Source organism: Tiliqua scincoides, chromosome 2 (genome assembly GCF_035046505.1).
Source record: "Tiliqua scincoides isolate rTilSci1 chromosome 2, rTilSci1.hap2, whole genome shotgun sequence".
NCBI lineage: Eukaryota > Metazoa > Chordata > Lepidosauria > Squamata > Scincidae > Tiliqua > Tiliqua scincoides.
In genome coordinates, this window is record NC_089822.1 from 250,226,218 (window position 1) to 250,297,992 (window position 71,775).

At 45.4% G+C, this 71,775-nt stretch overlaps 3 protein-coding genes and 1 long non-coding RNA gene across 5 annotated transcripts; 1 reads left to right on the forward strand and 3 right to left on the reverse strand.

Annotated features, from left to right (window-relative positions):
* Positions 1 to 7,786: 7,786 nt before the first annotated feature.
* Positions 7,787 to 40,475, reverse strand: MGAT1 (alpha-1,3-mannosyl-glycoprotein 2-beta-N-acetylglucosaminyltransferase). 2 transcript variants are annotated; one of them, XM_066617975.1, is made up of 2 exons: positions 39,920 to 40,475; positions 7,787 to 9,278 (listed from the first exon to the last, which is right to left on the reverse strand). In XM_066617975.1, exon 2 carries the CDS (start codon positions 9,200 to 9,202, stop codon positions 7,853 to 7,855), a length of 1,350 nt encoding a protein of 449 aa, XP_066474072.1. In that variant the 5' UTR covers positions 9,203 to 9,278; positions 39,920 to 40,475; the 3' UTR covers positions 7,787 to 7,852. The 2 variants fall into 2 exon arrangements, with proteins under 2 accessions (XP_066474072.1, XP_066474073.1); XM_066617976.1 differs by lacking the exon at positions 39,920 to 40,475 and adding an exon at positions 11,095 to 11,180.
* Positions 26,798 to 37,626, forward strand: LOC136641907 (uncharacterized). The gene is made up of 3 exons (XR_010793925.1): positions 26,798 to 26,840; positions 27,625 to 27,714; positions 37,406 to 37,626. It is a non-coding gene; the product is annotated as an uncharacterized lncRNA (long non-coding RNA).
* A 14,971-nt stretch (positions 40,476 to 55,446) lies between the features above and the next one.
* On the reverse strand, positions 55,447 to 56,622 carry LOC136639027 (carbohydrate sulfotransferase 6-like). Its single transcript, XM_066613057.1, has one exon. The coding sequence runs from the start codon at positions 56,620 to 56,622 to the stop codon at positions 55,447 to 55,449; it is 1,176 nt and encodes a 391-aa protein (XP_066469154.1).
* A 9,723-nt stretch (positions 56,623 to 66,345) lies between these two features.
* Positions 66,346 to 69,111, reverse strand: LOC136641897 (putative olfactory receptor 2B8). Its single transcript, XM_066617999.1, has 2 exons — positions 69,102 to 69,111; positions 66,346 to 67,274 (listed from the first exon to the last, which is right to left on the reverse strand). Exons 1-2 carry the CDS (start codon positions 69,109 to 69,111, stop codon positions 66,346 to 66,348), a joined length of 939 nt encoding a protein of 312 aa, XP_066474096.1.
* Positions 69,112 to 71,775: the final 2,664 nt, after the last annotated feature.

Here is a 71,775-nt window from a genome sequence, read left to right on the forward strand (position 1 = left end):
CCCCAAGGATCTGTCCTGGGACCGGTGCTTTTCAACCTCTTCATAAATGACCTGGAGACAGGGTTGAGCAGTGAAGTGGCAAAGTTTGCAGACGACACCAAACTTTTCCGAGTGGTAAAGACCAGAAGTGATTGTGAGGAGCTCCAGAAGGATCTCTCCAGACTGGCAGAATGGGCAGCAAAATGGCAGATGTGCTTCAATATCAGTAAGTGTAAAGTCATGCACATTGGGGCAAAAAATCAAAACTTTAGATATAGGCTGATGGGTTCTGAGCTGTCTGTGACAGATCAGGAGAGAGATCTTGGGGTGGTGGTGGACAGGTCGATGAAAGTGTCGACCCAATGTGCGGCAGCAGTGAAGGAGGCCAATTCTATGCTTGGGATCATTAGGAAGGGTATTGAGAACAAAACGGCTAGTATTATAATGCCGTTGTACAAATCTATGGTAAGGCCACACCTGGAGTATTGTGTCCAGTTCTGGTCGCCGCATCTCAAAAAAGACATAGTGGAAATGGAAAAGGTGCAAAAGAGAGCGACTAAGATGATTACGGGGCTGGGGCACCTTCCTTATGAGGAAAGGCTACGGCGTTTGGGCCTCTTCAGCCTAGAAAAGAGACGCTTGAGGGGGGACATGATTGAGACATACAAAATTATGCAGGGAATGGACAGAGTGGATAGGGAGATGCTCTTTACACTCTCACATAATACCAGAACCAGGGGACATCCACTAAAATTGAGTGTTTGGCGGGTTAGGACAGACAAAAGAAAATATTTCTTTACTCAGCGTGTGGTCGGTCTGTGGAACTCCTTGCCACAGGATGTGGTGCTGGCGTCTAGCCTAGACGCCTTTAAAAGGGGATTGGACAAGTTTCTGGAGGAAAAATCCATTATGGGGTACAAGCCATGATGTGTATGCGCAACCTCCTGATTTTAGAAATGGGTTAAGTCAGAATGCCAGATGTAGGGGAGGGCACCAGGATGAGGTCTCTTGTTATCTGGTGTGCTCCCTGGGGCATTTGGTGGGCTGCTGTGAGATACAGGAAGCTGGACTAGATGGGCATATGGCCTGATCCAGTGGGGCTGTTCTTATGTTCTTATGTAAACTGTGGGTCAGGACCCACTAGGTGGATCACATAACACCTACTGCAATCGCCACTGAAAATATGGGAAGATGGGATGCTGGAAAGCGGGATGGCTGTGTGGTTATTGTGCTTGTGTCAAGGTTATAAATAAGCTTTTTTTTTCTTTCTGATTTACTTTGCTATTAAAAATAACTGAGAAATAACCCAACTCATTGGAACATTTCTAAGGAGAGCAGCAGACTTTGGTTATCACAACAATTGCACTTCCTGCTTGATGATGTGACTTTCAACCATGACATCAATTCCAGGTTAAAGACATTACTTCCTGTGGGTCCCAGACAGATTGTCATTCCCATTAAACTCAATGGGGCTTACTTCTAAGTAGACAAGCCTAGACACCTACTCTTAGAAGCATGAGTCTACCACAACTTGAATCCTTCACCAAGTGGTATGTAATGGCATCCCCATTATGGTCTTCTTCTTGTAATCAGTGGCTGACAATTTGAATAGGCTCCAAAAACAAATTTTCTGGCCCCTCTCAAACTGAAGCATGCCTTGGTGGTTCTCCCTGTCCCATGCAGTGAAGAGCTAGATCTGAATGAAAATGAACCCATTTGTTCTGTAAAGTATCTTTTGATGCATCTACCTGGAGTGTTTTGGGATCAACGAACTTCATATTAAATGCATGTGCTGTTTAAAAAAATGCCAAACCCCACAACAGCGGTGGGGGTGGGAAACAGAACAAAACTGCACCAAGGAGTAAGGGGCTTAACACTTTACCCTCAGCATAGTTTTGATCTGAACTGCACACCAAGCCTGCTGTTTTATTTAAATTACATCCCTTGGCATTCAATGAAAGCTTCTTTTATAATTAAAATAGGAAGGAGGGGTTTGAACCCCCTTATTCTCCTCTTTAGAAAAAAAAAAAGTCCACCACACTCTAACATTTGTTTGCTCTCAGGCAGATCTAAGAGTTGCTTGTGGGTGGCAAGTCCCACCTTAGAGGCAGAAAAGGGGTGGGTGGTATTACTGAACACCTGGCTGATTTCTTCCAGTGTTCTTAGTACAGTACAAGTAAGTGCAATACTGAAGTCAGCTAAGTTGATTCATCTTCCCCAGGTGCATGTGTGAAGCAGATTTGAAGAGTACCCACTGAAGACCAGACTACCTCCATGTGAGTTTTTTCTCATCTGAAGACAACAACTGGACTATCAATTTAAGCATGAAAAGCATTTTCCAACTCAGCAGGTACAATTGTGTGGTAAAATGGGCCAATTGTAACTACAGGAAAATTAAAAATACCACACTTCATACTGTTTGGTTACAAAAAAAGAAAAAAAAAAAGACAGAGCTAGAAGTGGAAGGGCTTTCTGTTTTCCTTTAAGAAAGTCCAAGCATTTTAGGTGCATTCTTGAAGCAATTCCATCTAGAGAAGAAAGGCTCAGATATTTTATATGCTGCCCACAGCTGACTTTATAAGCAACGTGGTTGTGCAGGAAAATGGCTAAAACATTTTTATTTTAGCAGGCAGTTTGAGGCAATGGTTGAACTTTAAAATAGCAAATGTTACTTGATAACCTTTGTTGGTTAAAAATTGATTTGCAAAATCAGATAGCCATCCTTCCACTTCATCATTAAACATTTTAAGTGGCTGTATCTTCAAGCAATGTGGCAGGGTAAACATTGTTTTAAAAATCAGCCAATATGATCTTTTGCACCATTCCCTCTTCCAAGGTATACATTCTCATACAGAAGTGCAGATCCCGTGTCAAATAGCTTAATGCCTACTCATGTTTACATAAGGCACAGAGAGGTTACAAATCTGGAAAGCAGGCTAACATTCCCACATCTCACATGGGAGTAACTTATTTAAGCCATTTTTGCCCATATACACAACAGGGATGAAATATGTATACCTGTAGGCTAGGCAAAAATTGGTTAATTCAATACTAATATGTTTTCTGGATGGGGTGGAGCTGGCTAGACCTACCTTTTAACCTGCTCCCCCCAGGGGCCATCACCCAGTCATCTACCCTGCATCTAGCTTCTTGCCAATGCAAGCTGCCACATTACCTAAGGCTATTATTAAATACTGTATTCTAAGAAAATGCAGCAGCTGAAGAAAGTGACAAGTCTGGATGGAACAGAGGTTAAAGTCCTGAAATGTTACCGAGATGTTTGAAATTGGTGTTATTTTACTCAGAATTAAGCCCCTTGTGTTCAGTAAGACATAGGCTGCAAAAACATATTTGCATGAACTGATTTTGCACAAACTCCAGCTTGAAGAGAACAGGATGGGGAAGGGAAAGACAAGGGAAAGAGTGGGAGGGAAGGGTATGGAGAATGCTGAGTGAGGAGATGTAGGTATATAATGTATAGCCATGAAGAGACCACGTTCAAGGCACTAAATCTCCATTCTTCTGACATTTCACAAGGAAACTGCCTATGGCCGCAATTCTAACCAATTTTCCAGCACCGACATAAGGGCAATGCGACTCCAAGGTAAGGGAACAAACATTGCCCTACCTTGAGACCTCCATTACTACTCCCCCAACTGCAGAATGCAGCACATGCCCCACTGGCGCAGCTATGCCAGTGCAGGAATGTTGGTTAGGATTGCGCCCTATATTAGCTAAACTTAGTAAGCAGCCATAAGAACTAGAATCTTGTGACTTTTTTTTCTTCAATTCACTACTTCCCAAGGCACTGATGTAATACTTTCAGGTTCAGGAATAATTTGCCACTGGTGATATTCTGGGGACAAACGGGGAAATGGTCATAATTGTACTCTGCTTTGGGGCTTCTGGATAGCATCTTGCTAGCCACCATCAGCCACAGAACATGGGACTAGACAGACCTCTGATCTGCTGCTTGCATTTTTTGACTCAATACTCGACACTAACCATAAACTTAAAATGACTCCAAGCTCAAAGACATGGATTGTCAGAAAAGGACCAGCTTATTTTATTCTGGAAAATATGTTTTTGCATCTTTAAACTTTTCTCAGACTGAAATGTGGACATAAAAACAGTATCGCTCCATCAAACACTTTTGCTCGCCCCAAATTTCCACAAAATTTATTTCCAGTTGGAATTTCCAACAGAGTCAGTTCCATGAGCGGGGAGGGGGTGCTCCAAGAGCAGGGGGTGCTTTGGAGGGAAGAAAAAGAGACACACACCTCTTTGCAGCTGCTGGTAGATTCTCCCCAACTGACCCAGAACCTTACCTTTCCCACTGGGATCTCAGCTGTTTTCCCATTCGCTGTCACACAAACCACTACTCAGAAGTAGCAATAAAACCAAAGGAACAGACCAGATGCCACAGGAGGGGGGCCAGGCAACAGAGGGCATGAAGGAAGAACTTACACAGGAATAGGCTATCCCTCCAAAAGAGGCGGGTGGAGAAAGGAAGGAGAGAGAACTTTTGAGACCTGATTGTTCATGCAGGAATGAAAGTCAATTTCTTAAAATACTGTCCATCCTCTGTCTTTGGTAGTGGCAGCGGTGAAATCTTAAGAGTCATACACATGGATAGGACCAACTCCGTTCTGGAAAAAGGGGAATACCAGCAAGGTGGGTGGTTATGCTGGAATTCCACCACCTGGAAGGTGGGTGGTTAGTGAAGTGGAAGCTTCACTAGCTTTCTCCTGTCCACTCTGCTTCTATTTTAGCAGCTAAGGGCACAATCCTATCTTGCACTGGAAAAGGCAAGCCAAGAGGCTTGCGCTGTATCCAGTGCAGGATACGTGACCAAAGTGGCTCAGCCAGAGGTAAGTAAGCTGGGTAAGCCACCCTGGCCCCAATGGGTCTCACTGGACTTGCACCACCTCATGAGGTGCTGCAAGTCCGAGGAGAGCAGAGTGGCCTGAAGCTGCTCCATGTTCCTCAGGAACAGGGGTTGGGATCTGGCATAACTGTCGAGCCCCAGCCCCGCATCCAGCTCTCCACCCGCTTGCCCCTGGGGCCGTCCACTGCCCACTCTCCCCGGAACGTCTCCCTCCCGCCTCCTCCCCACCCATCCCAGAGGCTTGGTGCCTCCTTCAGCAAAGAGGCTTATTTCAGCCTCCGTGCGCCGGCCTAGCCAACTCACAAGGAGGCGCGAACGTGCCTTACAGCATGTTTGCAACCCTCATAGGCTGGCACAAGGGACTTGCACAGTTTGGCCCAAAACGCAGTTTGGATTGTGCTGCACAGGTCTTTGCTTATGTCCCTCAGGACAGAAGGAGGAAGTGGATGGAAACAGAAAGCTCTCCACCCCACCCCCCCAAACAGGACCTCTCTAATGGTCCTCTATCAGCAAAAGGTTGCATGGCTGTAGGTGCTCTTATATTGGCACAGGAGATCAGTTTGAACCAAGAAACTTATAGCCAGAAGTAAGTAGTCCTGGAGCAGTTTCTAGTTTTGATACTGCACCTCCTGATGAGATCAGCAGATTTCAAAAGCAGGGGGTCAGTATCTGCTGGGTGTGCCAGACCAAGAATACAACTCACCGTCACCACACTTTCTATTCTCCCACATGCCACAAGGACAATCTCACATGTACACCCCAGTAGAATTCATAGGCATCATGGTGAGGAGTCTGGACCTTCCACAGAGTCTACCAGCCATGTATGTTAGATGAATAATATGGGATAGGTATTCAACTTTCAAATGTAAACCTTCCCCTAAAATTCCTCTCAATGTATCCCCTCACTGAAAGCTCTCCAAGATGGCAATGTTTCACACAGTGGAGGCTCTCATCAACCTTCGTCCCTACAGATCCCAACGCTCTGTGACAATAGTGGTGCTTTCTTTGAGAACACTGATCATACCACTCAGTGTAGTCTCCAAAACATACCACACTTAGAAAGACCTCCCACAACCATTCCACTGAACTTTACCATAGGAGGGAAATTCCTTATTGAAGTGGGATTTCAAAGCAGATACAACCGGTTTCTCCACTCACCATGGAGATATATTTTAAAAAAGAAAAAAATAATACAGCATCCAAACAAACAAAATACTACCCTTTGGTGTGGTCTGAATTTTGGCCAAATGAGGTCTGAAGCCCCTTCCCCTCATCCACCTCATGAAGTGGCACTGGAGCAGCTCAGCAGCAGCACCAAGAGGCAACAATGGGGGGAGGTTTTGCACCAATGAATAAGGCTGGGCTCCTCAGGTGGAGAGTCCCTTCCATGGTGTGTTCTGTTGCCTCAGGAATTCTCCTCTCCACTCCTCCTATAGACATGGTGGTGAGAAAACTCCAATATGGCGAGAGGAATCAGTTGCAAAGAAATGTTACTGAGGGAAAAGCAAATTCTACCGAGTTTGGATTTAAGAAGGAAGTGAGTTCTCTGCTCTTAAGCAGAATTAAGGCAGCCTGGAAGCCAAGTCTCCTAACTCACCTGGAAGGCGGTCCAGCAATCAGACCATATGTCAGCTCTACTTGAATAGTATGAAGCCATCAAACAGAATTTGCTAAGAATTTACTCATATTTATCACATATGAGAAGCCCCACATGACATATCTACGCTTGGGACTACACTTGGGACTGTTCAACTACAGACTGGGTTGAATGCTTGTATGCACCTCAGAATATTCCTCCACACACAGAAGTAGAATGTCAGAGAAAAAGTTAGTCTGAAAACTTTTCCTATACCTACTAGTTTTGAATGTGTAAAGAGTATCTGATGTGGAACAGTGTTCAAACATTTAGTCTGAAAGGGTAGTCCATGAGGTTTCTGCTCATCTGTTGTAGGTTAGAGGGGGGGGCAACTCTTTTGTGAGGCACCAATTAAGGAGATCCACAAGGTTGTCAATGCAGCTTGCTACCGGGGGGGGGGGGGAGAGATGGAGGACAAAAATGCTGCCTCTTTCCAAGACTTTAATGGGGCTAGAGTCAACAAGCTCCAAGTTGAAGCCATAGAAAATATGCTCTCCTGAACACTCTTATATTTCCCCAGGTAGGAGCAGTTCATAAGGACTTTCTAGTCTCACCTGGGCCATGGTCACATGGCATTTATGAATGCATACATATCTCCACTGCACCACCAAGATGGCTGAAGAAATAGTGAGGTTCTTGAGAAGACCCAAATAAAAATGGCCAACATGGTCAATAAAGATGGTCCTTCTGAGGTGCTCAGTGGACAATTCTAAAGAACTTCCGGGTTTCTAAGCCTGCATTCAGATGACAACTAACCTGGTAGCCAACAGATGATAAAAGGCTCTCACTTCCTCCCAATTGCTCAGGGCTGCACAAATTGACACCAAGCAAGCTGAAAACAGAACAGCAAAGTGGCCCAGCAGGAGCTCAGTAAGTCACCAGCCTGGAACTGCATCAGCTTGGGAGTTATCAAGCCCTGCAGGCTATACTACATAGCTAGTGAATTGCATTTGACTTCGTGAGGCACAAGTTGTGCAAGCCTGTGATAATTCAACAAAGCTGGGAAAAACCTCAGTGAGTTGCTCCTGTGGTTCTGTGTTGGCTTTTACCTCCTTTCACCAACTTGCAGATGCCACCAAGGATCCAAAAGGTTGGCAGACCGCCATGTCAAAAGGAGAATAGGCACCAGAGGGCAGAATCAAGAGAGCTCAGAACGCACCACATCACACTCCTCATTGGGGCATCCAAATAACCCCCAAAACCTGCTCTCCCACCGCAATATTTTAAGTGCACAAAACAACTCTCTGGAATGCACTCGAATGCCACACAAGAAAAAAAAATACAGACTCCCACCCACCCCAAGCACCCCTCCTCTTCTAGAGTCCAACATGCTTCAGCATTATTAGCCGCTAACTCCAGCGGGGATCGTAGCCTGTCCAGTCAGAAGGGGGCGCTAAGTAAACACGGCGGCCCCGGTACAGAAAGCTGACAATGCCCTTGTAGCCAGCACGGGGCACTCCAGACTTGAGGTCGTCCATGACACCCAAGGCCTTTGCAAATGCCTTGAAGGAGTCACGAGTGGTATACTGCACTCGAACAGTGCCCAACTCCCGGCGCTGGTTACCCTGAAGCTCTTCTACCCGCAGTTCAGGGGCACCATAGACCTGGGCCAGGAATGAGCGCTCATACTCATCCTTCTTGAGGTAAGAAAGGTCCATCTGGGTGAAAGGCACGAAGCGGTCATTGAGCTTGATGAACTTCAGGTACTGGTCAAAGAACTGACCATGGCTCACGCCCTTGCGGCCAAAAGTCATAGTGCGTGATACTTCAGGCCTGATGCATGAACGACCCTGCCGTTGTTCAGGCTGCCGCATCCAATCATCCCAGAAGGCCTTGGGCCACTTGGGCTCCAGCTCATCCCACAGGTCAGACAGCAGAAGCCAACCCAGGCCAGGGAAGAAGTCTGTACGGTAGAGAAGCTCTGCATGGGCAACATCTACCATCTGTTCTTTGCCGTTATCATTCCAGGCAGAGATACACCAAAGGGTTGGATCAGTTATCAGGAGAGGAAAAGTTGCCTGGAAGTACTCAAAGAAGTCTGGAGCCACTTCCAGGTCATCTTCCACTACAATAGCAGCTTGATATTTCAAGGTCTGGAAGACCTGGCTCAAGGCCCAGCGATAGTGCCGGGCAATCTTGTAGTAGCCCTGGAATTTACGGTGATCGGTGGGCACAGGGATGTCACTCAGGTTGGGCTGCTTGATGTGCATGACGGCATCTCCATAGGAGGCAATGGCCCTGGCCGTCTCCTCATGTCCACAGTCCTGGCTCACAATTATGGGAAACCGCTTCTTTGAGGGGCGGTACTGCAGCAGTTTGTCTAGGCAACGGCGAACTGTACTGCGATCGCAGGCAATTACCACCACTGGCAACACAGCATCTGTAGAGATTTGACTGTGACGGGGCAAGGGAGCAGCTGTGGAAGGCTGGACAGATGCTGCAGGGAACACATGATGCCTCTGAGCCTCATTAGCTTTCCTCCTGCTCCAGAGGGCACTGTAATGGGAAATCTGTTGCAAGATATCCTTCTGGCGCTCCAATTCCACCTCAGCATCCTGGGCCAGCCGGATGACCTCTTCCGTGAGGTGGCTATGATCAGAGAAAGACGGAGGCCGGGTCCATAGGAAGAAGAGGATCAGGGCATTCCAAGCCACAAAAAGCACCACGCCCCAGACAACCAGGCTGCTTTTCTTCAGCATCCTTCACAGGCGCAGGCGCCCCACCTTGCTGTCTTGTGCTCTCTCCTCTGATAGGTGTCACACGGCCACCGTGGACCTGGACAATGGGCAGGAAAACAAAGAAAAGTTAATCGTTTACAGCTATAAAAACCTGCCAGACTGGTTGCTCCTATTCTCCCTTGCCCTCTACCACTATAGTCTACAAACAATTATACACAATCCATAGAATTCCTAACTCTTCACATGGCTTCAAGGCCCAAGTAGAGTTAGGTGTTATCACACACACATAACCCAGATGGGAGGTGTAAATTTGGATGAAAGAAATTCAAAGTTTAGCAATTCCCAGATATTTCAGCAAGAGACACCATCAGCAGGTATTCCGTCTCAATTCAAAAGGCTGTGTCAGTTGCATATGAACTTAGAAGTCCAGTCCACCTTAGCTTCTGTACTCCAGAAAGGGTCAGAAAATGCAAAGAAAGTGAAACAAAATGGTCATGCTGTGGAACAGGGGTGCCCAAACCCCGGCCCTTGGGCCACATGCAACCTTTGAGGCCTCTCAATGTGGCCCTCAGGGATACCCCATTTCCAATGAGCCTCTGGCCCTCCGGAGATTTGTTGGAGCCTGCACTGGCCTAACGCAACTGCTCTCAGCGTGAGGGTGACTGTTTAATCACTCACGTGAGCTGTGGGATGAGGGCTTCCTCCACTGCTTGCTGTTTCATGTCTGTGATGCAGTAGCAGCAGCAAAGGAAAGGCCAGCCTTGCTTTGTGCAAGGCCTTTTATAGGCCTTGAGCTATTGCAAGACCTTCATTCATTCATATAAGTTCATCTTTAATATATTCATTCATGTATACTTATGTAAATGTATTCAAATTTTAAATGTAAATTAATTCCCCCCCCCACCGGCCCTGACACAGTGTCAGAGAGATGATGTGGCCCTCCTGCCAAAAACTTTGGACACCCCTGTGGCAGAAGAACAAGATGACAGACACATTCAGATGCTCGGGCTCCTTGAAATGTTTCAAGAAAGAAAGCCTAATGCCTGAATCACCAGTAACCAAGAGAGGCTTGTGAAAGCAGAGTCATGCACATTCTGATTTATTTGCATATAGCCACAGGGGCAATTTTACAGCTCTACAAGCATGCGCTTGACAGTCTCCCACTAGGCTCCTGTGACCAGCAAATTGAGGAACATTGCACAGCAGCCTTGCAAGTCCATCCCTACATGTTACAAGACCAGGTACATTTTGGCTAGTGGTAACTGGTTCACATTAGTAATTTGAGGACAAACCATGGAACAAGTTTTATAAAAACAACTGTTTGGTTGCCCAGATGTGATGCACTCTCACCAGGGGCATCTGGCTGGCCACTCACTGTAAGGAACATGATTCAGGATTAGAGTCTAAGCCTTGGGTTTAGCAGGACTCTTCTAGGCGACCAGGCAAGTGGCTATTTCCATGTGTGCACTAGTTATTTATTTTGGAAATTTTTATCCTGCTTTTTGGCTTCCAAGGAAGTTCATATTAATTAAAACAGGCCAACACAATGACAATAAACCAAACTTTTTCCTTCTCCTCCTTAGTTGCCTCATGGCCATGATGGGGGGGGGGGAGGGGGGCTCAGCTTTAACAGCAATTATTGTACAACACATTCTGAGAACAGGAAACTTTATTTTTTTAAAGCAGATGGCAAACATCTGAATTTAGCAGCCAAAACTCAAAGAATACAAATATGCAAAGCTGCAGTGCCAGGGCTGCTTGTGTTTTCTGCCACAGTATTTTTCCACTCCTGGGTGGGAACTCTGCTGAAGACTAAAACCAATCACAACATCTGCATTGCAATACAGTATTCCAGGTTTCAAGTTTTTTTCCTGAATTAATGTTTAATTGGCAGAGGAAAGAAAAATCTGTACCTGTTATTTAATGAATCAGAATTGGCTGCTGCCGATAGCCAGTCACTATTAGGTCTAGGGACGCACTTCCACAAGTTCCTTGTACTCATACAGCACTCAAACATCCCGAAATCAAAGAGATGCCAGCAAGCCCATATCCCTACAAGTTGCTATTTCCTTTCACGCTTTTATTCCCTTTTAGTATGGCAATATTTTCACTCGTTGCCCTGGGAGGGGAGAGAAAGCAGAAGAACAAACTGCAGCTTGCAGAAAAAGGACGGTAGGGAAAGGCATCCATGATCCAGTTAAGCCTCAATCCCCACCACACAGTGATAAGGGAACAAAAGGAGTTTGTTCTTTCCACCATATAGGAGGTGGGGGTGGAGGAAGAGAGCAGGACAGAAAAGAGACTGGAACTGGAAGAGGTACCTGCTTCTCACCACAGCAGCAGATATGGAACTAACTACTCCCATCCTATCTGCCTCCCTTCAGGTGACAACAGCAAACTCTCTTCTTGAGTGATTAAGTGTTGGTGGGAACACTGTTTGGAAAGGGGGAGGGAGTGTGCTAGTGCATGTAGACCTGAAAAATCTCATGCCCCTTTTCCATGAAGTTGCGGTGCTCCCTCAGCCGAAGCACCCCTTTTCCTTGCCAGTCTTCTCCTTCTACAAAATCTCAAGGCCTTCAGTCCAGAACAAAGGAAGTAACTTGAGCAACTGCATGGAAGATAATTTTGTGGCACCGTCATTTGCATAATTTATTTGGAAAGCAGAATTTGATATTTTGGAGAACAAAGTATGAATAGCTTCCCTTTCAGGGTAAGAACGGGCACAATTAACGTCTTGAGGGAAATTGCACAACTGAATGGAGGACGCCAGAGCATGGTACAGCTTGGCACAGAGCCCAAACCAACACTGCAAAGCTGTGATGACAAGACCCAGCCAGGTTTGGGCCCAATGGCAGCTATTAAAGACCAGGATGAGTCAGAGCCAGTCTGTTTTCATTGGTGGGGCTGTGGGCACAGAGCAGACTTGTTTCTGTGGTAACTCGGTGCTACTTTACTAAGGAATGAAACAGAAAATATGGGAGGTGCCCATCTCACAATGAGGGGTAGCTTAGCCCTTTCTCCAGAAAATTCTGCTCAGACTCCTGAGGCTTCTGAGATTTCAGCAGGCCACAGCCTTAAGGGCTAGGACAGACAAGGCTCTGAAGTCTGGTCCCAGTGAATGGTTGTCCCCTGAACCTGAAAGGGAATATGAACCAGGTGATCAACTGCACCTAGGTGGGCTCTGTCCTAGGTGGGACAAAGATGCCTGTATGTTGCCAGGTTATTTGCCCACCTTTTTTGCCTCAAATATAACAGTGCAATGGAACAGATTACGTTTTATGTGATGCATACCTCAGAGCAAGGTGCTATTCAAACTAAGGCCCTTCCAAACTAAGGAGTACAGGAGCAGTTCAAGCCCCCCCCCCATGCCTTAGGTGACCCATCTGCCTGCTATCTCATTTTCAGGTGAAGTGCATGTGTACTAGTACATACTGTCCCACCTCTGCCTTCTCTTTCCACATTGTTCTCCAGGCAGGCAGAAGAAGAATGACCATCCCCACGCTACTCCTCACACGCTTCAAGAGGAAACAACGTAGACAGTGGCTGTAACTCCTTGTCGGCTGAGATTTGGCCAACTTCATTTGTCAGGAGGAGCCACTGCCACCTCCCTCTTTCCAATTTCTCCCTCAGCTCTGAGGAAGAATTAGAAAGAGGAGCTCTCAGGCCCAGCTGAGGCCAAACAGTGCACCTAACATGCATGGGCTGGCTCTGTTCCAAGTACAATGACCCAGAGTTCCTCCACGGGTAGAATGTACCTAATTTGATTCCCATATGCTATGACTCCGTACTAAGAGTAGAAACCAAAGTGTTCTATGAGTTGGTGCATGGAAGGAAGCCGTTCTGAGAATATCAGCAGAGGACTGAAGACTAGGATAGCAATCACGTTGGGTTCAGCTGGAAGCGGAGAGCACTAAGTAAAGCTAAAGCTAGTTAAGGGTCAGTCTGCTGTGACATCATTATATAAAATTTGCAGTAGCAGTATTACAGAATGCTTGAATTCATCTAAGCTCAGAATTCCCTCATCTATTATGCAGGAGCAGCAGTCACATTTCCAGTTATGGAGAAATTGGACAAATGGCAAATCGCACAGGATAGCAGAGCTGAAGGTCCATTTTCACAACACAGCTGTACGTTTCAAGAATGGGAGAGTGCAAATGGGAAGAGTATCGAATGGCTCAACAGAGAACCAGTGCCCTGAAATCTAACCCATGCTATAGGGCTGCAGTGTTGACAACCTGTAAATCACTACATCTCACACTCTATCTAGCTTTGCAACAGACCCTATTGGTCCCTTAATTGACATTAATCCTCAATCCTCTTATCCCCTTGGCTTCCCTCTTGCCCCTTCTGCTTAGCAGCTACATCAGTAAGTAGCCTTCTTAATTCGGACACAGTACATATTCCTGCCATATATTTAACATTGCATGCACTTTGCAGCTAGAGGGTTTGAGCAGCATTTTAAGGACCTGGAATTCTCACTTTAGCACCAGTAGCTGTTTTATTTGGAAATCTCAGCAGAGTCCTGAATTCAGCAGTTTCTAATGCTGATGGTATGGGGTTCACTTAAAGATGAATATTTGGTACAGAATTGTCACCAGGTATCATCACTGCTACCCCATGGAAATAATTATAATCGCCCCACAGGAAAATGTCTACACAGAGACATGGAGACTACCATAAGACTGAAGTACTCAGCACCCTCTGAAAAACAAAGCATGTTTCTACTTAGCCCTAATCATTATCCTAATGTTGCAAGAAATTCTGATAAGACCATCAAGAGTCCAAGGTATTCAGTAGTCTGAGGAATGCCTCTGGGGAGCCCAACACCAGGCTTCCTGTCACAACATACCAACTATCCCTAAAGTCTCCAAACTCTCTTCCCCACTGCCAAATTAAAGTTTTGCAATCACTCCCTAATACTTGTTGTAGCATGTACATACTCTGTGTGTAGGGGGGAAAAGGGCACATGCACGATTCTCTGTCTCTGCAGACTTTTATACCTTCATTTCACTGTTGGGGCACAGCCACATATGAGATAGATAGATGGCTCTGGCAAACATATGAGCAGAGACAATTTTCTCACCTATGTGCAGAGGGTTAGATTGAGCGGGAAGGGCAGCCAACACTTTGCAAAGGTGATCCTTTGCAACACCTTGACCTGGGATTAGTAGAAAGTGAGGGATGAAAGTGAGTAGAAGTGAGGGAATGTGCTTATTCCAATCAAAAGGTCAACCTGGAAATTACACTATTCCCCTGCTGAGCTTCACTCCCTGTACAATGGGGGGGGGGGGTAAGCGCACTAACACAGAGGGAAATGATTAGCAGGAGAAACATATTTATTTCAGCAGGCATTTGATAAGTGCATAAACTGATACTACTTTTAAGTCATTGATACTGTGGAGCTGTTTGTTTCTTATTACCTTGTTTGTAACTGGCCTTGGGATTCTAGAACTAAAAATCAGGCTATACAGTTTTAAATAAATCACACATAAAATGTGCCTTAGTCATCCATCTATCCACTCTGGAGTACATTAAGATGCCAATGTAAGATTTGCACTAACCTCAACAACCCTGTTGATGGTAATATTCCCTCTCTGCTCTCCGATTCCACCAGCATCCCAGCCAGATAGTGCCTGGCTAGAATTCCAGCTCTTGAGAGGGCAAGCAAGCAAGCTACATCAATACCGATTGGAACCACCTGAGTATGGTCTGACTTGTGAAGTGGAAACATTGCCTTTTGGTAGTTTGTTTAATATGCTAATAGCCCGGAGGGCCAGTAGCTGCACTTGGGGTTCCCGGGGTATGGAGAAGACAAAAACTGGAGTGCCTGTGTGATATCCATCTGTCTTGCCCAACAGGATTCTTGAAGATTACTGTTGCATCTATTTAAGTCACCTTGATACCTTGAACCACCTCCTTGTACCTTTGCAGTGGTTAGAAAGAATGCAGCCTGACTGGCTGGCACCTAGACTAGACAATACAAAACCCATGCTGCTGTGGGAGGGAGAAAGCATGCAGGACAAGAGGGTCACAATATAAGGGAAGTTCCACTGAATTCATGGAGAGATGGAAAGTAGAGGGAAAATGGAAACACATTAGAAACCTGAAAGAGACAAGTATGCAAAATATAAAGGGAGACAGCTGCCTTTTTTGGGTTCAATCAGACCAACTTCTTCTCTCCCCCTCCATTTTCTTTTTCCTCTTTTTGCTATATTTGTTGTGGCATAAGATGATCAGCTACTGGTCTCCAAATGCTGCATTTTTTTTTTTTTACATACCGCATTGGATTTCAAATATGTAGTTAATTTAAATATTTTAAGCAGATCCCATATTTTCCTAAGTCAGTCACTCTTTGTGGGTAAAGATGTTTCTTTCCACTGCTTTGAAGAACACAGGCCTGGCCACTGTTACCAAATACAGTAAGGGTTCCTGAAAGGTCTCACACTTGAATCATGTAGAAAGAAAACTTGGAAGCTTACATCAATCTGATATATTCTGTTCAACGTGCTGACCACTCACCTCCAGAACTTCACTACCCTCCTCTTCCCACCACAGATTGGGGGGTGGGGGGGGTGGAAGCAAGCTGCATCTGTGTGACAGACCCAGCATTTCCCATGGCAATAAATGCTACTAGCAGCTCTCTTGTAGTTCTAAAGATACTGAAAAGTACACTCCCTTGGAGACCATGAAATCCCAGACAAAGTAAGTTATTGCCTTCCACAGGGCTCTATTTCACCTTCCCTAACATGATGTAGCTCTTTGCAGTTTGCAAGAATGTTGAAACACTCAGTAATTTCTTTTGTTTGCTACAGGTATGCATTTCAAGCTGCTTTTCCCCCCTACACTCAAATCTTAATTTCAGAGAAAGAGTGCAATGCATTAGTTGTAGAAAATGTACAATAGAGGTCTTTCTCCCCTGGTCTGAACAACCTCATCATAGGATACCACCTAATAATTTTCAAGAAAGGATAAAGCTTATCTAAAAACAGGCATGTGTCAACTAAAAATGGCAAGAGTTAAAACCTTCTGTATTGATGACTGAAGCTACTGATGAGAAAGAAGGAGATTTTATCCCCCATCTCTAAAAGCATGTTGATAAGATTATTTCCTGAACAGTATGTTTTCCTGTAATGTTTACTTATATACAGATATGTACTGTAGGTTGCTAAATAGTTGTTCTCCTGCATAAAAGATGCAATTTTAATTTTGAAAAACCACTGTACAGCTAGTGTTAAAACAGTTTTTCTTCTTCAGTTAAAAACTTCAGCATGCCATGACTTAAGTGCCCTCAATCATAGGGACTTAATTACTAAATTTACATAATCTGCCTAACTTCAATATCCTCAGACCCCCTTTATTTCTCCTCCTTGGAGAACAAGAGAGCCAGCGACTCTTAGAAAAACTGAGAAATTCAGAATAGGAGCATAACTGTGATTCGGCACCAAAGTGTTCTTTCTCCCATCAAAAAGGCAGTTGCAAAGTGGTCTTGAGAGTGAACCCAGGAGACCTCTCTCCAGGGAGTATTTTCAGATATGGAACCTTACAAGGCAACTTTGTTTTAAATCTGTTTTAGCGTACATACTTATTTACTTCTCTAACTGCCTTGGTCAGCTTAATCCTTTAACCCCTTTATCGTCACGCTCCAGCAAACATTTCTCAGATCTAACCACTTAACCAGCTCTACTATACCTCTGTCCAGATCCTTGTTGGTTGAATATGGGCTGTCTTGACTGGATTGCTCTCTTTAATCAAGAATCAAGATTCATAAGGGAATTGCCTTAAGGGTAAAGGAAGGATACAAAAACAATAACTATGAGAAAAGGCAATGTGTTTGAGACATTTTTGTCTAGAAACACCACCACCACCAGACATGACAGATTTTTATGATTGAAAGGCAAAAAGACAAGCCACTAGAGAGAAATTTCTTCAATACAACAGCAGAAGTCAAGCATCTGATGTTATTGAGCTGTGGTTTAGGACAGACAAAAGGAGGCATTCTGCAGAAGACATCATCATTCATTATGCTGATAAATGAAGGTGGTCAATAGTTTGTGATGGTTTTACAAAATGGATTAGACAAATTCAGTAAAGAATGTCTATGAATAGGTATTAGCAATGAGAATCAACAGGAGCTATATGTTCACAGGGCAGTCCCTCTCTCTCCTTATCTCTGAGTAACGGTTTCCTGGGATAAACAAAAGGAGTTAAACCTAGGAAGGCAATTGATATGTTCATATGGAATTACTGTGAAGTAGCTGCCAGATAAAGGGTGGAGAAAGACAAAATGACATGCAGACTCCCATCTCGGGATCTGGACATTATTGAGCTTTAGAGCTCTGTCCTTTCCCTCCTCTTAATTATGTCTATTGATTCTGAGCTGAGAACCCCCAACTGCCAACATTTAGTATTCCTTGTAACAGGATCATTAGCAGCGAGAAGTGCTCTTGTGTAACTTGTGATCTTTAGCAAGTTGAAGTGCGGTCCTAATTTTGCCCCACCCTTTTTCTTATAGGTGCATTCTGACACACTCTCCCTCCTCCTCCACCTGCCCAGTTGTTTCTTCAGGACAGACTGGGCTCTGAGCATGCTCGCCTGGCTTGTTTATAGAAGCAGCCAGATAGTTGAGAAGGGGGCAGTGGCCGCAGTGTTTGCAAGGCATCCCACTCCATCCTACCTCCACATTCATGTCTAGCTGCTTCTTTAAACACACAGGCTGGACAGAGCATGCTCTGCACAGGCAGTTTGTTTGCAGAAGCGACCAAGGAGGCAGCAACAAGGCCATCTGGTTTTGATGCAGAAAGGGGAGCAACAAGAGCAGAAATGCTATAGGCCCCTGCTGCTGCAGCAGCAATTGCTTGTGGCTGTGGCACTGGAAGAAGAGGCGATTCATTGTTGCCCTGGTCCTCCTCTTGCTCAGTCTCAGCAAATGAAGATCAGGGTTAAGTGGCTGGCTGGGCAGCAAGCCTAAAGAGTTAGTGGGCAGGAGTGGGACAGCCTTTGTCACTTCGCTACCTCTCCAACCTGCTCCTCGAAGGTTCACCTCACAGGTGGGCTGGCCCTGTGTCCAGCAAAAGGCATTTCTCATCACTTAAGCCACCAGAGTCTTGAAGAGAAGGAGCACCTCCAGACTATAGGTCTACTCTTTAACCCATTTCTGCCCAGCCCACAGGTGCACACATTTGATCCCTATTATGTATATGCACCGGTGGGCAGAAACGACTTAAGAGGAATTAAAAGCACCTCTGGATTCAGTTTCAGTTGTGGTTTCAGTACATAGCCTTCTGAGTATAAACTGCTGATGTGGACTTCAGAATTTGAGGAATGGAAACTTTAAAAAAACAAACAATAATGTAGATTATGCAAGGCAGAGTGCGCAAGAAGATGACCAGATCTGAATCTGTCAGAATCTACAGCCTGGTGCAGATGTTAACACTAAGCCATGGTTTAGTAATGCGTGAGCTGCAGACCTGAATGCTTCATCTTCTTCCTGTGTACAAGTTGTGCATTATGTATGAACCTGAAGAATCAAGTTTTGTAACTAACTGCAGTTGAACAAGCCAGGATAGTAGACTGTGGTTTAATCCTGGTACTTTCTAACTACAATTGGTGAACAAATCATAGATCTCTTACATAATGAGAAGCTATGGTTTGTTCTTAAGTGGAAGCCTTTACTCTCCTCACATGCATGTCAGAAAAGAAAGGGGGGAAGGGAAAAGGAAGCCCACAGCTTCCTTAGGCTTATTTGTGTAGCACTAAACCATGGTTTGCCAAAATGTCAGACAAGCAGCTTGTTGCAGAATGACTGGCCTTCAATTAATGGGAGGACCTTGCAGTGTGCTGCACTTAGCAGGAGCAATAATTTTTATGGCACCTAGTCTCCATTAGCAATAATTTCTATGTTTGATCAGCCTGACATTTCTAGCCTCCATTTTAAATAATCCATTTTGGAAGAAAATCAGCTGAGAAATCAGTTCTGTGTGCTGTCCGTACCCAAATTCTCAGTTGAAATACTGATAACCTATGTTGTAAGGAAGAGGTATGGTAACCAAATTTGGGGGAAACGCATCTATGCATTATTCTCCAATTGGTTTAGGGACTTGGAGTCAGGGACACATGATCTTACCAAGGTAGAACCAGAGAGAGAGAGAGAGAGAGAGAGACTTTTTTTTTAAGGGGTGGGACCTCTATCTCTGTGTGCGCTCAATCTACCTGATGCCTGTCCACATGTCATGGCTGGATCTGCTCAAAGTCTGGAATGCCCTAGAAGGAATGTGGTTAAGAACATTTTAGATTTTGTGAAATAGGCCAAACAGAGAACTTTGGAAATATATCCCTAAGTTGTAAACCTTGCTTGAAACTACCTCTCAAGTCAAGCAATGAGTAAAGACATCAGCTACGTGGTACTATATTTTGCTTTTTACACAATTATTTACTGTAATTTTTTCAATTTTAAACGTATACAGTTTCGTACCCAGATTTTATGAAAGTCTGCCAGATAAGTGACCTCCTGTAAAGGGCTTCAGATAAGCACAGGAAACCCTGAATGCTAACTGGGCAAACAGGGTGGTCCCAAAGCAGTCTTTCACTATAGTTTGTCTCAAGAGGCCCTAACAGCTTGGGGGGATGGACTGTAGAGTAAGTAATTGCTCACAGAATAAACATACTTTGCATGATTGTGTTAAGTTTTATTCTCTATATGCATGCAACTTGAAGCTTAACACAACAGGTTGAAAAAGAACAGTTCCCCAGCTATCACTAAATTCGCTCAACAGCCCCAAAGCCATCCACCTCTTCTCAATTCCCATATCTAAACAGAGGAATAACAGAAGATATTAGAAAACATTTCACACTGCACTTTTACAAGTTATGCACAAGCCAGTTCTAGCAGGTTCAATGCCACTAACTCTCAGGTACGCATATATAGGATTGCAGCCTTAGCATGCAAAAACTATCCGTTCATCCTCACAAAACAAAATGTAGCATCATCTGTTTTTATATACATTGGAACATGAAGCCAAGAGAGCTTTACATGGCCTTGGAGCAACAGTCTCTTCAGTTGAGCAGGGACTCTAGCCCAAGGACCCATGGCCATATCCACAACACTCTACCGTGTTTCCCCGAAAATAAGACCTACCCCGAAAATAAGACCTAGTTGTGATCAGGGCGGGGGGGGGCGGGTGGACAAGGTGACCAGGAACAATGCAGTCCCGCGCCACCTAGAAAGCTCCTGCTATGCTGCCTTGGGTAGAGGACGCTGAAGAGAAGCTGAGGCGGGAAGCAGCAAGCGAGGCAACCCTGCCTACTGGGCTCTGAGGCTCTCCACACTTTCCAGGGAGTAAGTCCCATTAACTATAAAGGGACTGACTTCCGAGTAGGCAGGCAGGCATCCTTCTGGGTGCTGAGGGGATATTTTTGTAAGGTATATTTTTGTACATGAATGAATTGTTGAACATTAGAAAAAAATAAGACCTACCCCAAAAATAAGACCTAGTGTGTTTTTTTGAGCCAAAAAAAATATAAGGCAGTGTCTTATTTTGGGGGAAACATGGTACTCACTCCGATCTCCTCTACTTAACTCAGTTTCTCAGACCAGACCTATATGTTATACACCTTGTGGTGAGCAGCTAATTCACATAGTATCTGGGTTTGTTAGTTGTGTTATCGCATGAGATTTCCTCCCCTTTCCACCTTAGAAATTCATCTCTACTTCTGCGTGACTTATTTCATGATAAAATCACTGCATGGCAGTCATAAATCAAGACCGGATCCTGTATTTTGGGGCATGCAAGTCTTTCTCTGCACTGCCTGGTATGCCCCTACCAACAGCACTCAAGAATAATTTCTCAGGACCCATATAAACTTGTAACACTGATCTCCCATCTCTGCCTCAAAATGTCTTGCTTGTTTTGAAATACTGGATGACTGCTTAGTACTCTTTTGCATCCTAGGTTCTTTTGCCTAAGCTCCTTTTATTTCCAGCTGCACGATTTGTATTTCTAGCCAAACAAGGCAGTATGATATGTATGTGCTTTAATTATGCACCAGTACACAGACAGGTGCCCTTTAGACACTATTCCCTGGAATTAGCATCAGGTCTACTACATACTGTCTAGAGCAGTGATTTTCAACCTTTCATCTTGCGGCACACTGGCAAGGCACTAAAACAGTCAAGGCACACCATCAGCTTTTTGACAACTGACAAGGCACACTGTGTTGTCAATGGGGGCTTACATCCCCCAATGGTCCTATTGATAAGTGACCCTCTCCCTAATTCCCATGGCACACATGGGGGCATTCGTGGCACACCAGTGTGCCATGGCAAATTGGTTGAAAATGGCTGGTGTAGAGACCAGAAGCCTATCACTTATTTACATATAAATCTGTAAATCTGCCAGGAGCACTAGATTCCACTGTTTCTGGACACTCATTATCTATATGGTGTTTGTTCCCATCTCTTGCTGCCAAGTCAGATGGTGTTGGCTCCTCCCACCTACACACAGGAAATACCTGTAGGAACTCTGGGACGTTCTTCAGAGAGCATGTTACACAGGGAGTCACAGCTCTCTCCATTTCCTCATACAAGCATTTTCTTGTGTTCATTCATTCTTGTTCTCATGGTCTTCTCTAAGGGGGGCCTGGAATGGTAACTCACTCACTGCTGAGACTACTGCTTGTTTTGTTCTAACACTGCTTCTCACTGATGTCAAAATGAGGAAGGATCTGGCGCACCTTCCCAATGAGAAAAGGTCAACGTATCTTTTTAGTTTAGAAACCGGCAACTAAACGAGTGACCCTGGGGCTGTCATCTGGTCAGCACTGGTATACCTAACATAACTAGCAGGGCCATGGAATTGATACACAAAACATCCAACCCCACACAAAATTTTCAAACTCTAGCCCTGATTCCATAATTTTGAACATGACAGAAGTTCATAAAATTGTATGTGGTGCAGAGAAAGTGGATAAGAGGAGATGTTTTCCCCATCAGTACCAGAATCCAGGATCATTGAATGAAACTGAGGATAGACAAGAGGAAGTACCTCATGCCATACATTTACAGACTTTACTGCTACAAAATGTGGCAATGGCCATAAGACTACATAGCTTTAAAAGTGGATTAAACAAATTGAAGAAAAGTCTGTCAGTGGTCACAATGGCTATATATACTAACTTCAGGTTCAGCGGCATGCCTCTGAATATCAGTTGCTGGGAAACAGTGAGTGATGAATACTTGCTACTACATGTCCTGTTTCTATTCTGCCCAGAGTCATTTCGTTGGCCACTGTAGTAAGCAGGATGTTGGACAAAATGGGTGTTTGGTCAGATCGGAACAGCTCTTCTTAAGATTCTAGCAAGTCTCAAAAGATCTTAAAAACTATGGATACCAAACACAGATACAGGGCAGTAACACAACTTCTTCAAGCAAGAGCAACAATTTAGTCACTGCTTTTATCTCATGGTAATGGGCTATCAGTCTAGGCTGGGTGCGTCTGAACCTCCTTCCCATCCATGCTTGGCCCCTACGCAATCACCCTCCCCCAATACTCAAGTACATGAATACATGTGATTCATTTATACAGAAGTTCCAATTCACTGACAAAGTCACAGGATTCAAGCTTCAACTCAACTTTACAAATTCCAAGAATGTCTGTGTTTTACCCAATGCTAAACATGACTCTTTTTTTGTGCATGTGGGGATGGAGAAAAGGGGGGCGGGGTATAAGACAATCTTCTCAGAGTAGCAGAATACACCAGTCTCTCCATAACAGGTAAAGCGTTACTGCCAAGAGCCTTAACTGCTCACCTGAGCGACCAAGTTAAACAAAATCCACACACAGAAGATTTGTTTATAGAAGGCATCTTTCTTTTGAACACAGAGAAGCTCAAAATAGATGGAAACCTTCCAGAAAAAAAAAATCTTGAGAAATTTGTTCTTAGTAAGACACACCCTCACTTAAAAGAGAGCAAGTAAAAATAAAAAGCCAAGTCTCCATTAATTTACCAGGCACCGAGTCCACCCAACAAATGCTGGGAACTCCCCCCCCTCCCCCGGTCACTGATCTAATAGTTACACTGCCAAATCCAAAGCATTTATCAAGCAGTCAGTAGAAAGTTTGTGGCCAAACTAGTTGAACTCTCCAAAGTTGAACTCCAGTCTGGATTCCAAAGGGAAAAAGGTGAAAGGTCAGCAGATCTTTACTTCAACCTGACTCCAAACAATATCCGCATGTGGAAAGCCCTACCCAAAGTTACACTTACAATATATGCACTTTCAGTGATGCATTTCAGGCACATTTCTCAGAGCATTTTTTTTTTACTCCTGAAACTGAAGACCCTTATTCATAAGCTAAGCACTACACTAGTGTACAAATATCAGCCATGCTATTTGCTTCTGTGACCCTCCAGCACAGTGATGTTGTTTCCCCTCAAATCACATGTGCGTCCCAAAGCATTATTCCGACATTGACATAATGGCACTTGAGCTCTGGACATGTTCAGTACTTGAGCACTGGGTAATGACTGCAGCAACTGTTCAGTATTCGATGGCACCTGTGTCTTGCAGAATGGGGGGGAGGGGAGAGGAACAGGAAGAGCACTCTTCTCTCCCCATCTGGATAATGACACTTAAGTCCTCTGGATAGGAGGGATACATAGAGCTAGCCATCTCACTAACACTTGCCATGACTACAGCTGTATCATGTCCACTGCAGTGGGGTCTGATCTCCCACCTGGCAGCCACTCATATGTCACAGTGCTTATCTGTTGTGATCAGGTGGGGCGCTTATCCTTCCATGCCAAGGACCAAGCATGCAAAGTAAGTTGTAGGCCACTAACATTTCACCAGGTAACATTAATATTTATATACTGCTTTTCAAGAACAAAGTTATAATGCTTTATATACACAGGAATAAGAAGATAGTTTCCAGTACAATCTGGGGGGGGGGGGAGAGACACAAGGAAGACAAGGCAAGAACCAGTGGGGAAGACTCAACTGTTCCCATTCACCCTAACACAGCTAATATACAGCTAGCGCAGCAATGGGTTACAGGATGGTTTTTGACACTGTGAAAAGGAATTCCCGCTTTATGCAATAACTATGACTAGCTCCATTTCCTCACACTGCAGGGAAGTAACATGCAAAAGTACATTCCCAGCAACAAATTCATGAAATGTGCCCGCTGGTTGATTTAGCAGCTCTGAGCCATGGCTCCAAAGGCCTTAAATCTTAGAATTCAATAATGAAGTCCAAGTCATCAGTTCTAAAAATTCAGTGTTCTCCAAGGAAGGGCATTTCTAGACTGCCTAACTGCAGACCAACATTTACACATTCCATATCACTACTACCCTGTGGAGGGGAATACTGAACTCAAGGTCAGATCTGAGCAAGGCAGATTGAGCATGATGAAGTTATGCCTAAAAAAGCTTAACTAAGAGTACACTGAAGCAAATGGTTCAAACAGAGCTTGCTTCTATTTTCAGCTATTGCAAGATAGCAACCTCAGCTAGAAGCACATGAACAACGGTAAATCGGAGTCAAAGCAAGAACTAGCATGAAAAGTGCCCTGGGTAAACCTGGCTCCTTCCTTGTCTTAGCAGTCACCATGGGGGTAAGTGATGTTAGAATTGAAACAGACATAGTAAAAACATTCTCCATTAAAACTGTCCACCACACAATGCAATATCTTCTGCATAGATGGAGCACTTCTGAATTCATGCATGTCATCTCAGAATTGAAGGCAATAACCTTCCTATGTTAACAAGTCTGCTGTTAGCAACCCTGAACTGATCTTTAGGAGACTTGTACACCTGATGTTTCAGAAGGTCAAGGAATTGCTTCCAGATCTGGATGGGAAGCCAAATCCCTTAGTACCACCACCTTCTGCGAAAAAGGTTCCAAATTCTAATCTTATCAAAACCTCGTCTCTCATAAAAAAAAAACAGACAAATCTCCCACATAAGTCAGTGTGCACAAACCGCAGCATTCAAATTTTTGACAGGAAGAGAGTTAGCTAGGTGTGTTTGGGACATGTTTGGAAGGGAGCCTCCAGGCAAATTGTAATTCTAGGTGACAGGTTAGATAACTCATTGCCCTGCCCAGGGGAAGTGAATTTTGTTTGCATACTTTAGTAAAGCTAAATGCACTGAACTGGACCTTTGAGGAAGTCAGAAGAGTTGCAGACTCATGACTATTGGTGCCAACATACACAGGACATCTATTCTTGTGGTTATCTACCACTATAATCCAAAGATTGGAAAGAAATGCCTCTTCCACCTTGGATTTTTTATCACCAGTTTCTGCTCTCAGCAATGCTTCTTTTGTGGGCAGCAGAATAAATAGATCAATGGGTGTACCATACCTAGAGTTAGTTATGGCAGACAACATGTTAGAGTTCTTAAAGTGTCAGGGTACAAAGGAAATGGGAAGCAACCCAAAAATAAAAAATAAAAACATGACTTTACAGAGTCCCAACAGCTCTGCAAACATCACCAACTAATCCCAGGACAGGATAACAGCACAGGATATCAGGGTGCCCGCCTCCTTTAACCTTGGACTTAGACCTAGATTCAGCTCTACACAGAGCCCAGCAGACTCAGCAAACCTGTTAATGTTAAGAAAATGGCTCAGTCATAAGGGTATGTCAGCCTATGCAACAGCTAGATCCCAAGACAGCCTATGAAAGATTACTTCCACCTTCAAAGCCTTTGGGGGAAATATAGCAGTAACGGAAAAGGACAGAATATTGTTCCCTTTCTGGAAATAATTTTAAAATCAAAACACAAAATGGAGCAATTCATCCTCTCTTACAGGTATTTACGTAGATAAGTGCTTTTCAGTTACCAACTCTTTGCTGTAGATTAGGTTAACAGGAAATAAGAAGCAGAATTAAGAAGCGCTGAGTTTACAGGGGGTTGCTAGACAGAACACTGTTGTATATACCACATGCAACAAAAATACAACTCTGGGAAGTACACTTAAGGGGTCAGGTAAGACTCACACATGTATAATACTATCTACATTACAATACATGCAGAACTATCATGCAGAAAGTGCCAACAGTGATAACAGATATATTCCAACATATAAAGAACTGGTAAGCGCATAAAGACTTTCACGTATACACAGCTCAAGGTAAAGTTATGAAGATCAGCCCAATATCCAGTAGTTTAAAACACCCAAAAGGTCCTCACCACTTTACAGCCCTCTCACTGTGGTTTCTTAGACCCCTTCTCCACATATAGCAATGGTTCCAGTGTTAAAGTTCCACTTGGGCCACAGTAACTTGCCTGCACATTGCCAGCGTTTGTTCTCCCTCTGTCTGAAGGCCTGTGGAATCAACACATGCTGTTGTCCCAAGCAGATCAGCAAGTCCAGCATAGGAGACATGCCCTGTGCTCTAATAAAGATAAGACCAGCATAAGGACACCCTGCCACTTCTAAGTTCTGCCTTTCCCTCCTCTCTGTACTATTCTCCAATCAACAGCCCAAGTCCAGTATTATGAACTTGCCTTCTGTTTCTCTGGCAGCTTTAATCACTTGGAAAAAAATCTCTGCCGGTATCCAATTTCCAGTTGTGGGAGGGCGGCAATGCTCCTGCACTCTGTCAGATCCGTTTAGGACGAGGACAGAGAGAACAGCAAGCCACGCTGCCTTGCCAAAGTATGAAGTTCCAGTACCGGTTTCACTTCCCTGGGGAAATCAGAAAACTTGGCCCCTCCCTCACAGAAGAAAGGAGGGCAGGGTTAAGAGGTTGCCATAGGGCAGCCCTCTCTATCAGGAAGTCAGGGCCCCTCTTCTCTCCAACCTGAAGAGGAAAGGAGGAGGAAGGCTGAGCCCTTACACAGAAAAAACAATGTGGAGAAAAATTGACAGCAGGACAGACTAACATCACTATAAAGACGGAATGAAGAAGACTGGACTTTAATCTCAAGAACACACACGAGCTCACATGGACGCAACACACTCAACTCAAGTTCTCATAATCAAGCTTCCATCTGCAATGTTTTCAGTTAGGTTGATGCAAACTTGAAGCCATTCCACTGACCCACATGGGAAACAGGAAGAGTAGAGTTCAGATCTCAGTCACAGCAAATCCACACTCAAAGCAGGGATGAGACGCCGACTCTGTTAAAGAGCAGATACCAAACTCCCCATCGTGCTGCATCTATGTCAAACTTCAGACAAACAGGGCTCATTTTTGCTATTAGCAGAGGAAGGCGGGAGGATGGGGGGGGGAGAAGGGTGAAGAAGAAAGGTTGAAGAAAAGTTGAAGCGAGAGGTAAAAGATGGTTGGTAAAATGCTGAGAATGGGCCCTGGAAGTGAAATAGCTTTCCTGGAGATGATTAGCTGGCAAAGCAAGCAACAACCGCAATGAGCTAATTTCTGCTGCCACGTTTCCCCCACGGAGGAGCGTTAACCATTAACTATTCTCTTCCCAACCAGCTGGTCGCCTGTTGCTGCTGGGGAAGGCGGAGGAAGAGCTGGCTTAGAGGTAAACAGGATACAGAAGAGGGAGGACAAAACCATCTGGAGGTCAGTGAAAACGTACTAGCTTGCATGTGTTCAGGGGTGCAATAAGACAAACAGGCACGTTCCAATTCGTTGTGGGATGAAGATTAAGTAACTATGTGATCTGCATGGTTCCTGGCTATTCGCTGGACCCACTGAGAGAAGGACCGTCACCTGTGGCTGTGCGTGTACTTTTGTTTCATGCAGCAAGACAATAGGGTTATGAGATAAAGGAAGAGACTGCGGCAAAGGAAGGAAACAGAGACAATGGTACATATCTTGGAGCTCTCAGGCAGATAAATGTACATGCAACTTTTAGTTTAAATCCTTTTCAATCAAAATGGCGGGGGGAGGAAGGGAGGGAGGAAGAGAGAACCTCTACTGCACTGAGGACTAGATAGGAAGACAAGATTCACTGTACGTGGAAGACCAAGGTATAAATGCCTGTCCTTGGACACTTCAAGTTCCCTATACCTGTATAACTCCATTATTTTATAACATTGTTGAGAGAATAATTCAAACTGCAGTGCATTTTTAAGTGCTACATACAAATAAAAGCAGTTACTGGATGCCTTGCAAAAATTTTGCTTCACAAGATTAATGCCGCAACTGAACACAAGAAAAGCCAGGCACAAAATCAGGACCAAATTATCCAACCCTGTCCCCTCCACAGCTGCCTGCTCACTAATGGAAAACAGAACTCCTATCCCAGGCTGCCTAGTCCTCTGCATAAAGATGATTGAGAGGAAAAAAGGGACAACGTGGACCAAAATAACAGGAAGCCAACAAACCAGAAGTCCAAGAAAGGAGCTGTATTTCTAATGAACAGTTCAGAACCACAGATACATAGAAGGAGCAAATTCTTATAGGTTCAAATCATAAATGGAAGGCAGAGGTATATTGTGAGCTAGAGCAGATAGGGCTGGGCATCCCCATTGATCCCCATTTCCAGAAGAAAGCCAATTCCATGTTCATCATTTAAAAAGGCAACTAGAATAAAAGGATGCCACTGAACAAATTGATATTTGGCCACATCTGGAGTATTGTGTCCAGTTCTGGTCACTATGTCTCAAAAAGGATAAACTGGAACAGGAAAAGGTGCAGAAGGGAGGGACCAAAATGATTGCTGGAGCACTTCCCTTATGAGGAAAGGCTACAGCATTTGGAGATCTAGAAAGAAAGTTCCTGAAAAGGAACATGAATGAGACATATAAAATTATGCATGGGATGTATGGCGTGTGTAAGAGGGAAAAGAATTTCCTTCTACTCAATACCAGAACCAAGGAACGTCCACTAAAATTGAGTGGCAGGAGAGTTAGGACAGAAGGAAGTGAAAGTTCCAAGCGCAATTAAACTGGAAGTGGAATTGTTTACCAGCCGCGGAGAGCCCTGCAAGCGCTGTGCTGGGCTCCCCGCATCCCCTAGACCCTGGGAGCATGTATGGTTTGTGAAAAAATAGGCCCCCCTACCCCCGCAGGGGTGTGATCCTGGGGATCGCTTTGCTGCTTCCCCCTGCCCCTGCCCCTTAAAGGGAACGGGGCGTCTTCACACAAACTGGTGGGTTGGGGCCCACCAGATTGAGAACTACTGGTGTACAGCATTACAGCCACAGTTACAGGACCAAGGAGCTACAGAAGAAAAATTATCCACACGCCACCCTGCAGATAAAGCAGGCTGACGACCTCACCTTTCCCCCACACTTCTCCTTGTCCAAGCTTGAGCCAACCCCTCAGGAGAATACTGGAAAAGTTGAACACTATCAAGAGACAGACTTGCAATCTTGTACAGGGCTGTTAATCTCTCAGGAAGGCAGTAGAGAAGTCAATATTGTTCACAGGTACACAAACACACATCTTCCAGTGTGACTCCAGCGTGGGGATGCTCTTGTCCATTCTGGTCCCTTCATGGTACTAAGTTGTCTCTCCTGTGACTGTTAGCCACCAGAACAGGAAGGACTAAACAAACTCAGATTTTTTTTAAAGTATAAACATGCAGCTTGGAAGTTTCCACATCTCAAGACATCAAATCAAATCCAGGAGCAAGTAGCGAAGCATAGACAGAAGTCACAGAATAAAATGCTAACATTTGGAAAATCAGCTTTGGTTTGCTTGATGAGTGAAAATAGCATAGCCCTTTCTCATCAAGAAGATGCAGGACCAAAATGAAAAACAGAATAGTAACAGCTTAGGATTTGGCATCACCTGTCCAGGAGCTAAAGAATGCCTGCCACAGAAAGGAAAAGACAACTTCGAAGGCAGAGATGCCTTGACCCTTGATGGCTTCATTAAGGAACCTTTGGCTTCAAAGGTTCCCCTTCAATTCAGCTTTTCAGAGCAGCTTTAAACTTCCAAATTATGAAAGCTAAAAACTTGGCTCATGTAGAAAATCTGCAAGTATGATTCTCAAGCAGCCAAATCCTGTGTCAGGTACTGGGCAGTATGTCAATTACACAAAATATGTGTAACCTAGAATATTTTGTGACCTTTGAGGAAGTGCCAAGTTCAATCAAACTTCAGGTTGAGAAGGGAGGGGAAAAGAGCAAACCGAAGGTTATGAGAAAAGGGTTTGTCCTTGCTTTCAGGCAGACCTCTAATCTAAGTCAGCTGCTCACCAGCAGTTATCAGGCCACTTCACAGCGACAAACTCAGTGCCCAGGAGTTACAAACCCACCCTCGTGGCCAAACTGCCCCATGTTCACTCAGGCAATGCTATTATGGGACCCAGCAACATCAGCCACCTCACTGCACACCACTGCCCCTTCTCATCCTCCAACATGATCTATGTCATCACTTCCCAGTAACGCCCTTCTGCCATCCTCTACATGAAGATAAACCTACAAATGGATACAAATTGAATATGCATCCAGAAACTGGTGGGAGAATGTTAAAGTCTCCCAGAACACCCTGCCACAGACCTGAAAGTTTGCATTCTTTAACAAAAGCATTTCAAAGGAAGAGTCCAATGTGGCTGAACTAGAATTTATTAGCAAAAGAAATATTAAGATGATTAGTAATTGCACCATTACTGTTGTGGTCACACAACTTATTTTTTATATATTTGATATTTACACAATAACCTTACACTCGCTACCTCATGTATTTATTTCATGGCCCTGTGGTATGCATTTTTCCTCTGTATCCACATATACACAGACTCACACACTGACTATCCTCAGATAACACCATGCTCTAATCCATAAAAGGTTGTGCCACAATAAATCTGTTGGCGTTAAAGTTTGACAAGTCTCTCTTTTATGACTCTTGTAGCTACTGCCAGCTTCAATGCGGCTCAAGAGGATAACTCAATGATGGAAAAAGAGGGGAGGGAGACTGCAGAGTGCAGGCTTCCTCAAGTAACTGACGGAGACAGCATTTATATGTAATACACCCACATCCTAAAGAACATGGAAACTGTCATTCATGCTTGTAATCTTAAACTACATGACAGACATCAATCATACTGCAGAACTGCCCCTGAACACTGTTTGGAAATCATTGTGATTACAAAAAGCAGATTTATTGGGGCCAGTTGAGAGTACTACAGGTCTAATTTAATGGTGTGGTGGTCATCTCTCAATGCCCACCTGAAGAAGCAAATAATCTTGTTAAGGTCTACGAGAGAAGGCCAAACACCATGTACTCGTTAAACAAAGCAGGACAAAGAGTGGGTCTCTTAGATGTGGCACCCAAAAGCGTCATTCTGTTCTGGGGAATGCTTACCAACGTAGAATATCGGAATGTTTCAGCAATGAGTTTGAAAAGCAGTATATAAATACTGTTAATAATAAATACTGTTAATAAATGATTTACCTTTTCAGCTTGCATACATTCCACATCTACCCGAATTATCCAAGCAAATGCCCCTGCTTTCTGAGGTGGAATGAGTGGCCCCGAGATTTCCTATGTAGGTGTCCCACTCATGAAACGCCTATCCCAGGTGTCTTAGAAGCCTAGGGAAACTTATTACAAAGGGTGATTGCTCCCTTCCTTAGTGACCTTGGAAACTGCTATTGAAAGGAATCTGCAAATGCCTTTTGAACTCACCTGCTGTTTTTCCCTTGGTTGTAAGAATGTTATTTTGGGATTTATTTTATTGGGAGAGGTTTGATATTTTCCTATTTTACAAGATGGTGCATTTAATTCTTTACCACTTCAGAAGTCTTGGCTAAGAAAAAGGGTCTAAAAACTTGAGAAATGAACTGCAACAGATCCACAGTGGGCTATTAAAAGAAGCAATACTAGGGAGCATCAGGAGCGATCAGCTGTTTTGATCATTATTGACAAAGCAGAATGATACTTGTTGGTATTTCATGTGCCATGTTGCTTCTCAATTCATACTACGTTTCCAGTGTGGGCCCCACATGTTGCTGAGCTACCTTTCAAGGTGGTGTGTCTTTGATCTAGAATAGGGGTGCCCAAACCCCGGCCCTGGGGCCACATGCGGCCCTCGAGGCCTCTCAATGCAGCCCTCAGGAAACCCCCAGTCTCCAATGACCCTCTGGCCCTCCAGAGATTTGTTGGAGCCCACACTGGCCCGACGCAACTGCTCGCAGTGTGAGGGCGACTGTTTGACCTCTCACATGAGCTGTGGGATGAGGGCTCCTTCCGTTTCTTGCTGTTTCACATCTGTGATGCCATAGTGGCAGCAAAGGAAAGGTCAGCCTTGCTTTGTACAAGGCCTTTTATAGGCCTTGAGCTATTGCAAGACCTTGATTCATTCATATAAGTTCGTCTTTAATATATTCATTTATATAAACTTATGTAAATTTATTCAAATTTTAAATGTAAATTAATTCTTTTTTCCCCCGGCCCCTGACACAGTGTCAGAGAGCTAATGTGGCCCTCCTGCCAAAAACTTTGGACACCCCTGATCTAGAACACTGTTTCTCAACCAGTGGTACTCATATCACTGGTGGTAGTTGAAGCGGTGTCTGGTGCTACATGCGGGACCCCCAGATGCCACCACTTAGCAGTAAGACCAGCAATGCAACATGCCAAGTAACAGTAGGAAGCTTAGCTTGGCAGACAGAACTCCAGCACACACTTCACACATGCTTGAAAAGAGCCCTCCCATCTGCCCTGAGCCTCTTACTGGTGTTTCTTACACCCATCTGGCCTCCAATCTGGAAGCAACTGGAAATGATATAATCACCAGTTACTCCTGGTGGTACTTCCAATTGGTGGACCATGTGAAGTGGTACAGCAGGGAACAAACATTGAGAAACGCTGATCTAAAACATGAACGAACAGCTTCAATGGTATGAATATATACAGAAGAAACTTTTCGTGTGTCAGTGGTATGTAGCTAATTTACATGTTTCAAATTCAAGCAAGTTACTGCAGTCTACTAATCATTTTCTCAAAACCCGAAAACTGCCACATCATAGTGGGCAGTCACCTGCTCAAAAATACACTGAATTTAGAATGATTACTCTCATGAAAAAGTTAAGCTAGTACTTGAACAATCCATACTGTGTAAACAGCAGTTGACATAGTCTGAAAGACAAGAAAGTGGAGTCTGACTTTTCTTTCTTTGCCTCTGATTTCCTCAACATAAAACTTCCCATCAGCACATTTTCCAAAGTTTTATCTGCAACTCTAATCTCCAGATGAAAATCAGTTTTGGGATTTTTAATAACCCCTCAAAGGTCACCGTAAAATTTTTCATGAGAGGCAGCATTTGGCAGCCCATGGACTATATTATTCATCTCTGGCCTGGGAGCAATCATGATATTCAATTCAAAGATCTCTTTACCCATCACTGAAGACAGCTCCTCTTAGATGTTGCACAGCATTCTCCAACAAGGCTTAGAATATTACTCAATATTACTCTTATAACTGCTCTTATAACTACTCTTATTACTCTTATATCTGCTGGAAGCCTCTAATATGTTCCTTAAATACACAATGAAACTGGCCCAGTCATAAACCATCAGTCTGTGTCATGATGTGGAATACAACTTACAAAAAAATACTTTATTTTGTTTTTCACTTACTGACTGTTTTGACTTCATTTCATCTACCTTCAACAGCTGCTTCTTTTCTAAGTAATACATCAAGTCTAGGAACATACGAGGATGAACAGGAACATCCACAAAGAGTGCCCATCAAAAAGAGAGGAGGAAACAATGTGCCCTACTCAGGAAAAAATGGCAAAGACAGCATTGTGCTTTTGCAGCAGCCTGCTGCTGGGCAAGGAGAGTAATAAATGGACATGGAAGATCAAACTGCAAATATAGGGCAGAACTGTTAGAACTCTTTTTTTAAATGGTAAGAACAAAACCATGCAGTATCTTGAATGGCTTAATAAAACCTGCAGAATCTTAGGAGATAAATTTGGTACTCCATCTGACTTGCAGTTCCCTATTTTTGAGAATCTGCTTCCCTTGCCTTTCCAACTCTGTTGCTAAAAGGTGAGGATTCATTCCACGTTTTTCTCTTTTAGAAATCAGAACCCCGATTTTACTCCATTTCAGTATGTGCAGATTTCAAGTCATTTAAAAACCACATTCTAGGTTTTTTCCTAATCCATGATCTAGTCTGCATTTTAGAAAGACCAGGAGACTGGGGGCGTCAACATATGGCCTGAAGGTCACATCCAACCCATCACAGGTTGCTTAACTGCCAAGCAGCAGCACACCCACAGACCAACCATTTTGCGAGAAAGACAGATTCCTTCCAGGGGAAACTCCTCCACTGGCCATATGATGTTTATACAGCTGGAACCTCATTATTTGCCAGGGTTCCGTTCCTGGAACCCACGCCAATAACAAATTTTACGTGGAACCAAGGCACGTGAAATTTAGGCTCCACCCACCCCCAAACACGACCGGAGCCTTTTCGGCCAAAAACCAGAAGTGCACTTCTAGGACCTCCGGAGGCTTTTCTAAGGCCCGTGGAGACTGCGCGTAGCCTCTGCAGGCCTCAGAAACGCCTCTAAATGCCGCAGAGGCCGGTTCTCCGGAGGTGACTGGAGTTATGCTCCAGAGGCCCTTCTCTGGAGGCCCATGGAGGTCGCAAGCAGCCTCCACGGGCCTCAGAAAGGCCTCCAGAGGTCCTAGAGAGGCACTTCTGGTTTTTGTCCTCAGAAAGGCCCCTGAAAGCCGCAGAAGCCACTTCTCCAGAGGCTCTTGTGAAGCCCATGGAGGCCATGCGCAGCCTCCACAGACCACCGTTTTGGTCAGAAACCGGAAGTGCCTCTCTAGGACTTCCGAAGGCCATCGTGAGGCTCATGGAGGCTGCATGTGGCCTCCACGGGCCCCAGAAGTGCCTCCGGAGAGCTAAGGTGGGGCCAAGTCTGGCTCCACGCAGGTCCTGGGGAGCCGCGTTGTCAGATCCGCGGTTAAAAATATCATTAATAAAGAGGCTCCAGCTGTATTCACATATATGCTTGCAAAGGTACAAGTAGGCTAAATCAAAGTATCACAACATGTTATGCAAGTGATACATGGGATTTATCTGGAAATTAACTTGGTTGACAGACATTAAGTTAACATGCGCAAGCTCCTTATTTTAGTGAGATTTATATGCAAACAAAGGTTGTTCAACCAAATCTGAAGAAATGTCACCCCTGTCCCATCCTCTTTAAACAGAAGTCAGATGTACAAAATTGCACAGCAGTCCCATATCTCAAAATGTAACATGGGCAAGTCCTGTAGCTTTCTTCTTCCAAGATAGGCATGTGTGCCTATTAAGAATTCACAGTACTTTGGTATTACCTACCTCTCTCTCAGAAGCAGACACAAAATGCTCTTTATGTTTTCAAAAGATAAACATGGACTTCTAGGACAAGTCCCATGACTTCAGACATATAAAAGTTATATCAATTTCCTAAAGATGCCGAGAACATGACAAGTCACCTGATTAAACGCACACAAAAAAGTAAAAAGACTAATTATTTGCAAACAAGTACCCAAGAATTACACTACACTTAGACCATTATGACTTCCATGCTGCATTCTTTATAAGCGAGTAGTGGTACAAAGAGTATATTACAGAGCTCCAAGTTCTATTACCAGACAGTTTAAACTCTAGGTTCAGAATTGTGAAATGTAGCTTTTTTCCACAGAAAAAATGTTTTAACTCAACCCTTCCAGTTAGCTATTCACCCAAGATCAAGGAACAGTTACTTTACAGGAAAGTAGTTCAGCAGAGTCACTAAACAAGCTGTGTCAAAGGTGTATGTGGAATTAAGTAGGCTGGTAAAACTTGTTGCGGGCTCACAAAAAAATACTTTGATTCATCTTGCAAGGTTGTTTTAATTCACAGGACACTGAATGTTAAACAGGGATGTAGAAGAAGGAGGACATGGGAAAGATATGGAGTTAAATTTGCAGTGAAATACAGATCCTCTTATCATATGCAGGATTTTTCTTCAGGCAATCAGGAATGGAAGCATGAGGGGTTTTTTGTGGTATTGTTTTTAAAAATGATTTACAAATTCTTTTTGAGACAACCTGCCAATTCTCAAACACTGAGAGTTCCTCAACTATTTGGCACAGCCTTATAAACACACCCAATTTGCTATGTTTTATGGTTAGATGTCCTCTCTTCAATTGACATCCTCATTTTCATGTTTCTGTCTGCAACCACGAAACATACGAACATATGACAATATTTTACAAAGTTATGCAACCATAAACCTCAACATAACCAGTCAGGCTTCTAGACCCACATATCACAGCAATCTCTGGCAAAAAAACCCAGAGGAGTCTGTCCTTGGCAATACTTCTCTAGTCGATTCTGCCAAGTAATAAAGCTTTGCTTAGAATGGCTTTCATCAACATTTAACGCTAATGAAAAGAGTTCTTCCCCATAGCACAGGAGCTGTCAGAGAGTTCTGAACACCACAAGAGTCAAATCAGTTTCAGCAAAACTTAGATGGTTATTTTAAAAAGTATCAAGAAGTTTATGGATAGGGCTATCAATGGCTATACACAGTGACAGCTAAACAGAACCTCCATGTGTATAGAAGCAGTATTCATCTGAATACCAGCCACTGGGAATGGGCTGCTGCTATTCTCTGTTTGTGGGCTTCCCAGAGGCACCTAACTGGAGGTATTTGGAAACAAAATGCTAGATAAGATGCACTTCTGGTCTAAGCCAACAAGACATTTCCAGCATGAGCCTCTAGATTTAGTTCAGTTGGATAGAGAGACAACTGACAACTGTTCCTTGGGTCCCAGGAGAGAGAAGATATCAAGAAATAGGTATGTGTACCTCCACCAGGTCTGCCTAAAAATAGAGAACAGGTAATTAAAAAAAATCCCACCATGAAAGAAAAAAATGTGTGAAAGGAGAGGGACTAGATAGTTCACAGATGGCGCTCACAGATAGGACTTTCCCTATTAAAGTTACAGTCCCCCAGCTGTGAGAGAGGTCTCCTTACAGAGATTCAAACACTCTCCAAGCAAAATGCAGGTTTCTCCTTGAGCCACCCCCAGTTCATAGTTTCTTGTTTGAATCAGTACAGCTAGTATGGCTCAGACTCACCTTAAGGCAGGTAGCTGTGTGCCTTTCTGTTCAACTGACTGCTATGCTGGAAAGCCTTTGGGGCAGCTCCCATTTTTTCCACTGGCATCCTTTATCCCGACTGAGTCAATTCCATTCCAAAGCGCTACAGTTACACAGAAAACATATGCAACTGCCTTTACATTAAGGAGCATGCAGCCAAGTCATCCACAGGTTACGCCGCATAACACTTCTCTTGTTTTAAGGCAGTCCACTATGAAGATCTGGGATCTTCTCCTTTCAAGGCACCAACTATACACCGACCGTCAGAGGCAGCAGAGGACAAGAGGAGAGCAGCTCAAAGGATACTTTGCACAATCTGAGTTGGTCCCATTTTAGGATGACAGGAGCCGATAGTGTTCAGTCAAGCCAAGAGACAATGACCGAGTAATATAAAGGAAGGATGTTGATTCCTCCTCAAAAAACTCCAGAGCTACTGTTACCATTAAAGTTATATCTTGACTTAGCTCCTTAATTCACTCCAGTATGTATTAATTTTCTTCCTCTAAAGAGATGACGCTGAACAAAATGAGACACAGAAATAGCTACAGGCTCTTGCACCATCACAGCAGAACACGTAAACAGCAGCCCGGTCATTATTTTGGCTCAGCACAGATGGAAGCTACTGAGTAACAGGGTGTGACTACAACATCCTGCCTGTACTACAGGCTAAACTGACCATCAATGAAACCACCTTGGTATCACTAGCCTTGTTAGACAAAGCCTAAATTGCCAAAGTATTTTGGACATGCTGAACAGTTTATTAAAAATGCAAAGGCAACTCAGTTCTATGGCAGTTCCCATTAGGAACTATTTAAGTCAATACTATCATACAAATCTGTGCAAGACACCAAAGAAAAGGCAGAAAAGACAGCAAGGCAAAGAATCACCACACCACTGCCACCTCGAATTGTTTGTGCCTTTTTAAGCAGGAACTGCCTTGTGAGAAGTGAAACGTATCCTCACCAATCTATATCTTTTTCGCATTAGAACATTTCCCATGGTTTGATGCAAGCAGTTCTGGGAGCTTGATCACCAGAAGAGTGGGGTACAAATTCCCCAATCAAGACATAATTCAAGATCAAATTACTCATGACTGCTTTTAAAACAGACTGTGCAACCAAGCAATTTGCACAACTCTCATTAAGGTCTTTCCTGTTCCACTGGACCAGTGAAAAAGAACCACCTACACATGCATCCTCTTTTGTTCTCTCCCAGTTAAGTATTCTTGGGACATTCAGTTACGATCTCTTAACATTTCATTCTCTGCGATGCAAAACCATTGCTCAATTTAATATACAGTGCAATCCAATGTGTGTCTACTCAAAAGTAATCCCTATTGTGTTCAGTGGGGTTTACTCCCAAGAAAGTGTGTATAAGATTGCAGCTTAAGCAACCTCTATTGTGGCTGAGCAAATCCAGCTCTCAGAAAGAAATCACCTAGACTTGGAATAAATTATGCAAATATATACACCAAATTAATAGGTATACTTATCTCCAACTACAAGATCTGAGTTTTCATGAATCCGGCATACTTTAGCAAAAGTTAAGGTGATCGAACAGAAGAGATGATGATAGAGGCTTCCAAGAACATTGAAGGCAGGGAATGAGGGTCAAGGGGTAAAAATAATCTCCAGAAATCAATTTTTTTACACCAGGTAATACTGTATCAGTTTGCTCTAAAAATGCACCTCACACACACCCCATCAGCTTCACCCAAATCTGTCCAATAGTCTAATCCTATGGTTTACTGTGCAAAGGCAGATATGAATTGGTTCAGTGCAAAGGGTCTCACTCCACTGAAATGTCATGAGCTGTTATCAAGCAGCAGCAAAGCAGCTCACAAAAGCACAACTATACTGCAGAGGAAAGGTTAACTGTTCTCGCCAGATGTGGATGAAGACAGGGGCCTACAGGGGTACGACAGTGGCAACACTAAGTACAAACATTTCCATACTGGTTGGACCACGCTTTCCGCTTCTCCAATGCAAAACTATGATCCCAAAACTTGCTTAGGCTCTCAGGACCGTGAATACTCAAGTGCCAAGACTCACAGCCAAAAGAGACAAATGGATACTCAAGCTCGGACTGAAATGATTACCAGCTGCAGCAGGCACTCCTTATAGACACCACAAAGATGAGTTTCGTGTTTCTTTTAAAGGCACGGTGGCAGCGGCAGCACTTTTCGAAGGTCTGCGGTGGAGTAGTTCTGCCTCACCTGCCGCCCCCGTACTGCACAACCCTTGTGCAATGTTCATGCACGTCCCAACTTATAAATAAGCACTCTTAATTGGTACAGAGAGGCACAGAGATTCAGGACTGTCAACATTTGGAAGGTTTCAACATCTTTCCTTTTGCAAGGAGGTTGCAATATTAAGAGCTGTACTGTGAGTACTCTGCACCAAGAATCAACTATGGAAGTGAAACCGATGTGTAAGTCAAATAGATACACTACTAGGATAGTAAGGGAGAGTGGGAAAAGGAAGACCAGGAGCCACCAGGGGAAGCACAAATTCCAGCTACCCACAACTTCTGCCAGTCCAGCTCTCAATAGATTCTACCAGGAAGACTAGAAAGCCAAGGTTCAATTCATTAATTTTACACCTGCATACTACCCTGAACAACAGAATACTCAAGGGTAAGAGGAAGACGGCTCCAATGTGTAACAAATAGAAGATATATCCATGTTGTATCCAACTCTCCAAGATAATAAATCTCACCTGGCAAGAATCATCTCTCCACAGACGTATGGTGGCCAGCCTAAAGTTCTTCTCTCTTGGGGGAGGGGGGGTCTTTTGGCACCCCCCTCCCCCTTCAAAGACTCCACCTTGAAAAATCAGTGCAGATGGAAGAGCCAAAAGAAGTTTGGGTGTTTCTTCAACTGTCTTTGCAGATTCTCCTATGCTGGGAGGCAAGGGGATTAAAATTGTTCTTCAAGCCTTTACCACCACTATTGGTAATGGCAATCTGAACTTCTGATGTCAGGATAAATCCCGTTACGTATTTTTTAAGGCTCTTGCAGAAACTTCCATCACACAGAAAGCAAGATCAGTTTTCACCACTGACCACCAACACTGTCCCAGGAAAAACAAGGGCAACAATATCCCATTGTTGTCAACGTCCAGTTGCTCTTCCAGCCAATGACCAGTTCTGTAATGGAACAGTGTTTTTGAAGGCAGCCTCAATGAAGTCCAGGTTTCCCGTGGGTTCTAAACCATCTTGACAGGATCAGTCAGAAGGCAGCACAACACTGCGTCCCCGGTTGTTCTGGTGTCATCCACCATGTCCCTGCACAGCATAGAAGTCTGGATTAGAAACCACCTTCAACAGTAATTCAATCCCGCACAACCCTGATCAGAACTGATTACATTACCTGGATTTAGACCTTGACCAAGTCTACACCTTCACACAACTTCTACCCTACAGCAGAGCCCTTTATAATCCTAATGCAGTTGCAAGAGCATCAGATAGAACAAGGATAGCTTACCCTTAAAATATTTACTGTCCCTCACTGACACACACTGCACAGTAGCATTTCTCAATGTTTGCCCCCATCACATGGTTCAACTACACAAAGTAGCATTGGAAGTAACTGGCGAAAACATCATTGCCGTTACTTCTGGGTTGGGAGGCCAGATGAAATGTGACTAACACTAGTTAGTGTCTCAAGGTGGATGGGAGGGCTTTTGTGAGCGCAGAAAAGTTTGCTTCAGAGCCTCCCACCACTGTTTGTCATGTCACATTCATGGTCTCACTGCCAAGGGGCAGGAGTACCACGCATACCACCTCAAGTACCACTGGTGGTACGAATACCACTGGTTGAGAAACACTGCTCCAGCCTGAATGGGAAGCCAGAACATTTCTATAGAAGGCAACCCATCAGAGGAGAGAGAGAAAAACCATCTGCCACTCACTCTCTTCCCATATAAAACAGGCAGAAATACATCCAAAGCACAAGCCCCTGAGGGGGGAAAAAAAGCCTGGGCAGAGACTTGACTTTGCCGCTGACGGACCCCTCACCCACTCAGCCCAAGGCTGCCAAACAGGCAGGCTGACCTATATTGATCACAATTACACTGCATACACAACACACCTATGGTGGGAGAAGCTTCCTCACAGAGCCCTTCTAGGACCTCACTTCATTTGGTGGACAGAAGCTGGTTCTGAGGACCACCCTCATTACTTCTCCTCCTGCCCCCAAAGGCTGAAGGGCTCCTTCTTCCCCTTGAGGTAAACTGGGTGAAATAAGAACTTGAGCTTATGCCTGTCTACTCAGAAGTAAGTCCCATGATAGCCAATGGGGCTTACTCCCAGGTAAGTGTGGAGAGGACTGCAGCCTCAGAGCCCAAGCCTACCCCGTCTACTCAGAAGCAAGTCCCATGATAGCCAATGGGGCTTACACCCAAGTAAATGTGGAGAGGACTGCAGCCTCAGAGCCCAAGCCTACGCCTGTCTACTCAGAAGCAAGTCACATGATAGACAATGGGGCTTACTCCCAGGTAAGTGTGGAGAGGACGGCAGCCTGAAGCGGCCAGCGACACTCCCGGCGAGGGAGTCTGCTCGCCTGGCCCACTCGGGCTGCTCACGACTCTGCCTGCCTGCCTGCTTCCCCCCATCCGCAGGCCGGAGAGGACCCCGCGCTCCCCTCCCCGCAGCTCCCACTGACCGAGGGCAGCAGCACCAACAGCAGCCAGCACCAGAATTCCAGCCACTTCCGCCTGACAGCGCCGGAAACGAACCCATGGCAACCAGCCGTCCCACCCCCGCTTCCCACGGATGCCCCGCCCCCTTTCCCTCGCTGCCGGGAGTCCAACGCTGCCGCGTAGCCTTCAGGGGGTTTCCATGGCAGCAAGCCCCTCCCCTTCTCGTTCGGGACCACGCCCCCTTTCCACCCTAATAGGGAGTGGATCATCCCATCAGCACAAGCGTTTCTCAAGCGACACGTCAAAAGCATCGCCTCCTTCTCCCCCGCGGGGGAGGAAAGATGGATGTTTCCGCCCCGCCTCCAAACCGTCTAATGAGCACCTCTCCTGGCCTCCCCTAAGCCCCGCCCACCTGCCGTCGGTCATGCCCAAACATGGAAGTCCCGCCTCCTTCCGTATCTCCAGCCGCGGGCCACGCGCGCCCCCTCGCGGCTGAGAACCGCAGGTGGAAAACAAAACCTGCATTCCGTCAGGTGCAGGACAATTGAATGGTGGGGAAGGGCAGGCTGCCCAATCCCATGCATGTCTACTCTGCAGTAGTTGGCAACCTTCAGTCTCGGAAGACTCTGGTATTGCGCTTTGAATGGTGGTTCTGGCACAGCGTCTAGTGTGGCTGAAAAGGCCGATTCGGGAATGACAATCCCTTCCACACTGGGAGCAAGTGCAGTCTGTCCCTGGTCTGTCTCCCTGGCCATGGGCCTTCCTTCTTTGCCTCTTTGCCTCAGGCTGTTGGCCAAGTGTCTCTTCAAACTGGGAAAGGCCATGCTGCACAGCCTGCCTCCAAGTGGGCTGCTCAGGGGCCAGGGTTTCCCACCTGTTGAGGTCCACTCCTAAGGCCTTCAGATCCCTCTTGCAGATGTCCTTGTATCGCAGCTGTGGTCTACCTGTAGGGCGCTTTCCTTGCAGGAGTTCTCCACAGAGGAGATCCTTTGGGATCCGGCCATCATCCATTCTCACGACATGACCGAACCAACGCAGGTGTCTCTGTTTCAGCAGTGCATACATGCTAGGGATTCCAGCTCGTTCCAGGACTGTGTTGTTTGGAACTTTGTCCTGCCAGGTGATGCCGAGGATGCGTCGGAGGCAGCGCATGTGGAATGTGTTCAGTTTCCTCTCCTGTTGTGAGCAAAGAGTCCATGACTCGCTGCAGTACAGAAGTGTACTCAGGACACAAGCTCTGTAGACCTGGATCTTGGTATGTTCCGTCAGCTTCTTGTTGGACCAGACTCTCTTTGTGAGTCTGGAAAACGTGGTAGCTGCTTTACAGATGTGTTTGTTTAGCTCGGTATTGAGAGAAAGAGTGTCGGAGATTGTTGAGCCAAGGTACACAAAGTCATGGACAACCTCCAGTTCATGCGCAGAGATTGTAATGCAGGGAGGTGAGTCCACATCCTGAACCATGACCTGTGTTTTCTTCAGGCTGGTTGTCAGTGCAAAATCTTGGCAGGCCTTGCTAAAACGATCCATGAGCTGCTGGAGATTTTTGGCAGAGTGGGTAGTGATAGCTGCATCATCGGCAAAGAGGAAGTCACGAAGACATTTCAGCTGGACTTTGGACTTTGCTCTCAGTCTGGAGAGGTTGAAGAGCTTTCTGTCTGATCTGGTCTGGAGATAGATGCCTTCTGTTGCAGTTCCAAAGGCCTGCTTCAGCAGGACGGCGAAGAAAATCCCAAACAAGGTTGGCGCAAGAACACAGCCCTGCTTCACTCTGCTTCGGATGTCAAAAGGGTCTGATGTGGAGCCATCGAAGACAACAGTGCCCTTCATGAACTTGTGGAAAGATCTGATGATGCTGAGGAGCCTGGGTGGACATCCGATCTTGGGGAGAATCTTGAAGAGGCCATCTCTGCTGACCAGGTTGAAAGCCTTCGTGAGATCTATGAAGGCTATAAAGAGTGGCTGTCGTTGTTCCCTGCATTTCTCCTGCAGTTGTCTGAGGTAGAATACCATATCAGTGGTGGACCTGTTGGCTTGGAATCCGCACTGCGATTCTGGATAGATGCTCTCTGCAAGTACCTGGAGCCTCTTTAGTGCAACTCGGGCAAACAGCTTTCCTACAACGCTAAGGAAAGAGATGCCACAGTAGTTGTTGCAGTCACCCGTCGCCTTTGTTCTTGTACAGCGTGATGATGTTTGCATCCCTCATGTCTTGAGGTACTCCACCTTCTCTCCAGCAGAGACAGAGGATTTCATGCAGCTCAGTGACGATGATCTCTTTGCAGCATTTTAGGACTTCAGCAGGGATGCTGTCTTTTCCAGGTGCCTTGCCAAAGGCAAGGGAGTCCAGAGCCACGTGAAGTTCTTCTAGGGTTGGTTCACTGTCCAGCTCCTCCAGCACAGGCAAGTACTCAATGTTGTTCAGCGCTTCTTCGGTGACTACATTTTCTCTGGAATTTAGCTCAGAGTAGTGCTGCACCCAGCTTTCCATCTGCTGCGCCCGATCCTGGATGACCTTGCCCGCGGCAGACTTCAGAGGGGCAATTTTCTTCTGTGTTGGACCTAGGGCCTGCTTGATACCATCATACATCCCCTTGATGTTGCCCGTGTCAGCTGCTATCTGTATCTGGGAACAGAGCTGGAGCCAGTAGTCGTTAGCACATCTCCTGGCAGTCTGTTGGACTTTGCTGTGAGCAGCTCGGAGGACCTGCATGTTATGCTCACTGGGACAGGCCTTGTATGCTGCTTGAGCTCTCCTCTTTTCCTCAATGACTGGTGTCAACTCCTCAGAGCAGGCTTCAAACCAGTCTGCTGCCTTGTTGGTCTTCTTGCTGAATATGGACAAGGCAGTGTTGTAAACGGCATTCTTGAAATGTTCCCATCTGTTGGATGCGTTTGCGTCGGCCGGGCCTGGAAGAGATTCCTCAAGCGCTCGTGCAAATTCCTCCACTTTTCTCTGATCCCGGGTCTTGCTGGTATCAATGCAAGGTCTTCCTTCCTTTTTCGTGTGATACAGTCGCTTTGTTTGCAGTTTCACTCTGCTGCACACCAGGGAGTGGTCAGTGTCGCAGGCAGCACCCTGATAACTGCGTGTGATCTTGATGCTGGGAAGGCTGGAGCGTCTGGTGAGAATCAGGTCGAGCTGGTGCCAGTGCTTTGATCTTGAGTGTCTCCAAGAGATTCTACGTTGGGGCTTCGTGTTGAAGAACGTGTTGCTGACACAGAGACCGTGAGGCCAGCAAAACTCTAGCAGGCGTTGGCCATTTTCGTTCATCTTCCCAGTACCGAACTAACCTAATACAAGAACATAAGAACAGCCCCACTGGATCAGGCCATAGGCCCATCTAGTCCAGCTTCCTGTATCTCACAGCGGCCCACCAAATGCCCCAGGGAGCACACCAGATAACAAGAGACCTCATCCTGGTGCCCTCCCTTGCATCTGGCATTCTGACATAACCCATTTCTAAAATCAGGAGGTTGCGCATACACATCATGGCTTGTTCCCCATAATGGATTTTTCCTCCAGAAACTTGTCCAATCCCCTTTTAAAGGCGTCTAGGCTAGACGCCAGCACCACATCCTGTGGCAAGGGGTTCCACAGACCGACCACACGCTGAGTAAAGAAATATTTTCTTTTGTCTGTCCTAACCCGCCCAACACTCAATTTTATTGGATGTCCCCTGGTTCTGGTATTATGTGAGAGTGTAAAGAGCATCTCCCTATCCACTCTGTCCATCCCCTGCATAATTTTGTATGTCTCAATCATGTCACCCCTCAGGCGTCTCTTTTCTAGGCTGAAGAGGCCCAAACGCCGTAGCCTTTCCTCATAAGGAAGGTGCCCCAGCCCCGTAATCATCTTAGTCGCTCTCTTTTGCACCTTTTCCATTTCCACTATGTCTTTTTTGAGATGCGGCGACCAGAACTGGACACAATACTCCAGGTGTGGCCTTACCATAGATTTGTACAACGGCATTATAGTACTAGCCGTTTTGTTCTCAATACCCTTCCTAATGATCCCAAGCATAGAATTGGCCTTCTTCACTGCCGCCGTACATTGGGTCGACACTTTCATCGACCTGTCCACCACCACCCCAAGATCTCTCTCCTGATCTGTCACAGACAGCTCAGAACCCATCAGCCTATATCTAAAGTTTTGATTTTTTGCCCCAATGTGCATGACTTTACACTTACTGACATTGAAGCGCATCTGCCATTTTGCTGCCCATTCTGCCAGTCTGGAGAGATCCTTCTGGAGCTCCTCACAATCACTTCTGGTCTTCACCACTCGGAAAAGTTTGGTGTCGTTTGCAAACTTAGCCACTTCACTGCTCAACCCTGTCTCCAGGTCATTTATGAAGAGGTTGAAAAGCACCGGTCCCAGGACAGATCCTTGGGGCACACCGCTTTTCACCTCTCTCCATTGTGAAAATTGCCCATTGACACCCACTCTCTGCTTCCTGGCCTCCAACCAGTTCTCAATCCACAAGAGGACCTGTCCTCTAATTCCCTGACTGTGGAGTTTTTTCAGTAGCCTTTGGTGAGGGACCGTGTCAAACACCTTCTGAAAGTCCAGATATATAATGTCCACGTGTTCTCCCGCATCCACATGCCTGTTGACCTTTTCAAAGAATTCTATAAGGTTCGTGAGGCAAGACTTACCCTTACAGAAGCCATGCTGACTCTCCCTCAGCAAGGCCTGTTCGTCTATGTGTTTTGAGATCCTATCTTTGATGAGGCATTCCACCATCTTACCCGGTATGGATGTTAGGCTGACCGGCCTATAGTTTCCCGGGTCCCCCCTCTTTCCCTTTTTAAAAATAGGCGTGACATTTGCAATACTCCAATCTTCACCATGGCCATTTTGAGGGACAAGTTGCATACCTTAGTCAAGAGGTCTGCAACTTCATTCTTCAATTCCTTAATAACTCTTGGGTGGATGCCATCAGGGCCCGGTGACTTATTGATCTTTAATTTATCAATGAGGTCTGAAACATCTTCTCTTTTAACCTCTATCTGACTTAACTCCTCGGTCAGGAGGGGCCGTTCGGGCAGCGGTATCTGCCCGAGGTCTTCTGCTGTGAAGACAGATGCAAAGAACTCATTTAATTTCTCTGCCATCTCTAAGTCTCCTTTTATCTCCCCTTTCCCTCCCTCACCATCCAGAGGGCCAACCGCTTCTCTGGCGGGTTTCCTGCTTCTAACATATTTGAAGAAGCTTTTATTGTTCCCCTTAATGTTGCTGGCCATGCGTTCCTCATAGTCTCGCTTGGCCTCCAGTATCACCTTCTTACATTTCTTTTGCCACAGTTTATGTTCCTTTTTATTCTCCTCATTAGGGCAAGACTTCCATTTACGGAAGGAAGCTTTCTTGCCCTTCACAGCCTCTCTAACTTGGCTGATTAGCCATGCGGGCACCCTCCTGGATTTAGTGGAACCCTTCTTTCTTTGCGGTATACACCTCTGCTGGGCCTCTATTACTGTTGTTTTAAGCAGCCTCCATGCACTCTGGAGAGATTGGACTCTTTTTACCCTCCCTTTCAACCTCCTTCTAACCAGCCTCCTCATTTGAGGGAAGTCTGCCCGTCGGAAGTCAAGGGTTTTTGTTAGAGATTTGCCTGGTATTCTTCCCCCAACGTGCACGTCAAAACGGATCGCAGCATGATCACTGTTCCCCAATGACTCAGTAACGCTTACATCTCTAACCAGGTCCTGCTTACTGCACAATATTAAATCCAGAGTCACCTGTCCTCTGGTGGGCTCCGTGACTAGCCAGTGGGCCATGAACTGTAATCAGCACCAACTCTAGCACTGAAATCGCCGAGGATGAACAATGGCTCTTTTACAGGGATCTTGATAGTGGTGGCCAGATCATCATAGAATTTGTCTTTGGCCTCTGCTGGAGACAACAGAGTTGGTGCATAAGCACTGATGAGAGTGACAGGTCCTGCTGATGACTGGAGCTGCAGAGACAAAATTCTTTCACTTCCCACAGTAGGTGGGATGATGGATTCCAGCAGGGTATTTCTGACCGCAAAGCCAACGCCATGTTCCCTGGTTTCATTTGGTGGTTTTCCCTGCCAGAAAAATGAGAAATTTCTCTCCTTGACAGATCCAGAATCTGACAGCCTTGTCTCTTGAAGGGTGATGATGTCCATCTGCAGTCTGCTCAGCTCCATGTCGATGACAGCTGTTTTGCGTGCGTCGTCTATTTCTTGCAGGTCATCAGAGAAGCCAGGTGTCATTGTCCTTATGTTCTAGGTGCCCATCTTTAGGGCAAGAGTTTTCTGTTTTCTGTTGCATGGTGCAGAGTTATTGATCCGCTTGTCGGTTTTCACCCTAAACCCCACGCACCCCATGAGGTTAATGGACCGTGGCGAGGCAACACCTTACTGGCTGGGGACTGCCCAGCTTAAGGCGGGCGGTAGCTGCCCAATGAGATGCAATGGTCTCTCCCACTGTCGGAAGCAGCCCCTGGCGTCACGCTGTACGCCAATCGAGCGAAGACTTATAACCGGTAAACTGCTGCTTCTCGTGTTGTGCCGATGCCGTATGGCGAAGTTGGAGTGTCCTCTCCAGTGTGCGAAGCCTGGGTAAAGAAGGTATGGAGGATAAGCTGTTACCCATGCAGCAAATCCCCCCCTCCATGTCGCTGGAATGGTCCAATGGAAAGGCAGAAGCCAATATGATTGGTTCCAGCGGCGTCGCAGGAGTTGCCAGGGCATGACTGTATACAGCCACAAACTGCCTCAGGGACTCCGGCTCCGTATTTTGCCTTGAGGTTGACTCCTGAAGCCTTTTCCACAACTGGATATAGCCACAAGGCAGTGGAGGTTTGAGGTCAGAGTTTCCTTCTCTTAGATGAGCTGCCTTCCCAGGCTGACGAGTCCAAACTGAGGGCCTATTCTTATCCCCAGCCCCCAAGGGATGCAGTAAGTCCCATGGGGCTTACTCCCAGGTAAGTGTGGAGAGGGTTGCAGCCTCAGAGCCCAATCCTATGCATGTCTACTCAGAAGTAAGTCCCATTATAGTCAGTGGGGCTTACTCCCAGGTAAGTGAGGAGAGCAGCCTCAGAGCTCAGTCCTTATGCATGTCTACTCTGATGTAAGTCTCATTATAGTCAATGGGGCTTACTCCCAGATTGCAGCCTTAATAATAAACAAGTAATAATAATAAAACTTTATTTTTATCCCGCCCTTCTCCCTAACAGGACCCAGGGCAGCTGAGATGGGAACAGCCTTAATCATGTTCCCATCCTCTCTTCATTTTTTGATAGAACCTCCTACATCCTAAGGATTGCTGGAAGGTTAGGCAGGGTAGGTGATGTTTGTTAAAGGAGGCGTGCAGTCTAATTGGTTCTTGTGAGTAAGAGCACACTGCATTAAAACAGAGCATCATATTCACGTTGCACTAATTCCGGTATGGCCTGAGAGTCTTTTCTACCAGTTTTGTCAGCAAGAGGAATGGTTGGGATTCATTGGGTTTTTTTCTCCCAGAATTCTCCCCTATGGAGAAAGTGGATGAATCCAGTCCTAGAAAAGGAGAAGGTGGAAGAAACCAATTCAGAACTACTAAGGGGAAGAGGTGGGAAACCCTCCTCCCAGGCTCTTGGCTGCCTTGCTTTCCCTTCCTGCTGCTTCTCAACTCAACCGCCAGAGGGCTATGATAGTTAACCAGTGATTCTCAAACTTTTTAGCACTGGGACCCACTTTATAGAATGACAGTCTTTCGGGGACCCACCCAAAGTGATATCATGGCCAGCAGTGACATCATCCAGCAGGTACATTTTTAACAATCCTAGGCTGCAATCCTGCCCACACTTACCCAGGAGTAACCCCAATTGACTATCATTGTTGAAAGCATATACATAGTAGCCTGTTCAAAGTAACCATCTGTAACAATTCCCCAAATGCAGTCACATGTCATGGTAGCCTCAAGTCTAATCCATTAAAAATAAAATGCACCTTGAAATGAATGGGGACCCACCTGCAATTTCTAGTGGGTCCTGACCCAGTTTGAGAAACGCTGTTTATACGCACTATCTTGTAGTAATCCCCACTAAACACGATGGGGCTTACATAGACGTGCACGGGGATTGTGCTGCAACAATTGTACTGGGGGATGTGCTTTCATAGGCCCAAAGCTGACTTCATCAGATCTTGCATAAGAGACCTATGGAAAGTACCTGAGAACTTTACTCTCGCCCTGATGTAGCTACTTTCCTTGTTTGTCTGAATAAACAAACTCTGGGAAGGAATTCAAAAGCTTGCCAGAGAGGGGGCTTAGTCAAGGCTGGGTGACTGCTTTCTTGGCAGCGTATTGTTTACCAAACTCTTAGGACCTGAGCAGGCTCCTGTACACGGGCGTGACACCATTCAAGACAAAGCATTATGCGCCTTCTGAAGAAACATTTCCCATGCACTCCATTCTAAATGATGCATTAAGCCCTAATTTAGGGCCAAACCAATATGATGTTTAATGTGCCATCAACCATGACCCACTTAGTTATTCTTTCATCAGTTGCATTAACTATGGTGGCCCGTCCAGATTGAGACCATGGCGTGAAGGGAGGGGAGGGGGCTTTATCTCTTTGACCTTACCATGTTCCCAGGCTAGGTGGAATTTCTCGTGACTGCTTTATGCTGCATTTCCAATCAAATATGTCTCTTCTACACACACAACATACATACAAACTGTTATTTTTAATGCAATTTAGATGTTGACTTTCCGTCAGGGGCAGCTCAAGGCAGCTCACAAAATAATTTTTAGAACCGTAACAATATATAAAATATGTGCATATTAAGCATTGTAGACATGGACTCCTTGTTGCATGTCCCTGCTGCCCTGTGGATCACAGTCATTTTTACCTTTGCTCTAGATCAGGGGTGCCCAAACCCCAGCCCTGGGGCCCCTTGTGGCCCTCAAGGACTCCCAATCTGGCCCTCAGGGAGCTCCAAGTCTCCAATGAACCTCTGGCCCTCTAGAGATTTGCTGGAGCCTGCACTGGCCCTACACAACTGCTCTCAGCATGAGGGTGACTGTTCAACCTCTCATGTGAGCTGTGGGACAAGGGGTCCCTCCACTGCTTGCTGTTTCACATCTGTGATGCAGCAGCAGCAGTGAAGGAAAGGCTGGCCTTGCTTTGTAAGGCCTTTTATAGGCTTTGAGCTATTGCAAGACCTTCATTCATTCATATAAGTTCCATCACTAATATATTCATTTATGTAAATTTATTCAAATTTGAAATGTAAATTAATTCTTTTTTCCTCCAGCCCCTGATGCAGTGTCTGTCAGGTCAGCAGGGGAGGATAGCCCTTGCTTTCCCGATAGCAGAATTGCTCGGGAGCATAGGGAGTTAGCAAAAGAAGCAGGCGATCCCAAACAGAGCCAAAGACGCAGACACAGGCTTGTTTGTTGCAGAAGCATGTATTGGTAAAAGGAGCAGGCAGAAGAGTGGTCAGTCAAACAATCCAGAAGTCAGGGGTACAGCAGGTCACAGTCATGAGAAGGCAGTCCAAAATCAGTACACAAACCAGCAGCACAGCACACAGAAACTCCACAACAACCCACACCTTTGTGTCTGTGCTTGCCCCATATATACTGGGGCCAGCCAATCAGAGTAGGGCGACCTTATAGTCACAAGACAGTCTTGTGACCCACCATAGCCTACATGACTCTGCACACATCTTCCCAGAGTCATGTGACTCCTACCTGCAACAGGTGCAGCTGATTGCATCAGCAGTGCCACCTTGCTGATTGCTTCACAACAGGCCCAGATATCAGGACCTCCTGCCACATCCTGGCTAATAACAATCTCAAACCTGGGATGCCAAAAACCTGACAGTGTCAGAGAGATGATGTGGCCCTCCTGCCGAAAGGTTTGGACACCCCTGCTCTAGATTTACAGTGTTTCTCAAACTGTGGGTTGGGACCCACTAGGTGGGTTGCAAGCTAATTTCAGGTGGGTCCTTATTCACTTCAATGTGTATTTTATTGTTAATGTGTTTAGACTTGATGCTACATAAGAAGAGCCATGCTGGATCAGGCCCAGGGCCTATCTAGTCCAGCTTCCTGTATCTCACAGCAGCCCACCAGATGCCTCAAGGAGCATCTGGTATTCTATTTACCTGCATTTGGGGAAATGTTACAGATCTGCACTTTTAACATATTACTATGTATATGCTTTCAACAATGATAGTCAATGGAGCTTACTCTGGGGTGAATGGATGGGACTGCAGCCTTTGTGTTGTTTGGAGATTTTTTTTTTTTGAAACAGATCAACAACTGCTTGGGAGGGTTAGGAGGGTTCTTTATTTTAAATAAATTTTTTAATTTATACTTATTGTAACTTACTTTGATCTGATTTTGTCATATGGGGGGTGTTAAAATTCTTTCCTGCTTGATGATGTTGTTACCTAATCACCTGTCTTAGACCCCCTTTCTTTCCTCCCAAAGCAACCTGTAACAGCCATCAATGCAGGACATAGAAAGGGGGGTGTGTGCAGAATAAAGACAGGCCAAGTATGAACTTGGGGGAAATGCTCCAGACTAACTGCCTTGCAAATTCTATAATTAACAGACCCCCTTTTATCTTTTTTTTATTTAGATAGTTTTATATTCCTTTTCAAGGGGAAAAATGGTGGTTCAAACAGCAAAGGAAGAAGAGGATCATTGCCGTTGCTGCCTGGAATGACTCCGATGGTGAGTGGGAGGGGCCACATGTTGCACTACATGCAACTAGTGTGTTGCAGGGCTTATCGTTTTGCCCCCCTCTAGCTATGCTACTCTCTCACAACAGTCTAGAATAAAGTCACCAGTAATGGCCATAGGGAGGGAAGTTATGCTGGGATGAGTAGGATATGACATCTCCCTCTGTAAAATATAAGAGCACCTGCTCCTTCATACATATATTGTAGAGCTCTACTGAATTTGTCTTGGTTTCAAGAGGGTTCATTAGCTATCATGGCTAATCTGCGAATGGATGTGATTTTCCTTATTCAAGCCATCTAATGGCTATCACCACACTTTGTCACAGAACAGTCTATATACCAATGATTTTCAATCTTTTTCATTTCATGGCACACTGACAAGGTGCTAGAATTGCCAAGGCACACCATCAGTATTTTGACAATTGCCAAGGCACACCAGGCTGCTGGTTGGAGGCTCAAAGGTGCAAAAGAGAGCGACTAAGATGATTACGGGGCTGGGGCACCTTCCTTATGAGGAAAGGCTACGGCGTTTGGGCCTCTTCAGCCTAGAAAAGAGACGCTTGAGGGGGGACATGATTGAGACATACAAAATTATGCAGGGGATGGACAGAGTGGATAGGGAGATGCTCTTTACACTCTCACATAATACCAGAACCAGGGGACATCCACTAAAATTGAGTGTTGGGCGGGTTAGGACAGACAAAAGAAAATATTTCTTTACTCAGCGCGTGGTCGGTCTGTGGAACTCCTTGCCACAGGATGTGGTGCTGGCGTCTAGCCTAGACGCCTTTAAAAGGGGATTGGACAAGTTTCTGGAGGAAAAATCCATTATGGGGTACAAGCCATGATGTGTATGCGCAACCTCCTGATTTTAGGAATGGGTTAAGTCAGAATGCCAGATGTAGGGGAGAGCACCAGGATGAGGTCTCTTGTTATCTGGTGTGCTCCCTGGGGCATTTGGTGGGCCGCTGTGAGATACAGGAAGCTGGACTAGATGGGCCTATGGCCTGATCCAGTGGGGCTGTTCTTATGTTCTTATGTTCTTATGTTCTTAAATCCCCCAATGGCCATACTAATAAATGACCCTCCCCAAACTCCTGAGGCACACCTGTGGACAACCTGCGGCACACCAGTGTGCCACGGCACAGTGGTTGAAAATGGCTGGTCTATACGTTTATTGCAGGTATTGAGAAGTACTTTCTTTGGTCCTGAATCTATCACCCATTAGTTTCATTGGGTGACTTCTCCTGTTAGGAAAGATGGATGAAAAAAACAAATCCCCTCTCTTCCCAGTCATTAATGGCTTTATAAACGGGTCTCTTCCTTATAAACTGGTCTCACCCTTCTTGTCTTTGCTCAAAATGGGGCCAAACCAAAACCTCCGAAATGCTTTGTCCTTCTCTCCTCACTGAGCTGCTCCAGTCCCTTGATCAAAAGGAAGTTTGTGGGACTCTTTTTTTAAAAAAAAAACCTGCCTGGGGCTGGCAAAATGTACACAGTTCTTCTGCAACTCAAAGAACAATAGCTGGAACTGAGATTTTGGCTTCATGGTTCAGTGCAACTCCCCAAACGCCCTGTTGATTAAGAAAAGAAGCCAAGGACTCCTGTTGACATGCTATGTTGCTGGTGACTCTGTGTTTTGCTTGCCAGGCTTTGCACAGCTCATGCTTGCATCTTGTCTCGGACACAGAGGATGGATATAGGTTGACTTTTCCATTACGCTCAAGTTCCGGGCATTTCCCTACCTATCTTATGGCCAATGTCAAACATCTCCCCGTGTGCCTGTTAGATACACTCTCCCATATTTGAGCACCCGTGTTCTTTTTTTTTTTAAAGGGGGCAGAATGGCACTATGGCTACCCAGTGTTATAAGAAAATATGAAGAGCCGTGCTGGATGAGCCCTGCTTCTCTGAGGATGAGCCCCTTTCTCTGACAGTCACGCTTTCTTGGCATGCACCCAGCAACAGGCATACACATGTATGTGCTAGGCAACAAGATAGGGTCAAATCCCATTCTCCAGCCCGCCCACAATCTAGCTGCTATTAGCTAAAGAAAAATTGAACCTGTTGAGATTAATAATGCTTTAAACATCCCATTATAATTTGGCCATCTTGGAGAGATCCTCTTGAAGCCCTTCATAGTCCCTCTGGGGTTTTGCTTAGTGTTCCCTCCGAGGAGTTCATGTTGGCATATGCGTTTTGCTGCACCATATGTGTCTCTTTTTTAACAGGAATCTTTTTTAATAGGCATTTGTCCTCAAAAGACAAATTACAATTAATTAATTACAGGCAAATTACAATAATTAAATTCACAAAGAAGTGATTAAACTGCATGCATGGTTCTGCTTCCAAGAAATACACTTTTTAAACAAAGTACTTCTTTCGCCTAAAGTATATAAGAGGCAGAGAACAAAACAGGAGTGGGATGTGACCGAGGAAGGTGTAAAGACTATCAAGACCAGTGGTTGCAAGAAAGGAGAGAATAACATAAGACCCGTAGAGAGGAAGGACTACTCATCTCAGCTCCAACACCAAAAGGCCTGATCTGCTGGTTCCTGAGTTTTCAGCAGATGCAGCAAATGTGTTTTCAAAGTGATCTTTGGAAACTTACAGACAATAGCCTGCTATTTAAAATAAAATTCAGACACAACACTTATGACCTTGCAGATAGCATGAGATACATAGAGACCCATATAGTTCTTTGAAATTGAGAACATTTCCTTACCTAGAAAGGAAAGGGATTTTTTTTTTAAAAAAAAATTTTGGACATCACAATGGTATTCTTACAGAGGCTTTCTGACTCCAGACAAAACAGAAAACTGGCAACAAAATTCCTCCTTTCCCTAGATTACAAAACCTATAGCGAGAGCCAGATAGGGCTATGAGGCTGGTCCAGCCTTCCTACTCTTGCCTGTATTGTCTGTTAGCATGGAACTTAATGGTTCTTGGGGGAAGGACAAGATCTAATGTCAAGTCTCTCTGCTCCACCTCTGATGCTACTGGTTTGTAACCAAAGACTTCCATAGCTTCCTTGCAAATGGTTTGCATTTCTTGAACCTCCTGGAAGCTGAGGTGCATCCTCCAGGCCTGGGAGATCATTCTGGCATTTCTCTGTATTCCCAAGGGCTCAACCGCAGAAGGTTTGTACTGGCGGTCGTTGCTGGTGGGCCAGTGAGTTATGTTGTAGACCCAAGCCTCAAGCCTTTGGGAGGAAGTAAGGCCAGTGAAATGGTTCCACTCAGCCAAATGCCCCAGTGGGTCCCTCACAAGGTCTTCGTAACGTGTAAAGAGATACCGCCTTCTCAAGGCTGGAGGCATGTGGTATAAGGCTGTGAGGAACATCTTGGCCTGACTATAGCAGATCTTGCGCATGACCACACTGGTGCTGGGGGTAGCATTGATTGCATTGCTGATGAGGAGATCATCAGGGAAGAGGGAGACCATCTGACGGGAAGCGTAGATGGCCCGAGGGTCCCTGACCAAGTGGATAACATGAAGGTTAAGAGAAGGGTCTGTCAGGAGCGGATAAAGTGCTTTCATTTGGAAGAAGCGCACAGTCTTCACCACCACATGGCTGTAGGTGGTGCAGGCTTCTGACACCTTCTGGAAGGGGCTGTGGCCACAGTGAACTTTACATTTCTTTATATCCACGATGTCTGAGCGGTTGAAGAGCTTGCAGGCTGGAGGGGAGCACAGGGCCCGGCTCATGGACCACATGAAGAGATCGTCAACCTTGCTGGGATTCTCTATGTAAGAGCCGAGGGCCTCCATGTCGCACAGAAAGATGGACCTCAGCAAGTCCCTCAGGGGGCCCTGAAGAAGTTCAGGACTGTCCTTGAGCATGTGGCTCCACACATGCTTGGCTGGCTCCATGAGATAGAAAACCTTGGGGTTTTGACTGAAAAGCTGCCCTGCAAAGGTAGACCCAGAGCGCCAGGTAGAGAGGATCAGCACATGGGTCTTAGAAGAAGCCAAAATGCCTTGGTGGGGCTCAAGCCTTCTCCAGGAGGAGAACAAGAGGAGCAGCAATACTGCTGAGATGGCGAGAAGTTTGCAGTTTCTGACTCTAAGGAGCATTTTGCGCAGCTGAAGAGTAACCTGAAGGAGACAGAACAAGAATTATATTGCTGGTTAGAGTAATAAAGGCAGGTGTGTTGTTAATCAGCAGAAGAGCTGATTCAGGGAAGGAGCAGGATTCATTTGAAGGAGCAGTTATGAAATCTAGCCTTGAACTGGTGGTTTAGGAGGTAACTGTGACCAGTTTGGTCATCTACAATGGACACTCCAACTACAATCCTTCCTAAAGAAAGCAAATCTGGCTAAGAGGATCCCTGCCTTAATCACATCCTTTTTGAAGAACTACCGTAGCACACTGTACTTGGTGGCTTTTGAGAAACTTCAAAAGAATGTGGCAGCCTTTGCAAATGGTCCGAAAGGTCCAAGGGGGCGGTTCAATCTCTCCTTTGTGCTGCCAGGAGGCCGAAACACCTCTGGTTTGCTTTCAGGTTGCCCCTTCCACCATAGCATGTAACGCATGCCTTTTTGGCAGGCTGCATTCTATAGCATAGCAAGAGATAGGATTGGGCTGTTAGTCACCTTGAGCACCACCAGGGAAAGGCAAGAGACAAATCTCTTAAATTTTAAATGACTGCTTTGGGTGTCCTTCAGGGAGAAATGTGGGGTATGAAATGAGCAAATAAATAAATACATTGAGGGAGCTAGTGAAAAGGAAGCTGAGAGGAAAAGTCAAGAGAACCAAGTCTCTCCAGAGTGCATGGAGATTGCTTAAATCCACAGTGCAAGTAGCTCTAAAACATACACCCCCACCGAGTAGGGAAAAAACAATGTATTACACAAAGTTGGAAAGGCTCCACTACATCATAGAGGAGTACAACATGATTCAAAAGCGCAAATCAAGTAATATGCAGCCAATCATTTGCTAGACCAAAGAAGCATTCCAGCTGCTTGGAACAGAGTATGCACACCGGACCCAGGGCGTTATTTTGGCGGGGGGGGGGGGGTTTCTTCCCTGCCATATTTTACACCGAACATGTGTGTTCCTCAGGAGCCCTTATATTTCTGGCCAGCTTATGGCTTATACTAGTGGTGTAGCTAGTGATCATGTAGCCTGGTGCTCAGCTCAAAAAGATGCCCCAGAAGTGATGTCACAACCGGAAGTGATGTTACACCCAGGTTTTTAAAGAAGTGAAAATCGGGGGGGGGGCGGCACCAACCTCCTTCCCCCAGCAGCTCACCACCCACTTGCTCTGCCACCTCCCCCAGCCAGTGGCATAACTAGGGCATCTATCTGCTACCTGAGGTCAAAGAAGATTTTGTAGCCCCCACCATGACAAAATCAAATTTAATTAGTTAAGTAAAGAAATAAAAAGTGTGCCCCTTATTGGTTAGAGACACTGTTCTGGGGTGAGAGGGACAGTTATTCTCCCCCTGCTAAATATAAGAGGAGCACCATGTGAAAAAGTGCCTCTTAATGTAGTTAGTAGGGGTAACTGCATTATGATACATGGAAATGAGAGCTGACTCATATTGACACCTTATTGGTTCCATACTGTATCATAATAACATCTCGTTAGCTATCAGAACAATCAGTCTCAAAAATCAGTTTTGAGTTAAGAAAATCCAGTTTTTGTTCCATAAGGCAGTTGTGTTTTCATTTTCTGATTAACAGTCATAACATTTTATAGAATACAGATATTCCAATGAGGTTTGTTTCATAGCACTCTGCATTCTGCACCATTCTGCATTCTGCGCTTTTCCAACTATATATAACATGTTGGTATTATTCATACATACCAATTTGTTTCACAATTTTGACCACTAGTGTGAAGCTCAGCTTGTTGCCCCCCTAAAGCTTGTTGCCCGGTGCAACTACTACCCTCTGCACCCTCTTAGCTAAGCCACTGACTTCTACACAGTCAGATACTGGGGACCTATGTGCTAGTTACGAAAGCCGTGCAGCAAACCCAGTTATACCCACCTAACACCTCATCCCACCTTGCCTTGGTCAGCATGGCCATCATTTGGTTGTTGCAACAGGACAGCTGCACAGGAGAGCAGAAGGAGCAGAGTTCCAGGCTAGAAGGCTTTCAGTCATTCATCAGCTTGGCAGCCAGAAAGGCAATAAATACGATAACCAGCAAAACAAACCCCAAGCACATCTGGACCATAGTCTGCACCAGTGCAAAATGTAAGAATTGTTAACATTGTTATTCCATATTAGGGAAGCTTGCATGTGATATTTTGTGCTTCGATTGTTCTTTGCTAAAATCTGAAATAAAGTTACACTGAATCCCAAGCCCCTTCCCGGGCCTGACCCACCTTCATGGAGCAATGAGGACTTGCTCATAGAGGCTGCTGGGATATCCCTCCTAGAAAGGGACACTCATTAACAATAAAAATAAAACCTCTGCCCTGGAGTAGATGTTGAAGTGAGTTTTTACCTTCTGTCGCAGGTGCCCAAACGTCTCTCCGGTGGCTCCAGGTCCAATTTGCAGAAAGCAGCTCCCTGTGATGTTGTTTCGTGTTTGTGTGCTCAGCGGGTGGTTCAGCACTGTTTGGATACAAGCCCGAAGGGTCAACAAGAATGGAGGGCCAAGAAAGAAGAAGAACAAATATGCTTGGGGCAATTGACACAATGTTGCATCCTTTTGGAAGGACAAGAACATGTGGAGTGTGAACCGAAGCAATAGGAAGAGAAGGGCGTCTGCAGCTATGACCATTTCTAGGACTTTGAAAGTCTGGTGATTAGGCACCGTTGGGGAATTGCCTTAAGGAGAAAGGTCTCTCTGTCCACTCTCTCCACACGGTACAGGCGTGTGCTGCTTAACAACTGTTCGCTTAACAACAGACCACATATATGACGGTGGTCAAAGCACAATAAAGATGCTATTAATGAGGCAATTGGATCTCTCACAGTCTGCGGAAGAGTGTCTGTTTACACAGCAGAGAGGCTCTTAATGCAAAGAAGAGGCAATTTATCTTCTCCGGTAGCCTTTGCAGCCAGCTAGTGTCTGCCAGTGAGTATCTGCCAGATACTCACTGGCACCAGGAGGGCACCAGGATGAGGTCTCTTGTTATCTGGTGTGCTCCCTGGGGCATTTGGTGGGCCGCTGTGAGATACAGGAAGCTGGACTAGATGGGCCTATGGCCTGATCCAGTGGGGCTGTTCTTATGTTCTTATCTGTTCACACAACAAAGGCAATAGTTTGGACTGAATGTTTACTTTATGACCTAATCTCATAACAATGGAGATAGGAGAATGTATCCCCACCGTTAAGTGGCACACACCTGTACACAATTTTATAAGTCTCAATTATGCCCCCCCTTTCTGCAGGGCCCCTCCACGCCATTCCCTCCTCCCATGCTTTTCAACATCTTCCTCAAGCTCTGAGAGAGGTCATGTGGAAATTTGAAGTGAGGCAATCTCAGTGGACACCTAGTTCTGTTTCTCATTTCCATCAGCATCAGGTGAAGTGGTGAAAGTGCTGAACAGGTGCTTCAGGTCATGGACTGGATGAAGGCTAATGAAGTTAGGCTAGACAAGACAGGGCTTCCTTTGGAGAGTGGGGTGTCTGGCCAAGGGTGGTGCTCACCCCATTTTGAATAGGATTGCACTCCCCCTTTATGATCAGGGTCACAATCTGGAAGCACGTTAACCCTCAAACCCAGATGTGGTATGAATCTCAGCAGCTTAGACTGGTGCCCCAACTGTTATTGTTTGTGGACAAAGGTAGCTTGCAGTTATCTATGAAATTGTAATGTCTCCTGTTGGTAGGATTTCAGGACTACTGAGCAACAAGCACACACAGTTTATTAAAGGATTTACAAATCCTGCGGTTTATTTAAACACACTAGCAGAGCAATATGCAAGAGACAGAAAGATAAGCTCAGATCTCAACTCTTTGTTCCAGAGTGTGTGTGCTGAATCCCGATCACCCAATTAAAGAGGTGGTCGGAGTTTGTTTGGCCTGGCCTGGACACGAGAGTCCAGTCCCTCCCCAAGGGGGAGGTGAAGGGGGCTGGGTCTGGCAGCCACGGCGGACCTTTTAAAAGGGGACGAGACCCAGCCCTCTTCCTCCTTGTGCACGTGGGCACCGTGGGAATACCCGCCCGCCCGCCCTAGAGGCAGTCTGAGTTTAACTGGTCGCCGTTTGGGGCTGGGTAGGAATTTTTTGCTGCCTGCCAAGATTGGCCGAGGGGCAGGCAGTTTTTTCACCTACCCCAGACTGTTATGGGCCTGGGGGTTACACCCCCCCTATTTGCAAGCTGCCATTGGTCACTTTAAGAGGGCAGATGGTGCAGGTTAGGAGGCGTGAATGGGACTTTTGGCATGCACCTTCAGGCGGCATAGGCAGGGCAGAACCCTATTTCAGTCCTCAGGGGCTTGGCGGCACGAGGACGTAGACTGGGCCCTGGCCGGGACCGCGGGGCACACCTCAGAGGCTCAGCGGCTCATGGTGGTGCAATCTGCGGTCCGGCTGCCTTCCCCTTAAGGCAGGGGTGCTCAACAGGTGGATCGCGATCTACCGGTAGATCGTGAGGCAAAATGAGTAGATCGCGGAGTGCCGACCCCCCCCCTTCAGGTGCCTCTGGGAGGAAACGCCGGGAGTAAGGCCCATTGTACTCAATGGGGCTTACTCCCAGGTAAGTGTGGCTCAGATTGCAGCCTCACAGCCTAATCCTAGACATGTCTACTCAGGAGTAAGTCCTGTTATACTCAGTGGGGCTCAAGGTACACCAACATACATCATACACATAAATGTTATATGTTATGATGGCGCAAACATTGTAAAAAAAACTCTGGTAGATCTCCGGGCCTTGATGGGTTTCAAAGTAGCTCTCGAGCCAAAAAAGTGTGAGCACCCCTGCCTTAAGGGATAGACATGGATGAGATGCGCCGTCCCAGCAGCGGGGTGCGACTTGGAGTCGGGTGCATGCCCACCTGGGGGCAGAGGTTTCTGGTACCTCCCAGAGGTCCCTCCCCGCACCAAAGGGGCTTTCGCTGCTTCGAATGCTGCAGGTCTCAGCCTCTGCTTCTCTTGGTAAATAAAGTTGCCCTTTCTCCCATATCTGTTGTCTCGAGTGTTCATTGGACATTGCGGAAACAATTACAGAGTGGCCTTCATCATTCTTCTCATGAAGAACAAAGCAGTAGGAGATGCTCAGCTTCTAGGATTGTCAGTTTGCTTCTCTGGATTTGTCTTGTGCTTTGGATCTTTGCCTGTGATTTTCACACTGAAAGTCCTCCATGCAATCTGGTCCTGCCCCAAAGATCAGCAAAAGCCGTCCCCTCAGCAGGTCTCTCATAAATGGTTGGCAACCTTCAGTCTCAAAAGACTATGGTATAAGCCTACAGCACCCGGTATTCCCAGGCAGTCTCCCATCCAAGTACTAACCAGGCCTCACCCTGCTTAGCTTCTGAGATCGAGCATGTGCAAGGTAACAGTTGCTGTCATAGAGGTGATCATATCTTGTAGCAGCATCCCAGAGTTCTGCAAGACTGGGCAAGTAGGCTTTGTAACAAAAGCAGGCTTTTTGCTTGTGCTTTGTCTTAACACAGGCGTGTCCTTATGCCTAGGTGAGTCCTGAAATTCTTACCTTCAAAAGACCCTGGAGCTGGCACAGCCAACTGGTCTAATAATTTTGAAGCCCTGTCAGTTTCACACTGCCACGTCAGCCCTACTTTTTAAAACTTGCCAGCAAACAGTCTTCATTTTAGTCACAGAGACAGCTTTTCAGACTGTCACTAATTCTCCATATTCCATACTTCTTCAACACAATCTTGCTTTAAACATTCAGCCAATTTCTTAAGTCAGTTCCAAAGCTCCCATTTAATGTTCAGGTTTGACTACTGCAATGTATTGAATGTGGAGTTGGCCTTGAAGACCTCTGGGAATTTCCAGTTGATTCTGAACACAGTGCTTGGCTGCTGGCTGCCATGGCCCATGGGTTATGTGGATCATATTGCACCAGTTCTGAAACAGTTTCATGGGCTTCCTGTACATTTCTGATCATGAATAAATTAAAGTTCAATTTCTCATAATCAAAGAATCAACTCCTGAATCAAAGAATCGAGCTCAGCCAGTGCAATCTCACCTTCCCAGGGCCAGCGATGATGCAGGGAGGCCAGCACAAGTCTCTTGCACCAGCCTAACTGCCTCTGGAGTAACGCGAAAGTGCTTTGCGGGACTTGCGCTGGCCTGATGTCATGTTAGGATTGCCCTGAGGCATTCTGAGGCCTGGGGAAGCCCCTGGACAGGGGTAGACACAGGCTGCCTCTGTGGGCTTCATAAAGCCCTCTGGAGGGGACCACAGCACAGCTCCAGTCCCCTTTGGAGGGTTCAGGTGGAGCCAAGTCTGGCTCAGTGTGGGTCTGGGGGACCTACGTTGAGCCAGATCCGTGGATGAAAAATCCAAAGATAAAGAGGCTCCACCTGTATTTTGCAAGCAACATTTGTACTTTGTTTGGAAGCTTCATTATGTCCCAAACATGCACTGTTGATGGATGTGGCTTTTCTTCCTATCTGTAATGGCTATGCCATTTCCCATCCACAACTGGCCTGTGCATAGTGATTGAACAGCCAAACTTGTCCATCTAGGTCAGGGGTCTCCAAACCCCAGCCCAGGGGTCAGATGTGGCCCACAGAGGGCCTTTATCTGGTTCACGGCAAGCCTCTGATCCCCTGCCTCTGGCCCAGTTGACCAAACACAACCAGAGTTGTGCTTGTGTGCTTGTGGGGGGGGGGGGGGAATGCAGGTCCATTTAAGTGTGTGCTCTATTTCTTGGGCTGTATTGGTGGCTTGGAGAAATCCTGGACATTTGAGTCCATTCATTCATTCATTCATTCATTCATTCATTCATTCATTTCATCTGAGATCTAATGTGTTTATTTAAATTTTATATTTAATTTTTTTCCCGGCCTTCGACACTGTACCAGATACTTGATGTGGCCCTTTGGCCAAAAAGTTTAGAGACTCCTGATCTAGTTCAAGGGGGTGGGATGGAGTGAACAGGTGGGACCTACTCCTCCAGTCAGGTGACTTGATGAAATCATGAAAACAAAGTTACATATTTCACAGCCCATAAGAATTGTTGGTTGTTCTCTGCCTGTCGCCTGAGTGGACCTGTTTGTTGGGAGCTCAGAAAGGCGTATCCACTTGCTCACCCACTAAAGTAATGACTGGGGATTCCTTTATTTAAGTAGCATAGGGCACAATCCTAACCAGGTCTACTCAGAAGTAAGTCCTGTTTTGTTCAATGGGGCTTACTCTCAGGAAAGTGTGGTTAGGATTGCAGCCTTGTTTAAGCAATTTAGGTAGCTTACTGTCCAGCTAGAGTGTGATCAGGGAGTTTTTGTTGCCTTGTCCACTAAAGGACTTCAGTCAGTGTGCAAACGTCCTCCATTTAAGACAGCAAAGAGGTTTGGGGGTGAGTGGGTTGAGAGTAGCATTCCAGCTCCACCTGCTGGCAATTAGTGGACACATTTGGTATCCAAGCAAAACTTTGTGAGCCTCAGTTTTCCATCTGTATGCCCAGTTGGGCAAAAATGCTTCCTTCTAATGCTCTCAACTGGTGGGATTCCAAACTCAACTGGACATACTGAGCCCAACTAGATGAAATGGTCCCCACCTCTTGTTTCTTGAATCGCCTAGAATGAAAAGCCTTGAAGAGAATGTTTTCAAGTAATCTGAAAAGTCAATCATTTTGTACGGTTGCCATCTCTTTTCCCCTAAAGGCTCCTGTGCATGTAACGGCTGCACAACTGACGTCAGTTTGTCTGGTGAGTCCCGTTCCTCCATTATTGCAACTTTATGTTGTTTAATTTCTCTTATTCTCCAATTCTTAAAGAGACATGAACACTTCCAGGAAAAAAGGAAATAAAGATGTCAGTTGTGGTGATTCCCCTGGGATTGCCATGACGCTCTCAAACACCCTGTGACTTTGAAACCGAGAGGAACAACTTTCTGCATCTCGCTCTGGGACTCATTAGGAGACTTTCATGCTTCAAAGGATCTGGACACTTTTTAATGGCCCCATCACTGTAAATAACAAGTGTCTTTAACCAGAAAAAAGATTTCTGCAGCCATGTTCCCCAGCTGACAGATGCTAACAAGGCCCGATGCGGCACATTGCAGGAACTAATGAGGCATTATTGGATGCCATGATGGCTTCACTGGGGACTGAATTCCTCAAGCAGCACTTCAATCCAAGCTCCTTCCAAATTCCCCTTTAGACAGCAATGGCCAAAACAGGTGCAACATGGGAGACCCATCATCAGCTCTACCCATGTCTTTTTTCAACATCAGAATATCTGTGGGGGGTGCTCATTTAATCAAAGACGTGGCAGTGGGGGAGGTCAACCATTTCCCCTTGCACAGTTGTGTAATCTAAATTCCCTTCAAAGCTGCAGGTATCTTGCTTTTTCCTTAGGTATCTTGCTTCTTAAAGAAAACCATTATAGCATGCCATTTTGTCTACTGTTGACCAACTCAACCTTATCTAGATAATTTGGATATACTGATTGATTGATTACCTTTATTGGCATAGATATTTGGATATATGCATATCCTAATACTGATGCCTGATCTCATCTGAACTTGGAAGCTAAGCAGAGTCAGGCCTGGTTAGTACTTGGATGGGAGACCGCAAGGGAATACCGGGTGCTGTAGGCTTATACCATAGTCTTTCGAGACTGAAGGTTGCCAACCATTTACAAAAAAATGGCTTACCAAAAAAAATGCATTTCTAGTAGAAAGCTCTTTAGTTTATCTGTGTTTGTGGTACTGATGAACACATTCAACAGGTTCATTCAACAGGTTTAATCAAGATTATTAAATCCAGACACCCTGAAATTGTTTCTGTTCACTTAAGCGCTGCAAATGTTTAGATACAAGAACAAAACCAATCGCAAAAAATCTCAGCATTAAAATACCAGTTGGCTAAAACAGGAGAAATAGCCAAATTGTTGAAAATAATGACCCAAGCATATATATTCTTGAAAAATGGCAGACAAAAGAGAAGTTTCAAAAGACAAGTCTCCTTTTATGATTTTACAAGGATGGGTGCTGAGTCCCAAAGAGGGCCAACTGTAAGTTCTCTTATGGCACTGCAAAAGCCATGGTGCCATTGTACGTTTTGACGGCATTGGCACAAATGGCTAGAGATCCTCACATGTGTCAGCGGCTGCTGGACGCTGCATCAGAGCAGGTAAGGTGGTGGTGGGGGGGGTGGTTCATGGGCAGTTTAGGGGAGGATTGGAGTGGGGAACCATAGAAGGAAAGGAATGGTTCAGTGTGGGAGGGGGTTTATCTCAGTGGCAAAAGTGCATGACAGGATGCTATCCCCCTTTTCTGATCCAGAGCTATGTTCCTCAGACTTTGGAGGTAAGTTAAAAAAACTTAAGTGGGAGGGAGGTAAATTTTTAAAAATTATTTACCTCTCTTGGGTGGTCTGGTCACCTGCCCCCAACCAGAACATGCTGCACATGCTCTAGCAGAATGGCTGCTATCATAAACTAGTGGGGGAAAGAATTAAGCCATAGGTTGAACAATAATCTATACAGGTCTTCTGTATGAGTTTATATATTTTTTGTTAGGGCCAGGTGAAATGTTGTACATTTTTTGCTATATCTGTATTGGATTCAAACTTATAATAAAAAAATAAAGTAAGAAAATGGACGGCAAATTCTTTGTTCACTTAAATTGTCCTAGAAGGGAATAAGTAGAAGTTTAGGCTAAAGGATAACGCCCAACCCCTGAAAGAATTTGGGAGCCATTGGGCTAAGCTTCTGGATGCCTGTTCATTACTCTCTTTAGAGCCTTGTGCACCTCTTTGTTCCTCAGAGTATAGATGAGTGGATTAAGCATGGTGGTGACAAACGTGTAGAACAGGGAGATCATCTTCCCTTGGTCACGGGAGTAATTGGAAGGGTGCTGGAGATAACTGAAAATTGCCGTGCCAAAGAAGAGTGACACCACCATCAAATGGGAGGCACAAGTTTTGAAGGCCTTCCTCCTGCCCTCAGCTGAGTGGATCCTCTGCACAGCAGTTGCAATGAAGCTGTATGAGACTATGATGAGTCCCAATGGCACTACAAGGAACACCACACTGGCAGTAAACAGTACAGCCTCATTGAGTGTCGTGTCAACACAGGCCAATTTGAGCAAGGCTGGCACCTCACAGAAAAAATGATCCACCCGATTCGGTCCACAACGTGGAAGTCTGAGGGTCATCACCGTCTGCACGACTGACGTGCTAAAGCCACAAACCCAGGAGACAGCTGACATTTTGAAACATATGGAGGGGCTCATAATGGTGGTGTAATGAAGTGGGTAGCAGACAGCAGCGTAGCGGTCATAAGCCATGACAGCCAAGAGAATACACTCCGTGGAGCCCAGAGCAAGAGAGATGAAAAGCTGGATCACGCAGGAAGCATACGTGATAGACTTGCGTCTCCTCCAGAAATTCACCAGCATTTGGGGACCAAGGCTGGTTGTGAAACACAGATCAAGGAAGGAGAGATTGCTGAGGAAGAAATACATGGGGGTGTGGAGATGGGGGTCCAGCCATGACACCACAATGATGGTTGTGTTCCCCAATAGATTCATTGCATAGCAGATAAGGACAATTGCAAAGAGTATCATCTCCAAGTGAGGACGGTCAGCCACTCCCAACAAGATGAATCCCTCATGATAGCTCTGATTTCTTTCTTCTCCTGAGGCTTCATTGTGTCTCATCTATAAAAGTCAGGAAGCAATTGCTATAAATTACAGACCACCTTGTGTGAATTGCTGTCATGGAAGAAATTTTGGTTTGGCTGATGGCCAAGCTTCGTAATATGTAGATTGTACAATTGGGGACTGCATGTCTGTGTTTAGCAACTATGCAGGATTCAGATCAAGACCAGGGCATGGGGTATGGCAGTGATTTTCAACCTTTATCGTCTCATGGCACACTGACAAGGTACTAAAATTGTCAAGGTACACCATTAGTTTTTTGACAACTGATAAGGCACACCACATTGCTGGCTGCAGCCTCACATCCCCTAATGGCCCTACTAATATATGATCCTCCCCCAAACTCCTGTGGCATACCTACAGACCATTCTTGGCATACCAGTGTGCCATGGCACAGTGGCTGAAAATGGTGGCAGTATGATGAAGGTTTTTTCCCCCCTCTTTGCCCTGTTGTTAGTATTGACATTCTGCCTGAAGCTATTCTTGGACATTTTTTTCCCCAGTACAACATAATGTTATTGACACAAAGAAGCTGTGTTAAAAAAACCCTTGACTGCTTTCAGTAGTCACCAGGAGATTGAACCTGATTCCTGGAAACTGCACGCCAGTTCTAGTGGGTTGGCAATCCTACCCATTGTGATTCTGACATAGAGCACACATGCACAGAGGTCTGTTTTACAAGGAATAATAAGCATTTGTTGGTACCAATGGGTTCTTTTTTCCTTTGAAATAGCATGCGCCTGTGGTAAGATGGCGTGCAACCATTCAAAAACAATATGTTGAAGGTGGGGGGGGGGGCGGCAAAGGTTTAAAAAACCCCACCTTTACCATAATCCCACTCTGAATCAGGGTCTCACACATCTTATTTGCTTCTTAAACTACAAGCACACAATCACATTCAGTGATGGTTAAGTTTGCTCCAGACAGATTATTCTTTGTCCTAGGCCCATAGTAAATTCTATAAGTAAGATGAGTTTAGGCCTCCAAAATCCAGGTCCCAGCTCTAGCAAGTGGACCCACACAATCTATTGACAAGCTTTGAATCAGTTTTGTATAAGTCTGAAGCAAGAACTCTTTGCATGAGAGGAAAGCTGATAGCTCTAAGACATCAAACCCCACAGCTTGCTGCAAGAAATTAGTGCAGAATGCACACTTCTGGGGAGGTACTCCTGATAGATCCATCCTGATCGTAGCTATGAGTATGAGAGGTGCCACAAGTCCAACATTATATAATGCACAGCAAAGCACATAGACATTCCATTATTAAAAATTCAGATATAACAGTATCTGTCTTAGGTGCATTTAACTAAACAAAGAAAAGAACACAAAGAAGCACACTTGCTTTTGAGGTCCATAAAACCCATCATCAGGCTGGGTTTTAATCTCCTCATTTTTTAAATTTTTCATTAATTTAGGACGCAGTCCTAACCAACTTTCCAGCACTGGCATAGCTGTGCCAGTGGGGCATGTGCTGCATCCTGCAGTTGGGGGATAGTCATGGAGGCCTCCTCAAGGTAAGGCAATATTTGTTCCCTTACCTTGGAGTTGCATTCCCCTTATGACAGCAACTATTACCCAGCACATGCCTGATCTTGTCTGATTTTGGAAGCTAAGCAGGGTCAGGCCTGGTTAGTACTTGGATGGGAGACTGCCTGGAAATACTGGGTGCTGTAGGCTTATACCATAGTCTTTTGAGACTGAAGGTTGCCAACCATATATCTTATGTCAGTGCTGGAAAGTTGGTTAGGACTGTGGCCTTAATTAATTTTGCTTAGCATTGATTTGAACATGATTTCTGCTTATCATCATCATCATCATCACTATTTTTTCCTTTACTAAATTGGGTGCAGTTTGGCAGCAAAATCTAAGGTAGTCGTTTCTGTCCAGGAGGTTGACAGAGATTAGGTAGTTTGTCAATTTAAAAAGATGGAAACAAAAATGAACAAGATGATTCCGATCAGTAGCCTCTAAGCCTGGAATTTTGAGGGTAGCTGAGTGGCTGCTGAGAAAAAAAAGAAGAAGAAATGGAAGGCTGCTTGAGTTTCTGGCTTCTTGCTCTAGCCCCAAACAAGAGTGGAGATCAGGGTTGGCCCCATGGTCCAAGCAGTCCCTGCAACATGAAGAATTTGGGAGCCCTTGATGTTCCTGCTCCCACACACTGACTCATCCCCTCCCCACCCTCGCTCGTTCACCCCCTCCCCATACTTATTCGGTGGGCAGGTTGGAGAGAAGGGAGATGGGCAGGTGGGTTTGGGGCTTGGGAGGACAAGCAGTTCCTTCCACTCTTCACACCTGTGAAACTCTGGTGGAGATCCCACTGCATCATGATGCATCCCACCCAGTTCCCCAAGTGCGCAGAAACATATTCCATAGGATTATAGAGTTGGAGGGCTCTTCAAGTCCATCTAGTTCAGCACCCTTCTTGAAACAGGAAAACACTCCCTAGATTGAAAGGTCTTCCTGAAGTCCTCCAACAAGCAGAAAACCCACCACTTTCCTCTGTGACCTGTTCCATTATCAAACTGTTCTTACTATTAAGACATTTTTCCTGAAATCGCCTATGAAATATCTTGAAATCTCCAAGAAATATCATGCCTTCTCTTAGCTTTCTCTTCTCCAGTCTAAACATAGTATATATATATATATATATACACAGAGAGAGAGAAAGAGAGAGAGAGAGAGCACACCGAATGGTGTAGTGGGTTTGGTGTTAGACTTGGAGATCAAGATTCAAAACCCAGCTCATATCTCCACTTTACCGGTGTAAAGCCTCGGCATGCTCAATGGGACTACTCAGATCTGCACCTGCCAAATGACCGGCACAAGTTTAAGAAGCCCCATTTCGGGCTTTCGAGCCTGGGAGGGGGAATAGGATGCCAGCAGTGCTGTGTGCCCTGTCAATTGCCAACAAATTGATGGTGTGCCTTGAAAATAATAGCACCTTATAATGTTTCCAGATATAGAAAAAGTTAAAGAAAGCAAATTATTAATCCTTTTATGAAGAAAAATGCTACTTCACATGGATTTAAAAAATGGGTATTACATATATGACCTAATTCTGCAACTATTGATGATATAGCCCCTCTCCAGAAACTTCATTCTCCATCCTCACCTTGGGCTTGGCAAGAAGCAGGCAGCTGGGTGTCACCTCATCCTGTGTTGGTTACTGAGGCTTCTCTCCCAGAGAGAGATCCACAGCCATCACCCTTGTTCTGCTACTTGCAGGAGATCTTTCAGGGTCCCGACAAGATGGGCTTATCTCAAGATTAAGGTGGTTCCCCCTGGTATAGTTCTGGATGGACCTCAGGAGTTCACTGAATCTGGCAACAGGCTTGAATCTGGGTGGGCTGGAGTATGGCTGGAGCAGCTGCAGAGCTGAGCGTGTGGGAGAGGGAAGGGGCAAGAAGGCAGCAGGATGAAGATGTGGGAAATCAGTGGAATCAGGAAAAGGAAACTGTTGGCCAGGTGCCACCCTGGGAAAGGAAAGGAGCAGACTGATGGATAGAAAAGCGTGAGCCTGAATCAGTTTCACAAAGAACGTGAGCAAAGGAAACACCAAGTATATAGTGTATCATGACAGAACAAAAGGAAAGATAAAGAGACTTAGGGTGCAATCCTAACTCCTTATGTCAGTGCTTTCCAGCACTGACATAAGGGTAATGCAGCTCTGAGATAAGGGAACAAACATTCCCTTACTTTGAGGAGGCCTCCGTGAGTGCCACCCAACTGCAGGATGCTGCACATGTCCCATTGGCACCGCTATGCCAGTGCTGGAAAGCACTGGCATATGGAGTTAGGATTGTGCCCTTAATGTGGCTTACTGGCTAAAACAAGAGCAGCCAGACTGTGTAGGAAGGAGCAGAGAGGAAAAGGGAGAACAGCTAAAGAATGGCAGAAGTTGGAAGATGCTGCACAGGGTCTGTGTGGAGGATGGAAGAAAGGACAGGAAAAATCAGCAGACCCCCTCCCAACTCCTACCCCACTCACTTCAGCCCAGCCTCCTGCTGATTCTTGCCTGTGTCTGTCCGCAGAGATCCTCAGACAGCTTTGCCCTTGTGGGCTGCGCAAAGTGCTTTTCCTGCTTACTTGTGATCTGGAGCCAAAGGAGGGGGGCTGACTGTCATATCTGCAGGAGGGGTTGAAAACTGGAAGGACGTTGCCTGGGGAGCTGTCCCAGTGCCCAGGGAACCAGGACCCAGCCGGAGTAATCAGGGGCAGACTACATATTACACTGCAGAGTGTAACAAAGCCCAGAAGGCTCATTTTGGTCCTTGCAGAACTGCCCTCAGGAGGGAGTGACAGATCAGGGAAGGGTCAGGAGGGAAGGGAACACTTCTTGACAGCAGAACAGGAGAAAGAGGGGCAACGCAGTAAGCCAAGGAACAATGACACAGGTCTCCACAAATTTGAGAGTATTTTTTTCTTATGAAAATTGTATAACTTGCAGAGTTACGTGCATGTAAAAAAATACGG

Coding starts and splice junctions, on each gene's coding strand:
- MGAT1 (XM_066617975.1), bottom strand. CDS start 9,202: ATGCTGAAGAAAAGCAGCCTGGTTGTCTGGGGCGTGGTGCTTTTTGTG.
- LOC136639027 (XM_066613057.1), bottom strand. CDS start 56,622: ATGCTCCTTAGAGTCAGAAACTGCAAACTTCTCGCCATCTCAGCAGTA.